The sequence below is a fragment of the Asterias rubens genome, chromosome 13 (assembly GCF_902459465.1).
Source record: "Asterias rubens chromosome 13, eAstRub1.3, whole genome shotgun sequence".
In the NCBI taxonomy this organism is placed as follows: Eukaryota; Metazoa; Echinodermata; class Asteroidea; order Forcipulatida; family Asteriidae; genus Asterias; species Asterias rubens.
In genome coordinates this window covers 11,592,448-11,654,680 of record NC_047074.1, presented here as the reverse complement: position 1 = coordinate 11,654,680, position 62,233 = coordinate 11,592,448, and the positions used below count along the sequence as shown (strand labels likewise).

General features: G+C 38.7%; 4 protein-coding genes across 6 annotated transcripts; 1 reads left to right on the top strand and 3 right to left on the bottom strand.

Moving 5' to 3' along the window:
- Window positions 1-5,559: 5,559 nt before the first annotated feature.
- Window positions 5,560-14,923, bottom strand: LOC117298430 (apoptosis-inducing factor 2-like). 2 transcript variants are annotated; one of them, XM_033781689.1, is made up of 7 exons: window positions 14,609-14,923; window positions 11,025-11,212; window positions 10,246-10,481; window positions 9,906-10,110; window positions 9,002-9,154; window positions 8,176-8,373; window positions 5,560-6,831 (listed from the first exon to the last, which is right to left on the bottom strand). In XM_033781689.1, the coding sequence occupies exons 2-7, from the start codon at window positions 11,197-11,199 to the stop codon at window positions 6,665-6,667; spliced, it is 1,134 nt and encodes a 377-aa protein (XP_033637580.1). In that variant the 5' UTR covers window positions 11,200-11,212; window positions 14,609-14,923; the 3' UTR covers window positions 5,560-6,664. The 2 variants fall into 2 exon arrangements, with proteins under 2 accessions (XP_033637580.1, XP_033637579.1); XM_033781688.1 differs by having other exon boundaries at window positions 11,025-11,207; window positions 14,609-14,922.
- Window positions 14,924-18,142: 3,219 nt separating this feature from the next.
- Window positions 18,143-24,325, top strand: LOC117298428 (glycoprotein 3-alpha-L-fucosyltransferase A-like). Of its 2 annotated transcripts, XM_033781686.1 has the most exons (3): window positions 18,143-18,215; window positions 18,486-18,526; window positions 22,567-24,325. In XM_033781686.1, exons 2-3 carry the CDS (start codon window positions 18,515-18,517, stop codon window positions 23,842-23,844), a joined length of 1,290 nt encoding a protein of 429 aa, XP_033637577.1. In that variant the 5' UTR covers window positions 18,143-18,215; window positions 18,486-18,514; the 3' UTR covers window positions 23,845-24,325. The 2 variants fall into 2 exon arrangements, with proteins under 2 accessions (XP_033637577.1, XP_033637578.1); XM_033781687.1 differs by lacking the exon at window positions 18,486-18,526 and having other exon boundaries at window positions 18,164-18,215.
- Window positions 24,326-28,123: 3,798 nt separating this feature from the next.
- Window positions 28,124-41,341, bottom strand: LOC117298427 (apoptosis-inducing factor 2-like). Its single transcript, XM_033781685.1, has 7 exons — window positions 40,987-41,341; window positions 38,119-38,306; window positions 36,531-36,766; window positions 36,111-36,315; window positions 35,295-35,444; window positions 34,478-34,678; window positions 28,124-28,363 (listed from the first exon to the last, which is right to left on the bottom strand). Exons 2-7 carry the CDS (start codon window positions 38,291-38,293, stop codon window positions 28,209-28,211), a joined length of 1,122 nt encoding a protein of 373 aa, XP_033637576.1. The 5' UTR covers window positions 38,294-38,306; window positions 40,987-41,341; the 3' UTR covers window positions 28,124-28,208.
- A 5,460-nt stretch (window positions 41,342-46,801) lies between these two features.
- LOC117298426 (protein Ycf2-like) lies at window positions 46,802-58,799 on the bottom strand. The gene is made up of 7 exons (XM_033781684.1): window positions 58,037-58,799; window positions 55,135-55,389; window positions 52,637-52,852; window positions 51,881-52,126; window positions 50,549-50,688; window positions 49,148-49,356; window positions 46,802-48,051 (listed from the first exon to the last, which is right to left on the bottom strand). Exons 1-6 carry the CDS (start codon window positions 58,758-58,760, stop codon window positions 49,153-49,155), a joined length of 1,785 nt encoding a protein of 594 aa, XP_033637575.1. The 5' UTR covers window positions 58,761-58,799; the 3' UTR covers window positions 46,802-48,051; window positions 49,148-49,152.
- Between the last annotated feature and the right edge of the window lie 3,434 nt (window positions 58,800-62,233).

The following is a 62,233-nucleotide window of genomic DNA, read 5'->3' as shown; positions in this document are numbered from 1 at the left end:
TATTCTTTAAAATGTTTTCGCAAAAAGTAAAGCATTTCATGGAATAATATTTCAAGAGAAGTCTTTCACCATTACCTTCTGTAAACCCAGTAAATTATTTGTGAACTTTTTGATGTTTCTTTACCGAAAGTGTAAAATGGCTTTAAAGAAGCAAACATTTTGTAAAAATTGCAAAACAAACATTCATATGCAGGAAATACTGCACGTTACTGCGTCAAGAGCGTCACTGAGTGACGGACATGTGCGCCACAACGTTCAGACCAAACCAAGGACTGACTCCGCGGTAGTGCAGTTAATTACGATCCTATAAAAGTAGTAGTCCCAGCCTATTTCTTTACTATCCGCCCAGGTAATACTTCATAAACAGGACAATTTTGTGAATTTGGATTTTTGTCAAAATAAATAATGGTCAAATTTTCAGACTTCGGGTGAAATTTTTGGGGGCGATTTTATGGTTTTAAAATGATACAAAAACGGACCACTGAAGCGATTTCATCAGTGTGGGCTGGGTATATTATTTGCAAAAGTTTGATTTTTATTGAGAACTTGGGAGTTAAGGTTTTTTTGTCAAAATAAATACTGGTCAAATTTTCAGATTTCGGGTGAAATTTTTGGGGGTAATTTTATAGTTTTAAATGATAAAAAAACGGACCACTGATTCTGAAGCGATTTCATCAGTGTGGGCTGGGTATATTATTGTTTGCAAAAGTTTGAGTTTTATTGAGAATTTGGGGAGGAAAGTCAGAAAAAAAATCCGCCACGCCTGCATCATTTTTTATCATGGTCGAATTTTAAGATTTTGCGTGAATTTCTTTTTATTGATCTCATGGTTTCATATGATACAAAATGGACCACTGAAGCCATTTCATCAATGTTAAGAGAAGGGTATAATTACGCACAAGAGTTTTTTTTTTTTCCAAAATCGAAAATTTTCGGATTTAGGGTGAAATCTTTTTGGGAAAGTTTCCGTATGGCGCCACCACTTTTTCATTCAATATGAAATAAGAAAGTATCGTATTTACCTAAAAAGGGATATCTCATTTAATATGATAATTTTTTTGTTGTTAAAATGAGTGAAACAGTGGTAGCGCCATACGGAAATTTGTTATCCGGGTATATTTGCAAAAGTTTGAAAACTATTTGGAAATCTGGTCTTTGGTCAAAAATTGAAAAAAAAAACTGCAATACTGGCATGGTTAAACTTTCTTTCAGTTGGGGTGAAACTTTTTTTTCAGTGAATTTATGCTGTAAAATGAAATGGACTATGAAGACCCTTTTTTCAGTGCGGGCTGGCGGTATATTTGCAAACGTTTGAGACTAATTGAAACAATATTGATTTTTTTTTTTTTTTTCAAAATAGGAAAAAATCCGCAAAGCTGGCACACATTTTCAGAGTTGGGGCGAGTTTTTTTTTCCGGCGATTATAAGCCTGGCTTCAAATGATACAAAACGGGACAACTGAAGACATTGTTCAGTGCTGACTGGGTAGAATTGCAAAAGTCTTAAATTTAATGAGTTTAAGTCTGGGATGTTGCTGTTGCTGAAGCGCAGTGAGTTCAACATGCAGTGAGTTCAAGAGATTGTCTGTAGCAGTCCTTGTTTGATCGAAACCATGAACTTCCTTGTAGATTAATTTCTGCGAACAGCCAGATTGCCGGTTTGTTGCTAGAAAACGAGTTTTTATGATTAAATATGGATATTATTACACTTGCATTTTACAAAGAAAATAATAACACAGTAAATTCATCGTAGAAAGATTACATACCGTTGGTTTAAACTGTGGAGTGCAGCTGCAGTGCTACATGTGGCCAATGGCAGATCACAGCTCGCTTGGTGCATTGCAGAATGTAATTCATTCCTCCATGATTATTCGAACCGGGGACAGCAGCAAAACAGATGACCACCCGCCCCCCGCTGCAATATGTAACAACTTACAAATACGTATAGATACGGGCTAGAAATATAGCCACAACCCGATGAAGTTAAGGCCAGGATACGCTTTTGCTCATGTCACGGAAGAAGCAGTGATGAAGGCATAACTGAGAAATATTTTACCTCAATACGTACATATACAACTAGTACGTTCAATACGTCCAACAATACGTACAACAAGAGCAAGTGAAGGCATTATAACTTAACAATACTTTTGAAGTTGGGATTGCCATTGATGTTTGGTTATATAACTTCAGGTAACGCAACACATTGTTCGTCTTCTCTATGTTATTAAAGGGAAGCTACACGTTTGGTAATTGGCAAATACAATTCTTCTCACTTGCAGTACCCCAACAGCATAAGCAGTGGCGTAACCAGAGGGGGGGGGGGGGGGGGGGGGGGGGGGGCACTCAGAACCCTTGTCCCCCCCCCCCCCCCCATATGAAATCAGAGAAAAGTATATTCTTATAGGCCTAATATATAAATCCGTAAAAAGGAAAACTTTTATTCATATCAGTAAGCCCTATGTGGACTATAACATGAAAAATGCATGGAAACGCGCGCGCGATCGTATTGGCGGTAAATGTTTGTTGTGGTTTTGCGGTTACAGAGAGGGGAGGATGTGACAAAGTTCTGTTAAATACGTGGTGGTCTGAACGCAGACCAATAGCTCCATTAACCACAACTTAGTCAGATCATGGAGATGGAGGTAGAAATTTCTACCTCCATGGTCAGATGCACTACAGAGAAATTTACTACAGCAAAATGGCCAGCGAAAAAGGTTGCTTAGACCATTTCTTCTCCTTTGAAGAAAGCGGTGCAATTGAGAGGTAGGCCTATTTTAAATATCCGTTTCATAACTAAAATGTGATTATTAAACACCCATAATTTCAATCCTGTATTATTATTTTTTTTATGGCTTACACTTATTACAATAAGGCCGAGTAAAAAAAAGAAACATGTTTAGTGTCTGGGTTTCTCAAAAAAAGGAAGGAGGAGGGGCTTTTTTATTTTTATTTCAAGATGGCCGGCATGAATGTCAAAATAATATCAATTGTTTTTTTTTGCTGCTGAAAGACACAAAACATTAATGAAACAGTTTGGTCAAGGCATTTAGACACGACATTCAGTTTTTTTTGTTTTTTTTTGCTGAGATCTATTAAAATAATCCCTTTTCAAAAACAAAACAAAAAAAATGTGCATAAAAAAAAAAAAGAAAAAAAAAAAAAGAGGTGTCCTGTAAAAAGGAAGAGGGCGGGGACGCTAAACATTTCTATTTTTCTATTTTTACTTGGCCTAATATGATTATGTTTTGGGTATTTACAATGTATACACCCGCAGAGCCTATTTGAGAATGCTGTGTACAACTCTAAATTGGTAATGGGAAACTTTAGACTATCTGCCAATCACCAAGAGAGGGCGCTCTTCACCAGGTAATGTCAACAACTTAGGAATAGGAGAAGCATGAGTGACGGTCACTGACAGCAAATACCTTGTGTTTTGCGTGTTTTTGATTTTGTATTTTAGATTTAGCCAAACTGTATTTTGTTTTTCATAACACATTGCCAGCATAAAACAAAATGTTCTGGAACAGGACGTACTGGACACGAGTTCCCCAAGGATAACAAGCGGTGTGCATGAGTTTTTGGGAGTGTTTCTTCTAATTAGCAAAAATTCCAAAATGCTGACCTACCAAAAATTGAGAAGAAATCTGAAGTTTAGTTGTATGACAATGTATCTGATTTAATTTTCAAGAGGCTGAGAGACTTCTAAATACTTTTTGAGTATTTTTGAATTGTTAGCATTTACCATTGTTTGCTATAGGAGTTGTGCACCCTTACCTGGTAGGTCTGCTGCCCTCTAGTGGCAGAGTACTCAAAAAGTCTCCCATTGGTGATCTCACTTGGTAATTTAATCCTTTTATACAGTCGAAAAGTTTTATCTTATACAAAAAATGACAAGTTCTCTAAGATTTTGTTGTTTTCGCAATCTTTTGTTACCTGCTGACTATTAGACTGTTTTAGAACTGCATTGGTGTGTATCAACTATATATCAGTTAACATAATTATTTAATAATAATCTTGCACTTCTTTGGCCCCCCCCCCCAATTTAATCATTGCCCCCACTTGCCCTATCAAAGGAAAATGTCTAGTTACGCTGCTGAGCATAGACCTTATCGCAAATACCAATGCGCAAGCGCAGACTGTTGAATGAGGTGCATTGTGGGATATATATGGATCACAATAATTTGGATACCAGCTAGACCACAATGCACCTAATTCCAAGCTTTACGCGCGCGCCCCGGTATTTGCGAAAAGGTCTATAAGCATAAAATAAGAAGCCTGTGAAAATTCAGGCTCACTCGTTCATCAAAGTTGCGAGAAAATTATAAAACTAAAAACACCCTGCTTGTTAGATGAATTTGTGTGCTTTCAGATAGGAATAAAAGACTTCTAGCTAGAAGTATTTTATTATTTTAGTGAGAAAATACCCCTTTCTCAAAAAACAACGTACTTCAGAGGGAGTCGTTTCCCACAATGTTGAATATTATCAACTGCTCTCCAATGTTCGTTACCAAGTCAGTTTTTAAGTTAATATTTGTTTTGAGTAATATTACCAAACGTGTACCTTCCCCAAAGTTCCCATTAGACCCTTTCGGTTCAGAAAAAAAAAGTTCACAGATTTGCAAATAACTACAGGGTTTACAGAAGGCAATGGCGAAAGAGTTCTCTTGAAATATTGTTCCATGAAATGCTTTACTTTTTGAGAAAACAGCAAAACAATATAAATTCTCGTTAACGAGAATTACGGATTTATTTTAAACACATGTCATGACATGTCGAAACGCGCGGAAACAAGGGTGGGTTTTTCCGTTGTTTTCTCCCGACTCCGATGACCGATTGAGCCTAAATTTTCACAGGTTTGTTATTTGATATAGAAGTTGTGGTACACAAAGTGTGGGCCTTGGACAACACTGCTTACCGAAATGGTCCAATGGCTTTAAGAATCATAGCTTTGGGTTGGAATGCAGCTAAAGGTTTTTTTTTTACCCGAGAGGGCGAGTTTAAGCTCAAACTCACCTTTCAATAGTGTAAAGTACTGAAGCATTTTTGAGAATTATTTTTGTTTTTTTGGAACCCCCACCCCCCCCCCCCCCAACATTTGAAACTCATAAAAAACGTTACTGTCAGACTTGCTTAGCTTGGATTTTGGGTTACAACTGCACAATATTCTTCCTGCGTGGACATCATAATATAATTATTGTAAAGATCATTATATTATTTAATTGCCGGACTTTTGATGATAATCAAAAAGACGCGAACCTTTTGAGATGAATTGTTCACACAGGTTATTTAGTTACAGGTTAGTTTTACTGCATATTATTATATTGTCGCATGCAACATATGTCCTCTATACAATACTAACCGGACGAAATTATTGCATGTGCAATAATGTCCGCCGGACGGTTTTGCATATGCAATCAGGCATATGCAATTGTGTCCACCCGGACACATTTGCATATGCAGTAATGCATGGCGGACACAAATTGCATCTGACACCGGCTCCGTAGAAGTAAAATAATAAATAGTAATTTTGCACGTATCTACCAAACAAGGTACTCAAGGCGCTGAGTATATACATCTGCTTTATTATACATGGCATTTTGTTAGTCGCACGAAAACCAAAATAACACCAAGAAATATTCCCCATATACAGTAGAGTGTTATGACAAACACGTTCTTGTTTTAGAATTGGCGCAGGACAATTCACATCTATTCTAATTGGACAAACATAACTTTATAAATTGACGTATTAAACTGACTGTAGCTGGCTTAACTCTGAATTATCATTCCAATTTAAAGAAGCAAGATCTGATTTGTGGCCAATTTGAACCAACATAATATCAACTTAACAAAGTTATTTTAATTATATTTTAGTTAACCTATGAGAAGTATTTTAGTACATTCTATTATGTCAAAAAGTCCACAGTGGGTGATATTTAATGGTCAGACAGAAGAAGAATTACGTGACGACACACTCACCACATGATATCATACTGCAGGCTGGGATAGCTAATTTGATAATAAATTAGATGACATTAAATAGTCAGACAGTTGTCAAGTTTGACATCGGCCTCAAAGGCTACACAAAAAAACCGACTGTCTCCTTTGCAGTGACGTAGCGTATACTCCTTAATGTCATAAACAGGGAACCCAACAACACGGAAAATTATTTACAAAGATCCATATACATTTTAAAAATATTTTAAAAACAAAAATATATGTTTATAAACGTCTACAGAATAAGACTGAAATCGGGAAAAACACACACAGATGTAGTTCTATCCACTCCTGTGGTCGAATCAAAGGAACGGCAGAATTTGTAAGAAAAGAAATCGTGAAGATCACATATTTTTACATAAAACTTACACGGTCTAATGATGAAGCTAGTTGAAAACATCTCTTGAAATAATTCTGTCTGAAACGTGATTATTGTTGAGAAATAAATAATCTAATTTTGAGTTTGAAGTTTATCTCTGAGAAGCGTTTTAGTAGTTTTTTTCGCATCGATGTAGAGCAAAAACGGTTTTTTCACTATTTCCTCTAGACCCAGATGTCGGATCGATCTCAAACTTCTAAAGGTTTGTCAGTTATGTATAACATGGTGGATTACACTGCCAGCAACAGTTTTTGTTAAAAATGTTCCTTTAAATCACACACATTTGTAACTCTCAGAGACAAGTCTCAGTGGGCATTGTTTGTTTCATCTCGCCCCAGTATTTTGGTAGAAAGAGATGCTCGCTCTTGATCTTTCGTGATAAGAAGGTGCCAAAGACCCAGTTTCCAACCTGGAACATTCCGCCATTGCGTCCAATTGGTAGAATCATCATAACACCCACTGTTATATGAAAAGAAAAAAAAAAATACAAAAATTATGTTTCATACAACGCCAAAAATAATATACTACTTGGTTTTTAAATAGATGTTAATGTATGGGTAAAAACCAAAAATTAATACTTGGTTTTTGTATAGCGCTTTATCACACCCTTAAGGGGCACATCAGAGCGCACAATTTTTTGTTCATGCAAGGTATGTGGAGCTACGATTTGAAGTACGAGACCTATTCCTTTATTTAAAGGCAGTGGACACTATTGGTAATTACTCAAAATAATTATCAGCATAAAACCTCACTTGGTTACGAGTAATGGGGAGAGGTTGATAGTATAAAACATTGTGAGAAACAGCTCCCTCTATTAAAAAAAGACGTACCGGTATTTTTCAAGAAAGAAGTAGTTTTCACCAAATTTGATTTTGAGACCTCAACTTTTAGAGGTCTCGAGAAGTGAGAAGACTGTTCTTTGACAATTACAAAGAGTGTCCACCACTGTCTTTAAAGCACCGTGTAGTGGTTTACAAGGGGCTGTGGCGCAATATACAACCACTGCAATCAAACAAGGAACACCGGGATGAACCCCTTCTCTTTTCGTCATAAAATGCACTGGGTTCTTTTTCGCACGGGACCAATGGCTTTACGTCCCATCCGAAGGACGAATCAATGGTTAAGTGTCTCATTTAAGGACACACGTGCAGACAACCAGTTGTGTTTAAAAAGGGAAAACATTTGAAGTATAGAAATTGATTAAACAAGACACTTAACCATTATTGCCACATCCTTCAGATGGTATTGATAAAGTCGTAGGTCTCATGTGTTGTGTACGCACGCAAAAGAACCCAGTGCACTTTTTATCGAGAAGAGAAGGGGTTCGTCCGAACTGATTGGCTGCACATAGCCTTGTTCAAGGCTCTTAACATAAGCACCGGCCCGCTCTGAATTCACGAACTGCACCTAGATACTATACTGTACAGTTGATACCGTGGGGTCGAAGGTATCAACGAGGTATCAACGAGGTTACAAAACGAGGCCGGTATCAAGTACTGTTATGAAACGTGCAGTTTAGTATCTATGTAGTTCGTGAATTCAGAGCGGGTCGATGCTTGCGTAAGAGCATTGGACAAGGCTTGGCTGAACACAGCGCCACAGCACCTTGTAAAAAATGATTACCTCTGCTTGTTAATTCAAACATACATTCTGAAAATATTGATCTGCGATGGCTCTGGGGTAGCAACAGCAATCATGTTCATGACGTACCCTTTATCTGCCTAAATTCCATCAATGACATAAATCCCCAAATACTCTGTCCCGCTACGACAATGGAATTTATATGATGCAGACATTACTTACTACTTTTCCAGCTTTTAAGGCCTCTCTTTTCGACGCTGTACCATATATTATCAGCAGCTAACTCCCCTTGGGCACCCGCCACGTAAGCCAACCCTGCACCAGATTCTGAACAGTCCCCGATAGCGAAGACGTCCGTGAGCCCTTCAACTTGGAGGTGTTCATTGACCCTGATTTGCCCACGTTCTGTCATACTGCTTTCTGGTATTAAACATTCACAATAAAGAATGGCATTGATTAGATGTAGTCTGCTATATAGCAACCCGTGCACCATAATGTGAGACTTTGGGACGCTAGGTGGCAGCAGACTTACCAGGTAAATTTCCATTGTTTACGTAGTTTGAAGCATGCGCACATTACCGAGAACAATGGATTTTACCTGGTAAGTCTGCTACCACCAAGTGTCCCGAAAGTCCACTATTGGTGCCTGTGTCCCAAGGAAATCTGTCTCCTGTTACACACCGGTATAGCAGTATATTATGTCACCCGGAGATTCACTCCCCCCTATGGCAAACTGTGTACAACACTGCTTCCGTGAATCACCCTCCTCCAGTCCATGTTAATTTCCAGTAGGGGACAGAATCTACGGCGGACAAAATTCCATACTCGTCAGGAGCCGATTTCCCGAAACTTTATGCAACTGCGTAAAGTCCACTTCCGCAGCGTTTATGACATAAGTTGCGCCATAAAAGTTGCGCAAGTGGACTATCAGTTGCGTCTCCCATGTGTTTCAGGAAATACTAATAGCCTTATTTACATGTGTAAAAAAAAAATTAAAAAAAATTAAAAATCTATAATTATGTAATTAAAGATGGTAAGGCTTTCTTACGAAGTGACTTAGAGTACGTGGTGGATGATTTGACTGGCTTCCCGATGCACACGATGGCAAGATCAGCCTGGATCTCAGTCCCTTTGTTTGTCTTTACGGTACACTTGGAAGATCCATCCCTGGGGATGTCGTTGAGATTAGATACTTTTTCGCCTGAGGAAAAACAAATATTTCCCCAAAACACAATATTCAGGTTTTTTTTTCTCCCGACCGGGGGAAACACAAACACAGGAGTGCTCAGTGGGAGACTTTGGGATGCTAGGTGGTAGTAAATTTCCATTGTTTACGTAGTTTTTGAGCACGCGCACATTACAGAGAACAATGGATTTTACCTGGTAAGTCTGCTGCCACCAAGCGTCCCCACAGTCTCCCATTTAAGTAAACGAGAAAAAGACGATGGATAAAAGAACAGGACATATTAATACTTTAAAAAAAATCAACAATTTGTTCAGACATTTCGATACGCCAGATGGAAGCAGACTTATAACCAGAAAGTCTTGACAATACTAAGGATTGGGAGAGAGGGAACAAATAATAAAAATTTGTGAATAAGGCAGGATAAAAAGGGGATATCTGTGGGGAATAGGAAAACATAAGGCAATGCGACTAGGTTCCTAGTCATTTCCTACTAGGATGTTCTGACCATGGGGTTGAATGGATGGTTTCATGTTAATGTTCTTATTTTTAACAACTTTTATTTTAACGGCAGTAAAGGTTTGCGGTAACACCGTGTAACAATCTCTGAATGAGTTAGTGGTTCTGAAAAGAACCGTTGGTTTTAACTATGAACTCTTCAGTTGAAACCAAACGGTTCTTGATTCGTTTCATTTAAGAGATTATCATTACATGATGTTACCGCAAACCTGTTCTACTTCCATCATGCAAAGTTTCAAATTCTACTTACCAAGAACTAGTTTGACTCCCTTGGCGGTGAGTTGGTCCTTGATTCCATCCCTGAATGCAGGCCTTAGGCTATCACCCTCGACGAGATAATCTCTGGAGTGAACGACAGTTACAGACTTATCGGGGAAGTCGGTGGCAATCTCACCTGCCATCTCAAGCCCTACGGCCCCGCCACCGATGACTACAATCTCCTTGGCAAGCTTGACCTTGGAAAAAAAAATTAAAAAATCAATCACAATCTCCTAAAGGGAAATTTAGAACTATTTTTTTTTCAAGTTCAACACAATCAAAAAAATTAATAAACAAATCCTAGTATAACAACCACTGTTATATATCCCTACCTTCTGCAACATGCCTGTATACTTTGATACGTAAACATCGGTGTCCTCTCCACCCTCGACGTTACCGGGAAACCCTCCCTGGCTCCCCGTACCTATGATGAGATAGTCGTAGCCAATCGACTCGCCTCCGGACAGAAGCACCTCTTTCGAATCTACGAGGATCGCCACGACGGTTCCACGTTTGAAACTCTTGCCGTAGGTTGGCTCGTATGGGATAAACGTCTTACCGGCGAGGCCTTCGAACATCAAGAAGAAAGACAAGATCAATTTTAAACCAGCTTTCTCCAGACGGCGATCAGAGCATACTGATCGAAACGTGGAATTAAAACCAATGCTCTTTTCAGAACCACCCCAACTCATTGAGAGATAACCATCAAAGGGATGTTATTGGCCCAATGACCTGGGGACTAATAGAAGTGCATTGATACGGTCTATTGTGGTATGCGCTATATAAGAACTTGTTATTATCATTTTTATTATTATTATTACTACATGGTGTTATCGAAAACCTTTTAATCGTATTCCCACCATGCAAAGTTTAAAATATTTATTTAATAACTTCAAACCAAATTTATTCAAATTTTGTTACTTTACTGCCCAAGCGTCACTTTTCTCAAGTGATCGAGCAAAGTATAGGATTCCCTACACTGCAAGACAATTTCTCCAGATTTCAAAACTAATAGTTTATGTGGACTGTTTTCTTTGAAAACACAAGCGCGTGGTGGCGAACGTTATTTGAGACTTGTCCCCCACCTCAGACGCTTTACAAATCCTCTTACCGTCCTCAGTACAGGCGCGTAGAGCAGCTAGGCAGTGATGAAAAGCCTCCTTTGAATCGATCAGAGTCAGCTGACATTTCCCGAGGAGTTTATTGGCTGCAGCGACACCACCGTAACCACCACCGATAATGACGACACGTTTGCTCTCCAGCTCCAGGCTGTGGGAACTTCCCATCGTGACGTCTACCCTTGAAAGAGACACAAAAATTTGCCATTAAAGACCTTTATCATGCTGACTACATCTTGGTCATGTTCCTCATATCGAATAACAATAACGAATGCTAATTAATAATTTTTCAAATAAGAACCAGACTATTTTGTTCTTACAGCCTCGGTTTGGTAACATTTATATTAATGGGAGAAATTCAAGATGAGTGACCATGATACAGGACTATTGGTAACTCAAGAGGGTAGCTCTGTCGTTCCATGGTAAACAGCGTTACTTGAAAAATTAATTACATTTTTGGAAAGCAACTACACGAACCATAACATGACGTTACTTCAGAGGGAGAAGTTTCTCTCAGTGTATACTATCAACAGCTCTCCACTGCTCTCTAAGTGGGTTTCATGCTTTTTAGTAAGTGTTATTTTAAAAGAGTGACACTAAGCCGCACTTTTATGAGCGGTCTTAACCCCGCAGTCAACCTGGGATCTAGACTTGATTCAAGTCACGTTCTCGTGAGAGAGGTTCCTAAAATGTAAGCGTATCGCGCCAACCACACTACTAGCAAACAAGCCGTATAGCAGTCAAAATGTGGTCCCAAAACAGGTTGGGGAATGCATGCAGAAAACAATAGTTTTCTCCCGATGGCGTGTTATGGGATTGGGACTTCAGTCAAGTTAGCCTTTGATCAAGGCACACGCGGCGGCGGCAACCCCAGATATCACGCACGAAAAAAGACCAGCGCGAGCGGCAAAGTCGCGCTCCGCCGCTCGCGCTGGTCTTTTTTTTTTTAAGTGTGATATCTGAGGTCCCGCTTGACATCTGGGGGTGCCGCAGTGCGCCTTGACTAAAGGCTACAGTCAAGTCTACCCGGAATCAAGAGGCACATCAAGCACGAGGCACTGAACGGCAGGAAAGTAGACTATAAACATAGTAACCGGTAAACCGTGACTTTGGATGTCCTCGTCAACGTTGCTTCAATGGAGTTAATCCTAGCTCAAGAGGTCAAGGTCACGTCTTCCACTTACGCTACGTCACCTAAAATTGATGTTCGGAAACAATTTCTGTGGCCACTGATCGAGTGAAGCAAACACTCACGCACCACATACATAACTTGTAAAAAGTATTTATTTACTTAAAATGTAATGTTCATAAATTATGTACATGAAGTAGGCCTACTGATCAGATGCCTTGTTTTGTTTTTGAGAAAAAAAAGCACATGTGCGTTTTAAAGCATTCGCACAGCATCGGTTAACAGTATTGTCCAACGGCCCACACTTGTGTATCACAACCTACAGTGTATACTTTGTATAAAATAACATCGGTTATCGGACAGAGTCTGGAGAAAATAACAGAAAACCACCCTTGTTTCCGCCAATTCGCCGTGTCATGACATGTGTTTAAAATAAATCTGTTATTCTCGATATATATCGAGAATTGATTATAACTGTTTTAATGTTTTTAATGTTTTTTTAAAGGTTTTATGCTAATAATTATTTTGAGTAATTACCAAGTGTCCACTGCCTTTAAAGGCAGTGGACACCTTTGGTATTGTCTAAGACCTGTATTCTCACTTGGTGTATCATTTTGGGGGTTTCGAAGTTGCAACATAATTATAATAAAAGAACAAAAACACAAACACCCTTGTTGCACAAATTGTGTGCTTTCAGATGCCTACAAAAGACTTCGGGTGTGAAGTCTTTATTGAGTGAGAAATTACCTCTTTCTCAAAAACGATATTGTTACTTCAGTAGGGACCCGTTTCTCACAATGTTTTATGCTATCAACAGCTCTCCATTGCTTGTTACCAAGTAAGTTTTATGCCAACAATATTATTTTGAGTAATTACCAAAGGTGTCCTGAGGGGTGGATTTCACAAAGGTAGTCCTAACTTAGGACTAGTCCTAGGCAATGCTATAAAGAGATAGGACCAGTCCTAAGTTAGGATGAGTTACTGGTCCTAACTTAGGACTGATGGTCCTACATGTATCTCTTAGCATTGCCTCCTAATTTAGGACTGGTCCTATCTCTTTGCATTGCCTAGGACTAGTCCTATGTTAGGACTACCTTTGTGAAATCCATTTAACAGTAATTGCTGTAGATTGTAATTGGCATGAACTGACTCACGGTTAAGATCGAGTGATAATTATTATGATTGATTTCACATGAGGCCTCACACAGTACAAACTTGACTTCTCTATTATAGAGAGAGGTCTGCACAAAATTACCTCACCATTGAGGTAATTTTCTTCAGTCCTCCATGCTCAAACGTAAAGAGAGGAAAGGCTCAACAAGACTTGGTTTTTGTTTTCTTTTTTTATTTTCAATGGTTTATCAGCCAAACCCCTAAACGAAGAAATCATCAACAGTGATAGGATCATAGAGTTATATATAAGAACTAGAGGGCGCACGAATGATGTTTCGTGCACAAACGCCACAGGACCGCAAGATGACAAGCGCGTCATTCTGCACGCGCGTTGAATATGAAATACACGTTTGAGGTTTTTTTTATTGAACGCTCACGCGTTGCTGTTTGGTCAACTTACAAAATGACCGCACAAACACACGCTGTGAGATGCCAGTTTTGTCAACTTAGAAAATGGCCGCCTGCGCGCATGCCGGAGCGCAAATATAGGCCAGTGCGCCCTTCACTAGTTCTTATATATAACTCTATGGATAGGATAGATTGATGGGGAAAAATGTCCGTATCCGACTGTCACCTTTTGGGGGCTGGTCATCTCGCCACCAACAAAGTTGCCCCCTGCAAAGTCGCCCCCTAACCGGCTCGCCCCGAGTTGTTACAAAGTCGCCCCCTGACAATATCGCCCCCAAACAATGTCGCCCCCTAGCAAAGTCGCCCCCTGACAATGTCGCCCCCAGCCAATGTGAGCTGGGTAGGGGGAGACTTTGCAGGGGGCGACTTTGTTGGTGGCGAGATGACCAGCATTCCACCTTTTCACCCAGTGTTAATACGAAAAGCAGGGAATTATTTCACCCAGCAGTAGCAACAATAGTAATTTCTTAGAGTAGCAACTGAATTATTTTGCAGAGCATTTTGCTCTCATACACAATTATACAGGGGAAATCATTCACATCAAAAAATGAAGTCTGAATGAAGAAATCAATGAATGCCCTAGCTAGATGGCCACACAATACTATTTTCATGGTGAGAATGAAATTATGATGAAACATGACAGTCAGAAACAGACATACTGCATCTTGCATGCCGCATAATAAAGGCATCAATTAATGCATGGCCAATAGGCCAACAGGCCAACGTACTCAACAATGTCGGTTTGTCAATGCATGGTCAATGCATGGTCAATGTGTGAGGTTATATACATGTAGTTAGGATCCGATAAGTATTTATTATTCTATGCAAAAGCAAGACAGATCATGGTAATAATAGTCAGATACATACCGCGGGTTTTCACTGTGAGCTGTGAAAGAGCAGTCGATGTGTGCCCCGTAGTAGTAGTACCGGCAAGGGTGGGTGTATATGCTTTACATTTAATACGTGGTGGCTAGTCTCCCATCCATAGAGTAAGGACAGCTCTATGCTAGTCCGTACCGACAGTCCCAGTGCGCCTGCGATACAAACCGCTGACAACCAGACCGTACCTATTACAATTGCCTACACTAAGTTCAACTTCAATCAAGTGCTACAATTTCTGCATATAATTGTAATTGTCAGCGTACTCTGGGCATGTGTATCGTAGGAGGTCCTGTTTTCGACGTGTCCCTAAAATCGTGGCAAATCTTTTACCTCTCTGTGCGCGATGTAAACAGTCCCTAGATAAAAATTGTGTGGTTTTATTTGCCAAGCAAAGAGTCTCCTCTCCCTTGACCAAAACTTAGAAACATGTAAGTCTCCACTGGATATTTGCACTTGTAAATGCAAAAAGTTTGGTATTTTAGGCATTTCTACAAGGTATAAAAAAAGGTCATAATGTTGAGGCCATTTAAAAATATTTGCCCACCGAAAAAGTTTCATCAAACACTATTTCAATTCACAATTCATGATGATCAAATCATGTGACTGAATTTTGCTGAGCATTCTGGAAAAAAAAATACAGAGGCTTATAGAAGCCATGTGCCTTATATCATTTTCTAAAAAAAATTTAGATTTTTTTTTTAACCCTCCGATCAATATTATTATTAATATTAATATTTAAACGATCAGCTTGTTGGTTCAATTATCACTGTTTATTTGTACGCTTTATTATAAATTTTAAGAGAAAAAAAGGGAAAAAAAAAAAAATCAGATTTGAAAGCCAATGATTATTCACACTTTTTATTAAATTATTAATTAATTTTTGCTATTTTTTTCAAATTACCATGGTAATTTTAAAATTTAATTAAAAAATATTTTGAATTAAACGAAGACAACTGCTGGCTATAGAGTCATACACAGAGTCTCAAAGAACACTTGTAGTCACTGTAGATGTTTCTTCCATGTGTGGCTTCACCGTGAAACCATGCTTTCTTGTTTGCTGTGAAAACAGGAAAAACTCAAAACAAATGGGGCCAGTTGAAGTCATCAAAGATCGGTGTGTAGTGTGAACATTTCAATGTCCATCAAGTTTTCATATATTATGTTTGCATACTTCATATTAACAAAAGAAGGTAATTAGGGCATCGGTTGATATAAGGCATAATAGCGTGAAAACTGGTAAGGGGAGGATACGTTTCTTAAACAAAGATGGATGAAAATGTCACGGCTATCCCCGTCGAATAATGAGTCAGCAAAATCAACACAGGTTCTGTTTTATAATGGCAAGATATCAGGTACATACTGTGTTGTGGACGCGAGAGATACAGTATTCCTGTGTGAGACCCTGAATGGTTCTGTTGCTTATGAGTCAACTCGGTCCCAAGTCAACTCGGTCCCAGTCAACTCGGTCCCAAGTCAACTCGGTCCCAAGTCAACTCGGTCCCAAGTCAACTCGGTCTCAAGTCAACTCGGTCCCGAGTCAACTCGGGCCCAAGTCAACTCGGTACGTATGGTTGACGGGAAGTTCTTTCTGGGCGAAAAACAATGAGTTCAAATGTATGGCTCTCAACAATTAACATTAAATTGACAAACAGTAACAATTTAATCCTCTTCGAGATGTTTATTTTATCAACAAATTTTATAAAAAAGTACGATTTCTGAGAAAATTGATGTTTGGTTAAAAAAAAAAAAATAACTTTCCAGTTAACTTACACGTAATAAAAATCAAAACACAGTAAGTAAACTTTTACAAGAACATGATAAATATAGGATTTGAGCATGATTTGAGGCATTGCATGGTGAGGTATCGATATCTATTTGGTTTCCCAGGTCAAAATTCCAGTTGAACCTAGTTAAACTGGGTTTAACTTTTGGAACAAGTTGAAAACCAGTTGATAAACTAGTTAAACACAGTTAATACCAGTTGGTTTAATACGGAAAATGGACAGAAACCTATTTGGTTTATAATTTCAACCTAGTTGAACTCAGTTAAACCTAGTCCAAACCAGTTGGTTAATAGTGGAAAATGGACGAGTTTGGTCACTATCCAGTTGAACCAGTTGACACCAGTTAACTAGGTTCAACTGGAATTTTGACCTGGGTCGCGGTAACACCGTGTGTATCTACTTGCCAGGTAGATTTTGTTCTTAGATAACTGTCTTGCTTAATACCACTACCGCGGAGTAGATTGTTCGTGTGTTTGGGAAAATAAATATTATTATTAACCAATAAAATAATTCAAAAAAGTTAAATTTGGCCGAAGGACCGAGTTGACTTCGGACCGAGTTGACCTGAGACCGAGATGACTTGGGATCGAGATGACTTGGGACCGAGTTGACTTGGGACCGAGTTGACTTGGGACCGAGTTGACTGGGACCGAGTTGACTTGGGATCGAGTTGACTGGTACCCGTTCTGTTAATGACCCGGAACTAAGGCCGTGTCCGAAACGGCGACTTCGGCTACAGCTACGGCTAGATCGCGCGCGTTTGCTATTCTTCAACACTGGTAGACGCGCTGATCTAGACGTAGCTGTAGCTGAAGTCGTCGTTTCGGACACGGCCTGTGATCACGGCGCGCATGTCGCGACTATCTAGTGGGATCGTAGACTTGATTCAAGTCTTAGATCGCGGTTATTCCTCGCATCTCAGCCACGAAAAACACCCCCACATTATTTGCTATCACGCGCCCTGCTTGATCGTAGGCTAATGGCGAAGGTTAATCACAAGAGGGCGCTGTTTAGCGGCTTTCAGTGTGACTAACATTAATTTTGTACCTTCAATGTTTTTTAAACCTTATTGTGACGTTCTGCACGTCGTTGCCGATGTTAGCGTTTTAAGGTTTTATCTAGCAAGTTTACAATTGATACGATTTTTAAATGTAAACATTTTTTTGTAATTTGAAGGTGTTTTCAAAATAATAAAATTGTATGCTGTTTAAAAAAAAAAATCAGTAAATGAAGAATATGCTGTCTCAAGTTGACTTCTTACGGGATGTTTTGACTACCAAATCGCTGTGTATCCTGACTGGAACGATCCGGTCTCGCTTTTAACTCATTTCCATGTAGAATATCACTACATCTACCAATGTATACTATTTGGAGACTGTTGGTGAAATCCATAACGGCACAGTCTGCCGTGTTGTTGTGACTTGTTTTTATATAATTATTTACAGCCTTTTTAGACGTACAAATTTCTCTTAATATAATTGGAGTTGCACCAATTGTTTTTCTTCACATAAAACGACAGATATGTATTCGTTTCAAACTATTGGTGCATTGTCAATAATCTCCAAAAAAGGCCGAACAAGACTGAATTCCATCCAGAAGCCCTTTTGATTAATGTTCATAGTGAGGTCTAGCACGAAAACCCATTATATTTTGCATAATAATAGAAACGCGACCTCAAAGATCAGTGGAGCGCACCCTGCAACGTAGGCCTAAGTTCCAAGGTTAAAATACCCCCATTGAATATTTCCAACTGAATCTTTCTTGAGGGACTTCGGAGCTGTTATTTTTAGTCATTTACTACATACCAGGTAACGTGTATTTCTTTATGATCACAGTTGTTGTAAGTAGTGCATTTAAAATGCCTTATTAGTTACTTCACACGCAAGAAAAATACTCAATGACATCAAATCCAGCAAGATTTTGCGGGTTAGCCGCTGTCGCAGAACGGCACATAGCGACACCCAGTCACGGTGCAGCCATCTTGAATTTCTTCCATTGATATCAATGTTACCAAACCGAGGCTGGATGAACAAAATATTCTGGTTTAAATTTGTTGAAATAATGTTCTTTCATTTCAGAATTGGTACTTTGTGGCAGCAAGCTCAGAATGGCGAAGGCAGTAAGTGCAGTATTCGATGTTAAACTACTTGAAACACTGACTCATTTTAATCATCATTTTTTTTTCAATTTGGTGTGTGCATTTTTGTTTAAAGCCCAATGTCAATTTTGGTACCAGCTGCATGCTTGTAGTTGCTTTATTGTTTATCAGTAGAGCTATACAGGTCAAAATGGAAGCTTCTGTGAGACGTGCTTTCTTTTAAGAGACACATTGGACAACTGAATACGAATATTAATACCGTTATTTGAAACTCTTTTCAAGCCATTATACACTTTCGGTAAACAGTATTGTCCAGGTCCCACACTTCGTGTATCACAACTTATTTATAAAATAAGAAACCTGTGAAAATAATTTTAGGCTCAATCGGTCATCGGAGTCGGGAGAAAATAACGGGAAAACCCACTCTTGTTTCCGCGCATGTCGCCGTGTCATGACATGTGTTTAGAATAAATCCGGTATTCTCGCTATCGAGAATTTATATCGTTTTAATGTTTTCTCAAAAAGTAAAGCATTTCATGGAACAATATTTCAAGAGAAGTCTTTCACCATTACCTTCTGTAAACCCTGTAATATATTTGTAAATCTGTGAACTTTTTTTCTGTACCGAAAGTGTATAATGGCTTTAAAGCCATTGGACCCTTTCGGTACAGAAAAAAACAAAAAAGTTCACAGATTTACAAATAATTTACAGGGTTTACAGAAGGTAATGGTGAAAGACTTCTCTTGAAATATTAGTCCATGAAATGCTTTACTTTTTGAGAAAACGGTAAAACAATATAAATTCTCGTTAGCGAGAATTACGGATTTGTTATAAACACATGTCATGACACGGCGAAACGCGCGAAAACAGGAGTGGGTTTTCCCGTTATTTTTCTCCGACTCCGATGTCCGATTGAGCCTAAATTTCCACAGGATTGTTTATATACAAGTTGTGATACACGAAGTGTGGGACTTGGACAATACTGTTTACCGAAAGCGTATAATGGCTTTAAAGGAACATAACACATTATTATTATTGTGTGTTGTTTTGCTTACAAATTAATAGTTGCTTGCAGTGTAAGCACTTCATGCAATTCACCATAACATAAACTAACAATCCTGTAAAAGGTTATTAGATCGATCGGCCTTCCATGGGTCACGAGAAAATAGAGAGAAAAAACACACGATTAAATCAGATTAATTTGCATGACATCGATATTGGGTTCGCCAAGGAACACAAACTCAACAGCCTTAAGTGAATTAATTTATACCATTATAAGAGGGGTTTTCTTAAAACAGTTTGGTAATCGTTTTAACTTTTCTTAAAATCTACATTTCATCTTTTGTGTTCATTTTATCAAGGATCTGTCGATTCCTGATGGAAAAAATTAGTTATAATTCTTAATGACAAAAGGAGAGATTTATTGTTCGAACGAGTGACTGGAACCGAGAGGGTTCTCACTCTAGCCTGGAGTTAGTGAAAAATAATAATATTGAGTTTTTATATAGCGCTTTTTCACTCCCTACGGGTGTCTCAAAGCGCTTCAAGGTATTAACCCTGGTCATCACTCCTTAAACCATCTCAGCTCCCTGGGGAGTATACAGCCTCGTGCAACAAATGCGCTACTCGGCTAAATCAATCACAAGAACCATCTCTGCCCTCACAGGTACCCATTTACCCCTGGGTGGAGAGAAGCAATACTAGTTAAGTGTCTTGCTCAGGGACACAAGTGTCACGACCGGGATTCGAACGTGGACTGATAATAACATTGAAACGCACACGGCCACCGAAACAGTGGTTTACATGCAAATGTATATCGTGCATGATATTTCTGGCATTCAAAGGAACTCTTTAGGTAGAGCCTCATTCATTTCTTATGACTTTAATTTTAACAAAAATTGTATAGCAATAACCTGTCCTTTTGAACAACCCAATGGATGAGCAAACTCCAAGCATGACATGTACGCTCACAGTTTGAAACTAAGGGCAGTGGACACATTGGTACTTACTCAAAATAATTATTAGCAAAAACCTGTCTAGGCAACGAGTAACGGGGAGAGGTTGATAGTATAAAACATTGTGAGAAACGGCACCCTCTGAAGTAACGTAGTTTTCGAGCAAGAAGTAATTTTCCACGAATTTGATTTCGAGACCACTGATTTACAATGTTGAGGTCTCGAAATCAAGCATCAATAACATCCGATCCAGTCGGAACAGCTATTGTTTTCGTCGAGATTTTTATTATTTAGCTGTTCCGATCCAGTCGGAACAGCTATTGTTTTCGTCGAGATTTTTATTATTTAGCTGTTCCGATCCAGTCGGAACAGCTATTGTTTTCGTCGAGATTTTTATTATTTTTGTTATTATTATTATTAGCTGTTCCGATCCAGTCGGAACAGCTATTGTTTTCTTTGAGATTTTTATTATTTTTATTATTATTATTATTATTATTCTTTGTTTCCGCCTAAAACCCCATAGCGTTTGTACAGCGTTTTTGTTTAGGCCCCGTCTCCTAAAGTATAAGGATAAAAGAGTTAAATCATTATATCAAATTGAAGCTCAGAACATAAGCTTTACTGTAACAAAAAAGTGTTAAAATTCTTAATTAATTAACCACGTGGTCTTCATTTGAATTTTTAATTTGTAAACTTGATGTCCACGGTTAATGCAATACAAAATTGAGATTTTGCAAAAGGCATTGGATTGGGGTAAGTTGCATACCAACGTGTACCTTATGAAATTTATTAGTACGAAAAATACAATTTTAAGACTGTGACGTCATCACATGTTAATTTATGCTAATTAGAAGCTTTAATGAGCTTTTCTTTGCAGCACTATATCTCAAGAAGTGTACGGCCGATTTCAAAGATTTTTTCAGTATTAGACTCATTAGGCATATGGGAATTGCCTCGGGTAACCGTGACCCCGATATTCAAAAGAATATCCATATAATAGATTTGTCTGGTGTATAAACTGATGTCCCAGCCATTGGATTTTCGTGTGTTTTTGCTAGATTCCTCGCTCCCCAACCAAAGTGACTACAAAACGTCTCTAATGGATAACAATGGTATATTTCGAAATGTTTTTTTTCCCAGCAAGAGTTGTGGGGCCCAATTTATCTAGTATTTATTTTTGGTATTTTGTTTATCTGTTTCATTTAAATATATGGTTAAGTTTTATTTTACGCTAACTGTTGTGTTTGTTCTTCCTGTAAATTTGAATTGTTTTGCCGCTACATAAGATTACACCCACTAAATAGAATTGCTTACATTGCTTTCTTCGTTAGAAAAAAAGGGGGGGGGGGTCCGTACTCGTTAAGGTTTGCTTTTTATGGGCCCCTCCATCCCCTACATGTGTTTTGCATTGATTTTTAGTTTTTGTTTTCTATTATTGTACGATTGCATTTGCTTGTAATAAATGATTTATTACCTTCTGTGTAGACTAAGCAAGTCTCGCGCGTATTTGAACTTGCGTATTTGAACTTGCGGGACCATACGCCAAGTACTATACAACCGATTTTCAATCCTGTTTGTTTAGTTTTATCCTCCTAAGGCATTACAAATAAACTTTGAAAATCCATGACCCCAAGTTGACCTCTACTTCCGGGTCAACCAGAAGTGGCACCATATCTCAAGAACTACACAACCGATTTTTTAAACTTTTTTTCAGTTACAGACTCCTTGGGCGTTAGAGATTAGCCTTAGGTTACCGTGACCCCATGAAGTGGCACCGTAACTCAAGACACTGTACAGTATTTTTCAAACATTCAGTTATAGACTCCTTGGTATTGTTAACACATAATCAAAGTAAAAGAACACGGAACAGCTTTGTGTTTGTTTACAAACACCTAATGTCTAGTTTTATGTTTATGATGGTACACACCAAGTGAGAACACTGGTCTTTGACAATTACCAAACGAGTACAGTGCCTTTAAGATTACAACGAAAATGATGAACCTAGTAATATGATTTGATGTGTGAAGTCTTTAACTTCCCTCTCAACAATAATTGCAAAATTGGGGTTTACAAGAATGTATTGCTCTTTTTGTTTTCCTCTTTAGAGAGACATCTTCTTGGGCGTTATAAGCGTTGGTCTGATTGTTCAAGGATGTTACTTATTGACGATGTTACCAAGCGTCTACAAACATGTTAAGAACATTGTTCACATTACAAACAATCTCACTCGTGTGAACGATAGACCACCTATCATGAGAAGATTCCGCAGCAAATTGCCCACCAATACAAATATGACTAAATTACGTACTAGCGATCAAACCACTGGCAAGAAAATATCATCAACCTCGTCTACAGAGGGCCAATGTCACTACATGGTTCAAGTGCACGACACAGATGAACAAATTAAGAAATTGAACAGAATATCTCAAACCAACATACTCTGTGATAATCACTGCAACATTGAGCTTATAGTCGCCAATGAAAACAACAAGTTTAAAGGAATGGATGCAGTTGTCTTCCATATAGCGAAAAGCCGAATTCCAAAACCCCTCCCTGCACCAGCAAACCCCAAACAGACGTGGATATATTTCTCGATGGAATCCCCGATTTCAAACGCACGGGAAAGAGGTTTCCCAATCAACCGCCTACCCGTTCACGCAACCTGGACATACCAGAGGGGCTCCGACATAAGTGTCCCGTATGGAATTTACCGAACAGGGATGCCCGTGACTAATCGGACAAAATCACCCGAAGAATGGGTTGAAGGAAAAAGCAAACTGATTGCATGGATGGCCAGTAACTGTCACCGCACTTCCTGGCCAAGGACTGCCTTTGTACAAGCACTGAATAAGGTTATCCACGTCGATATGTACGGAGGATGCGGAAACCTAAAATGCCCACGAATAAAGAAATGTGACGATGACTTGTTGAGGCAATATAAGTTCTATCTGTCACTAGAGAATGCAGAGTGCGGTGACTACATCACGGAGAAACTCTGGGTTAAAGCGCTCCAGCGAGGGGTCGTCCCGATCGTCAATGGTCCCACGAGAAAAGTTTACGAAGAATTTGCACCGCCCGACTCCTTCATTTACGTCGGTGACTACAAGAACTTGCAAGAACTAGCGGATTACCTAAGACTGTTGGACTCTAAACCCGAATTGTATGCCCAGTATTTCGAATGGCGGTACAAGGGTTCCGTTCGATATTGGAATGCACACGATCCTTCCGTCTGGTGCGATCAAGTTATACCGATAATAGAGAAAGTTAAACGGGGAGAGTTGAAGAGAGTACCGGTTGGAAACAGCCAATTCGCAAGATCGTGTAGGCCTCCTAACAAAGGTCGATCAGTTTCAACTTACGGTGTAAAATGGGTACCTTGGTAAACTAAAATCAAAAGCAACAAGGGAAACTTTGAAGTTCAAAACAGTTTTTTAAAGCAAGGTAATTGATTGGTTGCTATCAACGGAATGATGATTTAAAGGCGAAGTTATCACAAACAAAGAGTAACAACGAAAAAAAGTTGCATAATTTGGTCGGTATTCTGCATGACGTTGAAATCTTGAATGTAGCTGTCAAAATACAAAATTACAAAGTATTTATTTTTAAATTGTCATGGATTTCTAGAATAGTCGAGTAAATTCTTGACAACATCAAAACAAAGTGAGATTAATATAATAATAACGTTATGTTATTACTTTTTGTATTACAATAACAACAATTTAGATTTGGGTGATGACTTGAGCTAGTTTAATTCTCATCATTAAGAAAGTGTTGGGTGACTAAACTCCTTTCTCATTAAAGGCACTTGACACTATTGGTAGCCACTGTTTTTAGTTAGCATTATATATTTTTTGTTAACAATCAATGGAGAGCTGTTGATAGTATAAAACATTGTCAGAAACGGCTTGCTCTGAAATAACGTAGTTTTCGAGAAAGAAGTAGTTTTCCACTTAAATTTGAATTCGGTTTTGAGGTCTCAAAATCAAGCATCTTTATGAAACACACCAATTTTGTGTGACAATGGTGTTCCCCATCATTATCTTGCAACATCTACGACCAATTGAGTTCAAATTTTCACAGGTTTGTTATTTTGTGCATAATAAATGTTGAGATACGCCAAGGGAGAAGACTGGTCTTTGACAGTTGCCAAAGGTGTCCAGTGTCTTTAAGACGGGATAAACAAAGTAATCTCGTATGTCCTTGTTTGAACCTGTGCTTGAAGCTTCTTGTCGGATATGGGTTGTTGGTGTTTCTGAAAACAATCCGAAGACTTTCCGTTTAAAGTCAGTGGACACTATTGGTAAAATGTCAAAGACCAGTCTTCTCACTTGCTGTATCTCAACATGCATAAAAACAACAAAAATGTGAAAATTTGAGCTCGATTGGTCGTCGGAGTTGCGAAATAACAGTGAAAGAAAAAACCAAAACACCCGTGTCACACGAAGTTGTGTGCTTTCAGATGCTTGATTTCGAGACCTCAAATTCTAAACTTGAGGTCTCGAAATCAAATTCGTGGAAAAATACTTGTTTCTCGAAAACTATTTCACTTCAGAGGGAGCCGTTTCTCACAATGTTTTATACTACCAACCTCTCCCCATTACTCGTTACCAAGTGAGGTTATATGCTAATAATTATTTTGAGTAATTACCAATAGTGTCCACTGCCTTTAAATTTGGCCTTGTGGCAAATAGCTGCAATCTGACTTGAGCTGTCAATCTGCTAAGACGTACAGTTAGAATTTTCACTGTTGAACTGCCGAGACAAAAGAACTCTTTTATTGCAACTATGTGGGTTGACATTTTCCATCTATTTTTAGGGACACTGAATATTTAGTGGTTATTCATTGTTGATTTATAATAGTTATACTGATTGAGACCAAATGCTGGATTTGTCATTTTTATTAGGGAGTAATTTTCATAACTGATAAAGAGTAAGTGTGACCATCAGTTAAAATTCTTCTTCTTCTTGATTTGAGTTAATAATTCACGAATTACTGCTCGAGGTTGTTCTGACAATCAGTTTAAAACTTTTTCAAGATGGTCCATGAGTATCAGGGTTATCGTGTTTATTTAATTACGCGTTCATGTACCTTTTATTGTAAATCTGATGGACTCTTATTTTTCTAAATTTTTGGTGGGTTTGTGTAAATAAATTAATATAATATAATGTAATAGTAAGTTTGTATCTTTTTAATGTGCTTTATTTATCCATGCGGAATGGTAATAGCAGTATGTAAAATACACAAAATACTATTTAATGATCGAGTTGAATATCATAGGACTGCATTGAGTGCACATGACACTGATCTACCAAAAGTTAAAAGCCACATATTATTATTATTTATTTTACGTAATATTAATTTGTGCAATCTCCAATAGTGAAGCTTCCTTTGGTGAACGGACATGTCCAAGTCAACTGGAAAGGAAACAAAATTAATTCACTCCTGAAATGTTGACAGTTTTCCCCCTTCTTCTTATCAGCTTTTGTTTGCACACTCCTTCATCTAAATTTCTTTAGGCGACTACTCATTCATTCATTCATTCATTCAAACTTACATGTTTTATTTGCATACTTTATGAAAACAGAGTACAAACCATTTTTTTGAAGGATTAACCAATGAACAAATATTTTTAATGAGGCAGAGAAAAACAAATAAATAGAGTATGGAGGCATCATCTGGAAGCAGAGGCTTATGTAGGGATGCCTGGGGACAGACAATGGCCAACTCATTGACAGCGCCCCCCTGCATCGTCTTGCATCAAGATTAGCGCGGACAACCGGTTATAAACACTGGTCATTATCAACGGTTTAAACATCCCCACGTGACGCGCTCTCCACCAATAACGCGCCATTCGTGCAAAATAGTGGAGCGATTTTAACAATAGCATGACGTCCCAGGTGTGGGTTAAGTCGCGCTCGGGCCATTCTTACCTCCGAATGGCGCGCACCTCGGGCATTATCCTATACTTGATGATTGACCAAACAGTAAAGATGCAATAAAGGCCGAGTAAAAAAAAAAAAATGTTTAAGTAATAGAAGAGTTTGTGGTAACACCATGTAATAACAATCTCTAAATGAGTTGGGGTGGTTCTGAAAAGAACCGTTGGATTAACTCGACGTTTCGATCAGTATGCTCTGATCGTCTTCGAAGACGATCAGAGCATACTGATCGAAACAACTCGACGTTTCGATCAGTATGCTCTGATCGTCTTCGAAGACGATCAGAACATACTGATCGAAACGTCGAGTTAATCCTACGGTTCTTTTCAGAACCACCCCAACTCATTTAGAGATTGTTATTACATGGTGTTACCGCAAACTCTTCAATACGTGGACTATACCATAGAGAAAGGACCAATGCGGTCCTTTCTCTATGAGTTAGTATTTTACATTCGCCACATGATATCACAATGCAGGCTGGCATTATAATTAATCCATAGTTTAAAACCACATTATTGACTGGTCAGACAGTAGGAGGGCTAAGTTAAAAATTAGGGGGGGTCAATAGGACTCAATTTATTTACACCGTGCACCAATGGGACACTTTTGGGACGCTTGGTGGCAGCAGACTTACCAGGTAAAATCCATTGTTCTCGGCAATGTACGCATGCTCAGAACTACGTAAACAATGGAAATGTACCTGGTAAGTCTGCTGCCATCTAGCGTTCTAAAGTCTCCCATTTTAATGTGATAACAAAAATATTCGTTTAACAACATGAAACTATTTATATTTTACAGCATAAGAATGCCTGACACTCGCAATAAAAAACGATTTTTTTTTTTTTTTTCCAGCACTCTCTTTCAGCTAACCCTTCAATTAAAAACATACAGGCTCACACTTAAAGGCAGTGGACACTATTGGTAATTACTCAAAATACTTGTTGGCATAAAACCCATAGAGCTGTATATATTGACTAGAGCGCTAACACCCCGTTATACACGCACTAAGGTTTTGAAGCCGTGTGGGCGCATCCATGTTTATGTACAAACCAATACAATAGCTTGAAATTTTGTACGGCAATTGTACGGCTATTTGCATGATCGTGCGTCTGTTCTTTGTTATGTGCCATCGAAGCAAAAAATGCAGTAAATGTGAACGAACAATCTGCTGATAAGCGCACAAACTGCGAGCGTCATGTGCGTCATGATTAAAAGGCGCGTTTACCTTTTTTTTAGTACGGCAACCAAGTCGAAGTTACTGTTTTCGTAGCGCGGACGTACGCGAGTGGACAGTTGCGTACGTATACGCACACGCAGAATGTAAAATAATCGCGGCAATGTGTGTTCTCTTAAAATTCCGAATTCACGCAACACACCAAACATGTCTGCGCCCAGGGTGGCTTCAAAACGCAGAGCAAGTTAGCGCTCTAGTCAATATAATATAGCTCTATGATAAAACCTTACTTGGTGACGAGTAATGGGGAGAGGTTGGTAGTATAAAACATTGTGAGAAACGGCTTCCTCTGAAGTGCCATAGTTTTAGAGAAAGACGTAATTTTCCACGAATTTGATTTCGAGACCTCAGATTTAGAACTTGAGGTCTCGAAATCAATCATCTAAATGCACACAACTTCGTGTGACAAGGGTGTTTTTTTCTTTCATGATGTTCACGCAAGTTCGATGACCGATTGAGCTCAAATTTTCACAGGTTTGTTATTTTATGCTTATGTTGAGATACACCAACTGTGAAGGCTAGTCTTTGACAATTACCAATAGTGTCCACTGCCTTAAATGTTCAGTGAAAGGTCTACTTGGGAAATTTTTGTTTCATCTCGCCCCAAAACTTCGGAAGAAAAAGATGTTCGCTCTTGATCTTTCTGGCGAAGAAAGATCCTAAGACAACTGGCCCTGCTTGGAACATACCACCGTCTCGCCCAATCGGCAGGACCATCATCGGTCCGGCTGTGTAAGAGGAGAGAAAAAAAATGAAAAAAAATAAATTAAGTTCCCTTATAGGCAATGTACACTATTGGTAATTACACAAAATAATTGTTGGCATAACAACCTTCTTGGTAATGAGCAATGGAGAGCTGTTAATAGTATAAAATCTTTGTGAGAAACGGCTCCCTTTGAAGTACCGTAGTTTTTGAGAAAGAAGTATATTTTTTAAAACTAAAATTTCTGAATTTACTTCGAGACCTAGGCTGAGGTCGAGGCATCGGACAGCACACAACTTGTGTGACAAGGGTGTTTTTCTTCCATTATTCTCTCCTAAATTCGACGTTTGTTATTGTAATCATATGTTGGGAGACACTAAGCGAGAATATTTTCTGGTCATCAAAGTTGCAAGTGAATAATAAAAGAAAACACACCCTTGTCGCACAATTAAAGATGCTATGTCAGATTTTTGGCCGATTTGACCCCAAAATTTGGATTTAAAATTCAATAGGTATTTTGATGGGGGTCGAGGAAGTTACAAGCTTTCTATTTGAGCAATTGCTCGAAAAAGTCCGCCAAAAGTAGCAGTGAAATAAAGTGCTCAAAATTAGTTTTTGTCGGGATCCCGACAATATATCACGTGACCAATTCTTATGTGTTTTATAAGAAACGTTTTAAATTTTTGTCATGGTTCCTGACCATTAAAAGTTTAACTTTTTTTTCGTTAGAGCGGGTGATACTCTTTGAAATACCATTCACTCAAAAAAATCTATTTTTTTTCAATGTTTGGGGCCAATAATCTGACATAGCATCTTTAATTTGTCTGTTTTCCGATGGCTAACAATAACAAACTTCAGGCCTTGATTTTGCATTTTAGCGAACATAAGAGCAAAAACATAATTTGGGAGAGGGCTCTAATAATTATCTGTGAATTTCTTCGATCGTGGGAGGCAAAGAGAGCACATTTCTTAGACTTGGTTCAAGTCGGGTCTCGTGCTTGTCGAGTCAATAGCCGCGCGGCCGTCTTATGGCAAAACAGTGCAACTAATTTTGTGGTGTTTTTGAGAAAAACAGTTGTCTGCTGGGTAAGTTGGGGGCGCTCTTTTCGTATAGCCCGGTCTCGTTTTCGCACGTGGCTCCATTATCAAGATACAACTATACAAATTGTGGTCTTTTTGCCTTTTTGTGTGTTTTGGTATGGCAAAACGCATTATGTTGACTTAGATACTTTGTTCTGCACTTTATTTTATGGCAAAATGGTCCATTTATAAGAAGCAGTCTTCTGCTTGACTGTAGCTATGTGTTCAGCACGTCAGTGTTTATCTGGTAGAAGAGGCTTTCATTATGATGTAGTGTTTTGGGTTTAGTAAATGTTTACCACTACGGTAGTGTTCACATGGCAGAACGCCTTATCTGTATGATACACCGTTTTTGCCAACAAAGAAATTCAGAAATGTTTCATTCTATGTTAGACTGTTTACATGGCAAAACAATGTATCTACAAGATGCTTCATTACTCCCTATCTTTTAATGTGTAAAGGACTCGTACAATGTAATACATGTGAAGCAGTGTTTTGTGTTGCCAGATATGGTGGTATGTGCATGACAGTATGATCTCATGGCTAGATCTAGACCATCTAACAGCATGCTATGCGCAATGCTACAGCACCAACTGCAACAACATGTAGCCTTTTAGTTCAACTAAAATGAATGAGAAAATAGAAACCATTACAAAAACAGTAAGTTTTAATGAGCATGAACTGCTCATGCTGTACTAGACATAGGCATTCTTCGAACCCAGTCACTAATGTTATGAATTGTAATGTCATTAACTCAAGCTGTGAATTGCCATACATCTACATGTACACATTTTTTGTAGGTGTAAGTTTACTGTTTTGTAGGTGTAAGTTTACTGTTTTGTAGGTACTGTAAGTTTACTGTTGTGTAGGTGTAAGTTTACTGTTTTGTAGGTGTAAGTTTACTGTTTTGTAGGTGTAAGTTTACTGTTTTGTAGGTGTAAGTTTATTGTTTTGTATGGTGCAAGTTCAATACACTAATCAAAATAACTAGACATCAGGTGTTTGTGAACAAACACAAAGCTGTTCTGTGTTCTTTTGCTTTGATTATGTGTTAAAATTACCAAGGAGTCTATAACTGAAAAAAAGTTTGAAAAATACTGTACAGTGTCTTGAGTTACGGTGCCACTTCATGGGGTCACGGTAACCTAAGGCTAATCTCTAACGCCCAAGGAGTCTGTAACTGAAAAAAATTAGAAAATCGGTTGTGTAGTTCTTGAGATATGGTGCCACTTCTGGTTGACCCGGAAGTAGAGGTCAACTTGGGGTCATGGGTTTGGAACATAATGGTCTCGCAAGTTTAAATACGCGCGAGACTTGCTTAGTCTACACAGAAGGTAATAAATAATTTATTACAAGCAAATGCAATCGTACAATACTAGAAAACAAAAACAAAAAATCAATGCAAATCACATGTAGGGGCCCATAAAAAGCAAACCTTAACGAGTACGGACCCCCCCCCCCTTTTTTTTCTAACGAAGAAAGCAATGTAAGCAATTCTATTTAGTGGGTGTAATCTTATGTAGCGGCAAAACAATTCAAAATTACAGGAAGAACAAACACAAAAACAGTTAGCGTAAAATAAAACTTAACCATATATTTAAATGAAACAGATAAACAAAATACCCAACATCATAATAAAACATAAAAGGGAACACTAGTTGTGTGATAAAAATAAATACTAGAGAAAATGGGCCCCGCAACTCTTGCTGGGAAAAAAACATGTCGGAATATACCATTGTTATCCATTAGAGACGTTTTGTAGTCACTTTGGTTGGGGAGCGAGGAATCCAGCAAAAACACACGAAAATCCCATGGCTGGGACATCAGTTTATACACCAGAGAAATCTATTTTATGGATATTCTTTTGAATATTTTATTTTGTGCATATGGTCCGTAATTCATGGTACGTTGAATACAAGTGGGCGGTTGTATCAACAGCAGACTTTTATCCTTTTGATCACCATCAGCCCCATGTATAATAAACTTCAAGGGCTGACGATTGAACTTTTGGTATTGTCATTGTTAAACTCCGGTTCCATTGTGTGCTGTCTGTTACCCTCCACACATAGATTTTCTTGTGAATAGTAGCTGTGTATGATTCATGGTTCGCTGAATAATGTGGCGATAACATACTTTTATCCTTTTGATCACCATCAGCACCATGTATAATAAACTCCAAGGGCTGACGATTGCACTTTTGGTATTGTCATTGTTAAACTCCGGTTCCATTGTGTGCTGTCTGTTACCCTCCACACATAGATTTTCTTGTGAATAGTAGCTGTGTATGATTCATGGTTCGCTGAATAATGTGGCAATAACAAACTTTTATCATTTTGAACTGAATGCTTGATTTATTATCTAGAGGTAAATGCTTGAGGCCAGTAAGAGTATTGTGCACGTACACCGTGAAGTTTTTGTTGGAAACCGTTCGCTAACAGCCATTTATGTTACCCTTTGAAATAAAACCAGAAAATTTATAAGTTTGCTTGTTGCATAAAATTAAATTGAAGATGATGCCTGAATTGATTTTTACAATCAGAGTTGGACTCTAGACTGACGTGTTGGACTCCTTGAACACTCCAAGTGGTTCAATAGGTAGTGCAATTCCAATACTAATGCTGATGTTCTCATGATGTCAGCATCAACAGGAAGTTCCAACAACTTTGTCCCCTTGTACAATTAAATATGCAAATATGGGTCACGTGGTTAATTAATTACGATTTTTAATTTTTTGGGGGGTCGGTGGTTTGATGTTTGATCTAGTAAAAGTTGATTTCACAGAACTCTTAACCACAAAACTCTGCGCTTATGGTCACCATTTTTCGCTTACTGTGTTTTTAAACATCATCGTGTCATGCATGCACACAGGTTTTGTTGGGCTAACATTTGAGAAAAAGAAAAGGCAACACTATCGATATAAAGATAAGAATCAAACTTAAATATTACAAAAAGAAATATATTTTTAGCTTTGGGGGAAAAAAAAATATTGATATCGGACGGAGATTCGAACTCGCATTTGTCAGATGTGTGTTCGCGACTGATGACCACTAGGCTAGAAGGGCACGATGTAAAAATGGTGGGTTTTTACATTATGTGCATCAACAGAGGGGATTATGATCCGGCGAAATAATTCTCGTTTCATGATTTTGCTACCATTGTCACTAAATATGAACTGCTAACGCCTATAACTATTAAGTAGGGTTGAAATGTAGTATTAGATGCCTTAAGGGGGTTTTTGACGACGACGTCGATGTCGTCAAAAACCCCTATCTAATTACGCACGTTCGTTTTAACGAAAACCCATGCACAGAGTAATTGGTCCAGAACGCGGTTAGAAAAACAAGGACAAATTTAACGCACGTTCTAACGAAAATCCCAAACCTCCGTACTTTGTGCGTGTACAGAGTAATGTGTCCAGAACGCGGGTAGGAAACAAAATAGTATAGACTCCTCTCAAGAAGTCAACAACTCATTGAGGTACATACTGTGTTGTATTACCAAAGAGAATGTTTCACAATAACATGAAAGTGACTGCATCAAGTTTACAAATTAAAAATTCAAATGAAGACCACGTGGTTAATTAATTAAGAATTTTAACACTTTTTTGTTAGAGTAAAGCTTGTGTTCTAAGCTTCAATTTGATATATGATTTAACTATTTTATCCTCATACTTTAGGAGTAGGGGCCTGAACAAAAACGCTGTACAAACGCTATGGGGTTTTAGGCAGAAACAAAGAATAATAATAATAAAAATAATAAAAATCTCGACGAAAACAACACCTGTTCCGACGGTAGGTCGGAACAGCTAATTAGAAATTTGTACCGCAAAACATGAATTTTGTTTTTACAAAATCCTTAAAATACTCTTTAAAACCTCACCGTTATGAGCCGGAAACTAAATTTATGTTTCTCCCCAGTTCCCCAAATCACTTATTAAAAAAAAAAAAAAAAAAATAGTAGATTCAAACCAGTTCGAAAACAAGATTTCTTGTTTCGGTTGATTAATGAGATCAAAACTGCCTTAGTGATGTTTTCATACTTACATATTGTAAGTTGAGTTGTATTTATTGATGTGTTGTTGTTCGATAAAGTTCATAAATGTGAATAATGTTGACCAAATTTGTAAAGTCATAATAAACAAAAATTACATTTGAATCAATCGAAAATTACTTCTTCGCCGCATGTTTCTTCCTAAAAGGGATATTCATATTTTGACAATCAACGTTTTTGGTTGATAAATACTTGTGATACAATTGTTTAAAATAAATTGTTTTACACAGTTTAATAGGATCGTACAATTAGATACGTTGTTCTGCCATAGATTGACGTTTGTGTTAAACCTTGAAAATCGTTTACATTGTTTTGGTAGGAAATATTTTGGGAAAGCGGACAATTTATGGGAAGTAAGATAAGATACTTTGTTTTGCCATGAAATTTCGGGAAGAACATTACTAATGATTTTTAAATTAATGTTTGATGCATTGTTTTGCCATAAAAATACATTATTTAATATTAGTAACATAAGTTGCATTATTGTCAATGAAATAACAAAAGTGGCAAATTAGACAATTTGTTTGGTAAAACAATGTAACTTCGCTTAAATATTAATAACAACAAAACCATTTGTTCTTTTCAACCAATTTTTTACTGGCTGATATGTCAACAACTCACAAATATTCTGTAACAGTTTTAGTTGAATAGAGAAATACATTAAAAAATGGCAAACGATGAATCTTTGAAGCACTTTTTCTTAAAATGCTCATTTTCGAGTTGCATTGTTTTGCCATGTGACGGCCGAGCGGCAGATGAGCTTTTTTTAACATGCGCCCTCTAATGGCAATCCAGTGACTTGGGTCGCGGTTAATTGGCACTTTCCTGGCGAGTGAGGGCGCACAACAAAGCGGTGAAATAAAGCTCCGATTTAGATGCAGTTTTTCAGTGGAGTAATTCGACGCGACGAAGGACTCGACGAAAGTTCGACTTGGGTCCTTACGCCACATGAGGGTTAAAATACAGAGGAGTGTTTATAAAGTTCGGTCTGCTGAGGAAGATTACTTACGCTTTTTCCATTTCTTAAGCCGTTTTCCCCCGGCAATTGACAAAATGTTAGCAGCAACCAATTCTCCTTGTTGACCGGCCACATATGCCATTTTGGGTGAGCCAGACTCGGAACAGTCCCCGAGAGCGAAGACGTCTGTAAACCCTTCAACCTGAAGGTGATCATTGACCCTGAGATACCCACGCTCCGTCGTATTGGTTTCTGGAATAATACAAGCATCCACAAGTTTTAAATAAGTATAGGCCTTGTTTGGTGTCTATAAATAATAACCTCTAAAGGCCGAGTCACACTGCAGCAATATGACGACAACGATAACGACGCAAATAAATCGCATTCTATTGGTAGAATTGCTGCCCGCGGTTACTCACCCAATCGACCACGTGCATTTTCAACGTTCTCGGTTTCGTTCTCGTTTTCGTTCTCGTTATCGAGACCTGTGCGACCGGGCCTTTACTATTGATGTTCTTGCCGTCGTGGGAACTGTTTGTTTCTGATCATTGGGTTCCAGTCCCAGCCATGACACTTGTGTCCTTATTAAGCTAACACTTAACCTTTGCTCCGTCCTCAGGACGGAGCAAAATGTTAAGTGTTAGGGTGGGACATAAAGACGTATGGTCCCGTGTGTCGTTTTAAAAACTATCAATGCAGGTAAAATATCCTAGTACATGCACATTCACTTATCGAAAAGAAATAAGGGGTTCGCCCCGGTGTGTCTGGCACTTTGATTATCCTCAACCACGAAGGTTGCACTATAGACAGAAAGAAAGATAAGAAATAAATAAATGGAGAACCATATACGACGAATGGGTTGTCATACCAAGTGATGTTGCGTACGCGGATGAGTTGCATGGCTGCCCGATGCATACGATGGCAAGGTCAGCCTCGATCTCAGTCCCTTTGTTGGTCTTTAACGTACATTTGGAAGATCCATCCCTGGGGATGTCGTCTATATTAGTAACTTTCTCGCCTGCACAAAAAAATAAAAAAACTATTGGCCCAAATACAGTTTTTATAGACAGATTTTGAGATATGGCGGTTATAAAGAGCACTTGTATGCATAGTTTCTGCTTATAAAGTTTGGTAATTACTCAAAATAATCATTGTTAGCATTATAACTTGAATTATATTACAAGCCATGGGGATCTGTCAATAGTATACAACATTGTGGTAAACGGTTCCCTCTGGAAGAAACGTAGTTTTTGAGAATAAGTTATGTAACTCAAAATAATATTAAAAGACTTCAGACCTGAAGCCTTTTATTCGGCATCTGAAAGCACAACAAGTTTGTGCAACGTGGGCATTTCTTTCAGTATTCTCTTGCAACTTTGATGACCAAATGAGTAGACATTTTATGTCAGAGTTGTTATTGTATGCATAATTAGTGCTGGTCTTTGACAATAACCAATGGGAGACTTTCTGGGACGATAGAGGGCAGCAGACTTACCGGGTAAATCAATTGTTCTCAGAATTATGCGCATGTTCAGAACTACGTAAACAATGGGAATTTACCCGGTATGTCTGCTGCCGCCTAGCGTTGGAAAGTCTCCTATTGCGTCCATACAGTGCCTTTAATCCACAATGTACAGTATGTTGTAAATGTAATTAATTTTCACAAACTTTTCATTAATTATACCGAGTACTAGTTTAACTCCCTTAGCTGCAAGTTGTTTCCTGACCCCTTCTCTGAATTTAGGCCTCAGCTCAACGCCCTCCACGAGGTAGTCTCTGGAGTGAACGACTGTTACTGACTTATGGGGGAAGTCGGTGGCAATCTCACCCGCCATCTCAAGCCCTACGGCCCCACCACCGATGACTACAATCTCGCTGGCCGACTTGACCTGTGAAAGTAAAAACGAAAGGTACGTTTTTCAAAATTTAATTCGTAAAGGTTATGTGCCCCAAAAAACAGCCCAAAACAGCATTAATTCGTCGGCTCAGTGCAATATTTTCGGTACTTGCAATAAAAAAAAATTACCTTCCAAGTAAAGCAACACACCCAATTAAAACTTGTACGGCGAAGGGATATACCTTTATCGCTATATTGTTATCCTACCTTCTGCAACATGGCTATATACTGCGCTACGTATACATCGGTGTCCTCTCCGCCCTCTACGTTACCGGGAAACGGTCCCTGGCTCCCCGTTGCTATGATGAGATAATCGTAGAAAATCGACTCGCCTCCGGATAAAAGAACCTTTTTCGACTTAACGTCGATCGACACAACTGTTCCGCGTTTGAAACTCTCGCCGAACGTTGGCTCGTATGGGATAAACGTCTTCTCAGAGAGACCTTCAGTATCAAATGAAGGAAAGACATGATCAATTTCTACATTGTCTCCCCTCTCAAAGTCATAATAATAATAATAATAATAATAATAATAATAATAATAATAATAATAATAATAATAATAATAATAATAATAATAATAATAATAATAATAATAATAATAATAATAATAATAATAATAATAATAATAATAATAATAATAATAATAATAATAATAATAATAATAATAATAATAATAATAATAATAATAATAATAATAATAATAATAATAATAATAATAATAATAATAATAATAATAATAATAATAAACAGTTCTTATATAGCGCATAATACAAAATAAAGTCTCTAAGCGCTTCTGTGATTGAAGAGATGGGTTTTAAGTCGTGATTTAAATTGTTCTAGTGTGGCACAGTCTTTGAGATTGTTGGGAAGAGAATTCCATAGTCTAGGTGAAGCATATTGGAAGGAACGTTGACCGTAGAACTTCGTGTGAACTGGAGCTGCTATGAGAAGACCTTTTGAACTGGAACGAAGTTTTCGCGGAGGGTGGTAGTGTTGAATTAAATCCTGAAGATAGTCTGGTGCTGATCCGTTTTTGCATTTGTAGGTGAGTGTTAGGAGTTTGAAAACTATCCGTGATTTAACTGGTAGCCAGTGGAGATTGCGAAGGATCGGAGTGATGGGTTCAAGTGATCGGGTTCTAGTGATGAGTCTGGCTGCTGAATTTTGAACGCGTTGGAGTTTATGAAGTTGACATTCTGGTAATCCGTATAAGAGGCTGTTATTATTGTCAATGCGACTCATCACAAAAGCATGAATCAATCTTTCCGTTGTCGATTGGTCAAGATATTGTCTGATTTTTCCGATTTTGTGCAAACCAAAAGAAGATGCTCGGCACAAATTACTGACATGCTTTGCCATGGTGAGTTGATCATCGATGATGACACCCAGGTCCCGTGCATGTGAAGTTGGATCAAGAGATGAATCTGCTATTCAAATATTCGCCAAATATTCCGAAATTCGAAAGAAAACACTTTTGTTTTTAGAGCCACAATGGATTGTGAATGACGTCATTGCCCGGTATCTTTGATGTCAAATATAATGGGAAAAGATCACACGTGTACACGCTGCGAGAACTCTCAGCCAATGATAAGCTTTCTTGCGTGCACGTTTACTCAATGATGGTGGCGATTGACGCCAAGTGCAATTCATGTACTAGTAGGCTCTTGTTATGCAAGCACTCGAATTACATTTCCGGACACAGTTTTAGACTGTCTTCTTTCTGTAACAGTCTCTTGGTGGCGCTTCATATTGTGACCCCCCCCCCTGTTAGAAAAAAATACCCATTCTCTTACCGTCTTCAGTGCAGGCTCTCAGAGCTGCTATGCAGTGATGCAAAGCCTCCTTTGGGTCAATTAAAGTCAGCTGACATTTCCCGAGGAGTTTATTGGCCACAGCGACACCACCGTAGCCACCGCCGATGATGACGACACGTTTGGTCTGCAGTTCCACGCTGCTCGAACCCCCCATCGTGATTGCAGTTCTATATAGAAAGGGATACCATACACCACTGTTGAAATTTATATTATTTAAGGAAAACAAAATCATGAAGATCACAGATTTACACAAAACTTACACGGTTTAATGATGGTGACAGTAGAAAACATCACTTGAAATATTTCTGTATGAAATGTTATTGTCCTTCAAAACATAAATGATTTGTAACAGAAGTGAAATTTAAAGGAGCATTATACTTTTGTGGTGTTTCCCCGCAGTGATCAGGCATACTTCTATCAAAACATGTATAAGCAGATTAAGTTTTGGGAAAACACTATTTGTTTTTTGGAAATGTCAGTTTTAATGGAGTGCTTTGATCCTGGAGTCGATTCAATTGAGGACTGTTTGCAATGTCATGTAACCAAATCTCACCAAAGGAAGTCCACATTCATTAGGCTTTTTTTTTTTTTTTTTTGCTTACCCGTTGTCATGTTAATGATAACCCTGCTTCGTGATAGTTTGTGTTGTGTTTTATCTCAACTCATTGTTCAATTGAATTGAAAAGTGTTTTGTACTTTAAGCACAAGGATGGGAGCCCACATAACAGTTGTTTTCTATAAATGGGGCTAGTTGTGGAATATTATTAGGTGACATCAAACTGAAACACTTCAAAGTTTTGCTTGCTTTTCGCACTCTAAGTTGTATGCTTACCAGAATAAGGTTACAAGCCAAAACTCAATCTTGTAACTATTAAAGATTCTGTGTCAGATTTTTGGCCGATTTGACCCCCAAAATTTGATGGAGGTATTTTGATGGAGGTCGAGAAAGTTACAAGCTTTCATTTGAGCCATTGCTCGAAAAGTCTGCCAATTATTAGTAGCAGTGAAAAAAAGTGCTTAAAATTAGTTTTTGTCGGGATCCCGACAATATATCACATGACCAATTCTTATGTGTTCGTTAGAGCGGGCGATACTCTTTAAATACCATTCACTCAAAAAAATATCATTTGTTTAATGTTTGGGGCCAAACATCTGAGATAGCATCTTTAAAATTAGTGTTGTAGGCTATTGTATAAACATAACTGTTACCGCAAAGTATTGACGACGTGACAGCTAGGGAAAAAAAGGCCTACATCGTCTCATGAAAAACAAAGTCGTCTCGCAAGTGTCTGTTATAATTTGTAAGACCCTACATTTTATACGACACACTGCTTCGTTCACACACGCCACCACAAAGTATCATGGCACGGGTTTCCATCATCATGGTATAATGTGTGAACTTGGTCAACCCCCTCCCCGCCATCCTCAAATAATTTTGTGGAAATATCCGGATGGACTTGAGAGTACATTGTACATTCAGTGCTAGCCCTATATAGAACCCTTTCTCTGTACACAGATACTGTGTAATACAATACGAAAGTTTAAGGCCGCCAGGGCTAATTCAGTGCATGTGTAGTAGGGTTTTAATATTTTTGAACACAACCCATGACCTAGACTTTATTTCAAGTCTTAGATCGCGGTTATTCTTCTGCATCTCAGCTACGAAAAGTGGGCCCACATTATTAGCTATCACGCGCCCTGCAGCTATCAGCTGCAAGACGACTAAAAAGCCACGATCAAAGACTTGGAACCAAGTCTAACCATGACCCAACGTTTGTACGATGTGTCTCCCTGTTGTTGTGCATGATTACAGTTGCGTGGTCAGGAGCGCATTTATAGACGATATTGCATGGGCATTGCATTTTCCTCATTATCATTTAATCATACAAAATAAACAAGGCTGGTTTTTAGAAAGGGTTGACTGGCGCCATTGTGCACGGCTGGATTAGTGTAAACATTTGTTTACGATTTATCAACGCAAAGTATGAAAGTAATGATGACAGCTCTATTAAATTACGACATCTCTATGTTCTGAAAGCCATGTTCTGAAGAACCACTGATGATTTACAAAATATGTTTATAGGGTTAAGATTAAGGAAAATTAATACATATGGTGTCGGCACATACACAGTAAACAACGCTGTTTATTAGATAGCTAAAAGTGTTGCGAAAGAATGACAACGCCGCTCCAATGTGCACGGCTGGATTAGTGCAACCATGTAATAGGGCCTAGCTAGTGATTTTGTTTACGTTTTTTTTTTGGACAATGCAAAAATGATGGCGACTGCTCTATATATATTCCGACATTACGACAACCATGTTCAGACTAACTCAAACTCATATGATCTATACTCGCTAGAGAGTTGGGGTTGGTGGTTAAAGGCAGTGGACACTATTGGTAATTACTCAAAATAATTATTAGCATAAACAACTTTCTTGGTGACAAGTAATAGGGAGAGGTTGATGGTAAAAAACATTGTGAGAAACGGCACCCTCTGAAGTGCCATAGTTTCCGAGAAAGAAGTAATTTTCCACGAATTGGATTTCAAGACCTCAGATTTAGAACTTGAGGTCTCGAAATCAACCATCTAAACGCACACACCTTCGTGTGACAAGGGTGTTTTTTCTTTCATTCATATCTCGCAAATTCGATGACTGATTGAGCTCAAATTTTCACAGGTTTGTTATTTTATGTATATTTGAGATACACCAACTATGAAGGCTAGTCTTTGACAATATTATTAACAAAAGTGCCTTTAAGATTAGAAAAATACATTGAAGTGTCGGAACACCGAGGGATGTCGGAACATCATGTGCGGTGCAACCAGAAAGTAGTAGGCTACATACCTCGGGTTCAAAGTGCAGTGCAGACCAGTTTTGCCACTACGGTCCGGTAATGATGAAGTCTATACAAGCAACCGAACAGGATGATGATGACTGCCAATACAATAGCACACGTTTGACCATCAGCAGTGAAGAATGATTCAGCAAAAAATCACCAAGGCACGCTGCGCAGCGTGACAAGAAAAAAGTGCCATCTCATTCCACACGATTGTATCATAGGGATCCCTTTTCCGTGATTGTATTGAGAAAACGCAGTGTCTGAAAAAAAATCAATGGTGTGTTCTTTTTCACAAAAGAGATTTATAAACTGGTACTATCGAGTTTGCTAATGGGTGCGTTCGTTTAGCTTCCCTGGGTCGACCCCGTTGTGTGGCGTTTTCTTTTTCCTGGACGAACGTGTGCAGATAATAATATTACCCACGTTCGTCATAGAAAAAAAACCCGCCACACACCGGGGTCGACCCAGGGAAGCTAAACGAACGCACCCATAGTTGTTTTTTAATAGAACTTAGCAGCGCATTGGCAAGCATCCTTTTCGCTGTCTTTTGTTTTTCTTTTTTAAAGATGGGGTAATTACACCATGGTATGAACCCGTACACAATTTGTGTAATTTGTGACTCCTTGTTCTAAAGATGAAACTATGGTCGTTGAGGATGCCAAAGGTGTCCTGTGCCCTTTAACCGCACGAAGCTGATTCTTTGTAATCACTATCTGAATCTAGATAATATACTCAAGGTCGATATCGTTTGACTTGTTCAAAATACTGCTTTGCACTGTCACCCAAACTATATCACTTTAGGAGGCTTCACTCAGTATCATCTCTTTACGTATTTAAAGGCACTGCACACTTTTGGTAATCAAAATATAGACAAGCATTAACAAACTACTTGGTAATGAGTAAAGGAGAGCTGTTGATAGTATAAAACATTGTGAGAAACGACTCCCTCTGAAGTAAAAGTTTGTGAGAAAGAGGTTATTTCTCACTAAGTAATAAAATACTTCTGAGCAGAAGCCTTTTATTACAATCTAACAGCACACTAATTTGTACAACAAGGGTGTTTTTTTCGTTTAGAATTTTTTTTGACAATTTAACAAACGTGATCAGGGTCTTAAAGCGAGATCAACGATTTTTTTCAAAACCAGACTGTGACTCACTTGAGACTCCGACGCCTCCACGCTCATTCTCCTTTAAAGTTTCTAAAAAAAATCCACTTTCGATTGGTTTAACACCCCTATGACACCAGTCGTTTATCCATCGACATACTTCACCGGGGCCCAATTTCATGGTTCTGCTTACCGCCAAACTCTGTGCTTACGATCACCATTCATGTGTAAGTATGCCAGAAACCAAAACCGGTAAAAAGAAAAAAGGTTTTCTCGTAGTTTCGCGCATCATCTTAGTTCTAGAAGTGAAAGGAGTGAAATGTCATTTTAAGCCAAAAAATACACTATTGTCACATTCGTTATTTTTTTTATATATATTATTAATAATGAAAACACGAACTTTCGATATTTGAGCCGCTTCTCGCGAGTTTCCATTTTCGAATTGACGTCACTTCTTCTATTTTTGACGTTCATCAAGGAGCCACCACATCATAAGCAAAAACAACGTTTTTATCTCAATCTTAGGTGTCCCCCTAAAGATACCGTATACAAATTACTGGAACAAAAGAACATGAAGAAAACAGTTGGAAATTTCCCCCTTCGTGATACGAAGAAGTCAAAACCAGAACAAACAAAATTCAAACACGCAAATTAAATGTTACGCTTTGGGATAATATAAGAAGTTTTATTATTGCGATAAAGAACAAAATGCACTAAAATTGTAATAGTATTCATAACAACTGGCGTTTAATCAACGTCTTGATCAATAATTGTAAAAGACACATGATGATATTATGGCATAGCCATTGTGCAGAACAAAATTGTCACCAAGTATTGGTAAAGATATTGCGCCGTGTGTGCAAGTTCACAATGGATTGCATTATTATGCTGCCCCTGGTGTAGCCTTTGTCAAGCCGTCGCGGCTTGGTGAGCTCTCGTATGTGCCTCTATCTACAAAGCGTTGAGGAAGCTGTCAAAACCAAAAGGGCCTTGACAAAAGGCTACCCTTGATGACGAGCCACTCGACCTTAGCGCATGGTTTAAGTGTGTGGTAGCATAACAGGCTGCTGCTGTGTGTCTTTGAAGAAGGTAGAATAACAAACAATGACATCCATTCCATTCTAAAGATAATACTTTTTTCAAAACTAAAATCTTTAATGGCCCTTTCTACCCAAAGACACATGATCTAGGCCCAATTTTACAATTAATTCGCTAAGCTAAAACATACGGCCTGACATATTCTTTGCTAATATTAGCTTCTTAACGGGGCACCAGCCACAACAATACAAACTTGTAAAGTGTACTTGTGGCTGGTAACCAGTTCCTGCCAAGCGATACTATTCTGTGCTTAACATTTTTTTGTGCAAACAGGTTATATGAAATTGGCCATTGAATGTTCTGTTTTGAGAGTGTATTCCAAAATTAATGGATTTGCGTTTTGCCAATTTTTATAAAAATCATAAAGACAATTATCAAGCATTGAGAACAGCAGAGATAAGCAGGGAACCAGTAATACATTACAAAGTATTTCGGATGGTAACCCTTTTCTGCTCCGCAATAATTTGATTTGATTACCAAAACTATTTTGCTCAGCAGCTTTTCCGAAGCTTAGCCAAAAGCTGACCAGCCAGTGTGCTTTTTGCTTTGGTAATACAGTGGTTATAAAAAATAAAAGAAATTGCTTTTGGATGCCCTGTTAACAGAACACGTCATCTGCTGCTGTTTTCTGAAATTGGATAACATCCGCACAATGAGACATACAAAGCGACTACGTCGTGAAGCCATTACTCATTATCGTCTTTTGGTACATTAAACCACAAGAGGGCGCTATACATTCGGGTGGAAATTTACTTCAATTATTATTATTATTAGTTGTTATTTTTTTTTAACTAAAAAAAATAATTAGAAATTAATTCCATCGATTTCACCGTGATTCTCCCAGTCCGAAACCAGCCACTTCTTGTCAATTCGAGGTAAGTTATTTTTGATGGTCCCTTAAATTATTTCGTTAGTGGATTATTTTGTGGGTTGTATACCCAACCGATAGAACAGAATAAGAGCTTTCAGAGGGTTATCGACTAAGTAATTTCTTACTACATAAGCAAAAACATATTTCGTGGTTGTAATTTTTTGTTGGTGTTACCTTTAAGCAATTTCCTATTTGAAAAAGTGTCTGGTATGGGAGTGGGTTGTCTTGACAGTGTTTTTGTTGTGCAATGGTGCAGTGCGATATCGGGTTACACTACTCTCCTATCTAAAGCCTTGGTTTTAATTGACACAAATATAAATATTTGCAATAAATAAGTACAGTTCACAAAAATAAACACTGATTACTTTGTAAACTGCCGTATCGGTTTAAGTACAGTATGGCCGCAGGTTGTTTCGTTTTAACGAAATCCACACGCTTTTATAATATATAATTTTCACTTTTACAAAAAGAATAAATTAAAACATGTTTAGGGTATCTATAATTATGTCTCTTCATCACTCACTTTATAGTTTTAGTTTTCACCTCTACAACGACAACAAATTAAAACATTATTTTGGGTATCACTATATTATAGGCCTCACAAACGTTTATATTATTATTTAAATACTAATTATTGTACAATGTTCACTTCATGATAATCTATAAGAGCATACACTGTACCTTATAGGCCGCACCGAAGGTATTAGTAACTTGGCCACGGCTTTGGTCATTGGCTGAATAGCAACACTCGGTGACGAGCATGACTTAATTAAGACGCGGCCTAATCATGACGAGTTTAGAGTCGGTACGCGCATTCGATAATCTCGCGTTTGACGTAATGACTTTTCAACGCACCTGTTCAGAGGGGACCTGACTTATTTTGTTCATTTGCATAATATGGAAATTCAAGAAATATCTCAACTAATGACTTCGCTTCATTCGAGTTATTTTTGTAGGGAGTGTCTGTAAAGACTAGGCCACTGTGATGTATATAGCTGTATACTACTGCCAAAATGGAAACACCACAGTGATGAATCGGAAGCTAAAGTTAACATGCTAGAATACTCATCTTTCACATTCTTCACGGTGCGGCGAAGTGGTGCTGCTTTCTGCAAGATGTAAACTGAGAGAAAGATAACAGATCTTTTTATGAAGACGATCAGAGCATATCTGATAGAAACGTCGAGTTGAAACCAACAATTCTTTTCAGAACCACCCCAACTCATTAGAGATGGTCAGTGTTACCGCAAACCTTTCTATATCGTATTTCCACCATGCAAAGTTTCAAATCCTACCTAACAGATCCAGCCAGCATACGGTGGTCTATAGGACCCATGGTCATGGTTGATCACACTTGGTGATGCCTTCAAAGGAATAACTAACTGATTTAAATATCAAAAGAACTCATAGAGGGCCACATTCACAGTTGAGGTGAAGAATCTGATGTAATTCTGACTGCATTTTTCTCTAGCCTGTAAGTGAGCAATACCACCAACCGTCAGTTGGACTTAAAGTTTAAAGTACATTTTGCTCTATCTACAATTGCAAGCAGACAAAAATAGTATGGTTACCGCAATGAGCATCCACGCGTAAAACGTATTAAGATTCAAGGAACAAGACGGCTCATAGCGCAATATACATTTCTCAATAGACCTGCAGTTGGCCCAATTTCATAGAGCTGCTAAGCACAAAAAATTGCTTAGCATGAAGTTTCTTCCTTGATAAAAACAGGACTACCGACCCAATTTCCGTTTGTTAATCACGTGGAAATTTGGTTGGTAATCCTGTTTTTGTCAAGAAAGAAATGTTCATGCTAAGCAATTTTTGTGTGTGCTTAGCAGCTCTATGAAATTGGGCCCTTGCTGTACTGATGACGTCAATTTACAGCAGAATCGGGCAACCATTGCACAACTGTCGAAAAAGCATTACCCACAAACAACAACTAATGAGGTAAACAAGACGTCATCAGTACAGGGATATAATTAGATAGTTTTAAATTACATTTCCCAAATGATGGCTGGGTGACTCTACACTGATGTAATAAGTAATTACTAAGCTTATTAAATTTCGTGCAAGAAATATTCAAAGAAGCTGCGGAAAATAAAAATGTTATCACAACATCTGGCAAAAAGAAAAGAAAAAAAAGTCACACACAAATTACATGTAGACAGAAACACACAGAGACCGAAGACAAATCCATTTAAAGCTGGACATAAAATTATTTTGATAAAGCCCAAAATTGATCTGTTTTCCTCTAGGCTATACACTTTTCTTTTTGTTCACAAGTGTCCACCATTTTGTAGGTCTCGAATGTCACAACCTGATTTTATCTGGGTTGGCACAAGTTTGAACTTTTTGATAAATATTGCAACTTTTCTGTGAAACTTATGAATGACGTGTACATTTGGTTTTTGGTATATATGTATATAGGACATATGATTTTTTGTGACATGGGACATTTTTAACTGTTTACGTAAAGTAATGTATAGTTTTCGAGAAAGAAGTAATTTTCCACGAATTTGATTTCGAGACCTCAGAATTAGATTTGGAGGTCTCGAAATCGAGCATCTAACTTCGTGTGACAAGGGTGCTTTTACTTTCACTGTTATCTGGCAACTTCGACGACCAATTGAGTTCAAATGTTCACAGGTTTGTTATTTTATGCATTATGTTGAGATACACCAAGTGAGAAGACTGGTCTTTGACAATTACCAATAGTGTCCAGTGCCTTTAACAGATATATTGAAGTATCGTGTACTACGGGATACCAAACAAAGATGGCCGCTACTTGGCTCGGCATTTTAACACTGATTCAACAATTGTTTTCTTGCCGAGATTGCTTCTTCTTATTATTAACCATCTCCTAAATCGACATTCAAAGACTAGGCCTACCCTTTATTTAAAGGTGATAAGCGGTGCAATTATAATACTCAAGGCTGTGACATAAAAGGGTTGTATTATAAACAACATACACAACGGACAAAATCGTCACAATTATCTATAAACATCTGAATAAATATGGCAAGATTTCCACCAAAATATGAATACATCCTTAACAACATCTTGCTTAATATAATAATATTAATATAGGAGAATCTTTAAGACTGAAATCACATGAAACCTTAATTTAAAACTCGCAGAGTAAAATAAATGTATCAATATTGCACATCCAACGAACCTTTGGTATTATTATAAATACTGTTACATGAATGAAAGAGAAAATCAAGTCACCAACAATTTGTACTTCATTGATGAGTTAAAAACTTACCCAATTGCGAATTACAGTTCAATTAGGAACGCAGCCCCTTCCAACTCCCCGCCCAAGAATGCTGTCAATTCCCCGTTCACAAATTTCAAAATGTTACAAGCTTGAGGGCGCTATTTGTCTGGTATTATAAAGACCACCCATTTGTCTGCATTCCTTAACCAAATTCCACATTGTTTTATTTTATTCATAAGGCTTATGATATAATCATGGAATGCTTCTTTCAAATCTATTATTACAAATTCACATTTTTCGGTAAAATGTGACCTGTTGATTGCACCGTTTTGAATTTATATATTATTATTTAGTTTTCTCTCTCTCAAACAATTATTCACAAAGCACACTAACAATAGCCATTAACCACACCCAGTGTCACATGCAAATATGCTTAGAGCATTCAACATGTTATAAGAATGTCATCGACCCGATGAAGTCATAAATCTGATGACGTCGCCGTCACCCAAGCAAGGCCCCAGTTTCTTCTCTGGAAGGCTGAACATCGAAACGAATATATTTTGTTTGTCATGAAATATAAAATATGGGAAAACATTTTAGAAAGTTTAACTATATACCAATATAAGAACGTTGCTAATAGTGGTCATTGTGTTACTTTTCCTTCGATGTGAAAGCTGCAAATGACGCCACAACCTTGCTGTGGTAGAGATGTTGGTAGAAACGTCAAGCGTTTCTTCTGGGTGATATGAGCCGGCTATAAGTTTAATGTTTGCATCTGAAATATTAACAAAACAAAATTTCAAGTGTTGTATGTTGATATTAATTGAAACACACAATACATTATAAATCTTCCAGGATTTTTCGATGTGTTTTCGGCAGACAATATGTTTTCCATCAACAATAAAATACAGACTAAGATAGAATTTTGTAACGCAAAGAGAGATTTAAAGACACTGGCCACACATTTTGCAATCAGTACTTGGTGTTTCCTAACTCGCAACACATGCATTAAATTAGCAAATCTGTGAACATTTTGACTCAATTGGTCATCAAAGTTGTAAGAGAATAATGAAAGAAAACACACCCTTGTTGCACGAATCGTTGTGTGCTTTGAGATGCCTAAAAAAAGGTTCAGGACTGAAGTCTTTCATTAGATTCCGATACTTGAGTGAGAAATAACTTCTTTCTCAAAAAATACGTTACTTCGTAGAGGATGCCGTTTCTCAAAACTTTGTAAAACTATCAACAGCTCTCCGTTGCTGGTTACCAAGTAAGTTTTTATGCTAACAATTATTTTGAGTACGTATTAAGAATTCAATCCATGGCAGTGAAGACAAGTCCACTAAGCATTGAAATATTTATTCCCGAGCAATGCCCGACCTACCCAAGGTAATAAACTTATTATCTTCAAGTACGCGCTAATCCACCAATCAGATTGGCAGAATGGAGTGGTGATAAAAACCTACATTGCACGCCAAATATCACTACCATGCGTCTTGTGTGTTCTATGTCACGCGCCAAGTTTGATGAAGATAAATACGTTATCACACGCGCGCTCGTGGAAATACGGAAAATATAGCGCATCTGCCTCCCATATCCAACTCGGCCTTCGGCCTCGTTGGATATGGGACGCAGAAGCGCTATATTTTTCTAACCACAAGTAGTCTCCCGATTTCAGAAATCTACTCTGTGGCAGTATGGTAAACAGCAAGACAAAAAGTCTCAAGAACAAATCTACACAGTAAAGTATCTATACATGGTGTTACGGCAAACTGAATTTATATAGATGTCCACTTAATTTTCAAAAGCGTAGGGCCTACAACACCTTTAAAAACAAAAGAAACAAAATTGAAATCATGTAAAATAAAAACCTTTATTAAACCTCCACGAGGAACTCGAGCAAGCAGGGATCTCCGCATACAGACGGCGAGTCCGGAACGTGGATTCTGTTGTTTCTCGCCACCAGCCAGAAATATTTAGCTCGTTGTTTGCAGTCGGTGTCTTTCGATGGACACCGAGACAGAATTTCAGCTTTAAAGAGCTCGTCGCAGAGCTTTGCATCTACGTCGTAGTAACTTCCCTGTACAAAACAAACGTAAAACAAATGAAATATTAAGGCCATTCTTGGGCAGTGTTATTTATGTAAGCCATTTGCGAGTTAGATTTGAATGATGTCTAGTACAATGACTTTCTTAGTCACAATGTACCGCTTACATTTTAATTCCGTACACTATAGAGAAAGCTGCTTTGTCAAATGGGTAGGGCCAACATTTGTTTACCAACCTCCAGATGAGCAGCCCCTCGTGCCATTGTGCGATACACATCAATTCAGAATTGTGTATGGGTGTTCATTGTCTCTTATATATAGGCAAAAGTTTGCCCCTAATCATGGGACATAGTAAATGTCTCGATAGTCCAAGGAACTCAAATTTAAGTGGTAATGAGTGATCAAGCACGTCATTACTAGACAATATTCAAATCTAACACCGTCCGTAATCACCTTTTCCCTTACATTCATTTGACATGGAGCATCGAGTCAAGTATGCAACTTGCAAGTACGTTTGCCCTCTGTACATGACACATAGAGTGCACTGCAAGCAGAAAATCGGAAGTAAAGCTGTTTGATTGGTCCAAGGTGATGTTTGTCAGCTGCACATCACCCTGACTAAGAACCCTGACTAATCAAGGCCAAACATGGAACGCTTACCTTTATGCACGTGTATCCAATGAAATCATTTTATCCATTTGAAATACCTGGCTTTATCACTGCGAATAAAGGCAGGGGACCAGTCTAGGTTTACACTGGGTGCGTTCGATTAGCTTCCCTTGGTCTGCCCCGGTACTTTCGAATTGCTTTGAAGACATTCCAGGGGCTCACCCGGGTCAGCCCCAAGTGTCCTGCTTGTGGAATGGGTCACTTTGGGCTGGCCCTAGGTGCATGGCGTCACCACGAGAGGGTGTATGATCGTTCGATTAGCTCTTGTAAGGGGCTCACCGAATGATCACCGCGGGGTCGACCCAGTGAAGCTAATCGAACGCACCCACTGATGGCCTCGCAGTGAAGGGCTGTTTGGGTCTTGTGACGTTTCATGTAAGTCATTCTATATTGTGGCCTTTTTCGAATACACGGCTTCCATTATTAATACCCAGAGTGGGCCAGATTGGGCTTCGGCTTTTGGTTTGGCTTCAGGCTACGTTCTCTCTCTGAAGGTCTGAGCCCGTACGCAAAGCCGTGGTTTCGAAAAGATCCTATACGTTTGAATACAACTTACACATGTATAGCACAGTTGGTGGCGGTTACACGCCCCAGTAAATAGATCCTTATATCCGTCCGCCCCAAGATCGGCGTAGTTGTTAACTATGTTACAGTCGTCGATAAAGTATTGCAGGGATGGGCACTCTTCACCTTCATCTGCAAACAAGAACAGAAAAGAAAAATAGATTAACAAGAAAAACATTCAAATGTGTATGAGGGAAACTCTATAGACAAACCAATCAACCTTTGAAACAAAACGACTCGATCGGATGGTTTTGAACATTTAAGATCGTCGTCACTTACCGAAAAAAACCCAACAATAATTGTTGAGAATAAATAACTAAAAAAGAAGAAGTTGAAAACCTCTATGAACCACTGATGTGTAGTTTTTCCCCACATAACTCGGGAACGTACTGAGTATACAGTTCTAGAATACATCGGCGTAAAGGTAAAACAAAAATAAATACACTGATGTATGGTCCTCTTCGTGTAACACAAGTTCATGCAACCTTTTTAAAACAAGGTCGTTCCACACATCTCATCATTATGGAAGCCATGTTATAAAGTACACATGAAAACTCCGCAGAAAATATCGCCTGCCTATGGCCAGAGAGATGAGCGAGAGATGGAGACAGAGCCAATAATTGATGTAATAATCAGTACAGCAGTCCTCGAAGAACTCATCTGTTCATCCTTGATCATCTTTTCCCCATCAACCCCGTAAGGAGGACCACCTGCCGTCTCCTCATTATACTACTTTCAATCTTTCCAGACATTGCGAGAAGATGTCTCGCGTCTTTTTAAAGGCACGGGACACCTCTGTTAATAATGTCAACAATCAGTACTTACTCCGTGTATCCTTAAACTTATTGCATAAAATATAAAACCTGTGAACATTTGGGAATAATAAACGAAAAAATTCCCTTGTTGCACAGCTTGGTGTGCTTTCATAATGCATATTAATAAAATACTTAAGCTGAAGTCTTGTATACTTATTCGAATGATAAATTACCTCTGTCTCGAAAACAACATTACTTCATAGGGAGCCGTTTCTTACAATGTTGTAGACTATAAACAGCTCTCCATTGCTCGTTACCCAGGTAAGTTGTTTGCTTACAACTATTTTGATAAATTACCAATAATGTCAAGTGCCTTTAAACCTCGTACTTGCCTCGAACTCTCGGAAGGAGATACCATTAACGTGAGTCACGTGTGTGACTTCAGCATGATTTTGACTGCCGACGCTTTTAGTTTTGTCTGTTTTCACTAGTTTTGTTTACTAAATTTGTTATTGCGCCTCTTAAATTGTCAACAAAGTCACATCATCTCAGAAATATAATTTGCTCACCTAAATCAAACACTGAACCCTCTGACGTCTCATCCACACTCTCCTCCTCTTCGGCTACGCTAGTCTCCAAGCTCGTGCCGTCTAACTCTTCACCCTCGTAGTCTCCTGCTTCAGCTTCCTCCAACGAGTCACCGGTCTCTAACAACTCCTTCTCCTCATCCTCCAGCTCTAGCATGATGTCATCGGCGATGTTTTCGATGACCTTGTCGATCTCTTGATCCACTAATTCTAACAGGTCGTCGTACACTGTGGTCGAGATAAAGGGGGCAGAAAAGTGGCGGAAATAGGATTTAAATGTTTTGATAACTTGTGTGGATCAAGTTTCTAGCCACGGCATTTGAATCCCTACTTATCGTGAACGAATATGTATGTAATTCAATTTACCTATTTAAGTTTCAGCTTTGTAAGTCGTCAAGTGTTTGAGAAAAATACAGTACGTTTGGTAAAGAAACCGATTATTACAAAATTATATTAAGCAAGGCAGTAAAATTTGTATAAAATTCATAGAACTGCTTAGGCACGCAAATATGAATAAGGTTGACACCCAGAATACAATGTAACAGTTTGTCCTAAATCCTGCCAAATTTTGCTTAGCAGAACAGTTTTCAGCAACACGTTTGCTTCTTATCTCGTTGAAATTCTTACCATATAGGGCCAAGTTTGTAAACCTTTCCCAGTTGACAAACACAAAACAAACAAAATCAAATTCTGTAAACTATTCTATAAACAAACCAAACTTCTCCTTAGCAAACACACCTTCTTCTTCTTTCTCCCGAGCGTCATATTCAATTTCCTCATCAACCATTCCTGCATCCAGAATAGACTCCTCCTCCTCCTCCTCCTCCTCCTCCTCCAACTCCCCTGCATAACTAGGTGCGTAATCCTCTTCCTGGCCTACATCATCTTCAGTCAGTTTACCGATGATATCCTGCAGCAGTTGCTCCGCTAACAGTTTCTTCTCGTCATTATCCTCTGAGGAATGGAAAAGGGAGACAGAGAGAGATGGAGGGGGGGGGTATAAGAAGCAGGTTTTACTTCAAGAAAGTGACATGATGAAATACTCTGACCCATTTCCTTATACCTGTCACGGAGTTGCCGCTAATCGCCGCTAAGTAACGTTGTTGATGGACGATAGTTTATACCCCAAGCGGACATTAAAGGCACTTGACACAGTTAATAGTTACTCATAATAAGTGTTAGCCTAAACAAATTACTTGGTGACGAGCATTGAAAAGCTGTTGATGGTACAAAACATTGTGAGAAACGGCTCCCTTTGAAGTAGCGTAGTTTTTGAGAGAGAGTTAACTTCTCACCCAAATAATAAAATACATCAGCTGAAGCCTTTTATTATGCACCAGGAAGCACACAAAGTAATGCAACACGGGTGCTTTTCGTTCATGTTCTCTTGCTACTTCGATGACCCGATGAGCAATTTTTTTTTAATTATGTGTACGTTGGGATACATTCAGTGTGCATACTGGTCTTTTCGATTTTGTTAACAAACGTGTCTCGACTGTGCCTTTAATAATGGCATGTCGGTGTATTTAGCTATACACAGTGGCGTGTTTAAGTGCGGAGCAGAGCAAGAGACGTGCTCCCCGGGTGTGCACACATTTTTCCCGTGGGGGTTTCTGACTGAGACGGGGTTTCGCAAAATATCTAAAGCCGAGAAGTAATCTGACAACCACACGTACTAATCCTTATGTTTCAATCAAATGGGATAGAATAAGCTGCCGTAATAATGCATTTAACAAAACCCTTGGGGTAAATTGTTGTTTTCGGGGACTTGTGAAAACGGGATTCATTTAGAAAGACCTGGGGTGGATTTCACAAAGAGTTAGGACGAGTTACTAGTCCTAACTTAGGACTAGCTGTACGTTTTTGATATCTCTTAGGAATGGTCCTAAGTTAGGACCAGTCCTAACTCTTTGTGAAATCGACCCCTGGTTATGATATAAGGGAACTTTTTATGAAAGCTTATATTATGACATTGTCACAGCTAGCCGAAGAAGTTCGTCCATTATATTCTGCATGTGAGCGTTTTTTTTCCCGCTCTGCGCACTCAATGTACTGGCGCGCTATCCGGGAGCATTCTTACACAGCTTGCGAGGATACCACAAACACTCGGTAGAGCTCTCGATAGAACAACCCATGAAAGTCACCGGGCTTAAAGGCTGGCAGCAGCAACATCTTTAAAGAATGTGTCTTTCCAGCGATCGGGTCCAAGTTTATGATTCAGACATTTTACTAGGCGCAAGGCAACGGAGCTCCCCGAAAGGGATCCCAGCCAAACTACAACATTCAAAAGTGGTTTTCTGATTATGTTTGATTAGCAGAAAAAATATTAAAGACAAGTTCTGTGATAAGTTCTGTGACATTTTGTCCGCGAAGTACACACTTATTTCCAAAGATGCCAGGGTTTTGTTACGGTATCCTATTCTATGACGAGTTTATCGGTCATGATTGTACATACAATTTGGTTTGTGGGATTATCAATAATATTATATGTAGCATATGCGTTGCAGTATCCAGTCATCATTACTAGAAACAAGTGACTCAGTACAAACAAAGTATCAGCATTGACTCTAATTCCAAGAAACTTCAATAAACCACCCCCACACTTTATATGGCACTAAACTATACACGCTCATTGGTCCTTACAATTCACAACTCCATCCCCGCGCATGTCTCCCCCAGCTATTTTTTAAACCTCTTGCTCCACAGGCATTGCTTTTTATCCCCGCACGCCGGCTCTACAGTCTATAAATTGAAAAGACACGTCCCATACACATCCTTTCTCCATTGATCCTTGAGTGCTACACTATTTCTTTTGCAGGCAGATGAGAAAGAAAGAACACGCAGAATTGACAGAAATTTCTAGAAAGGACACCGAGCGCGCCGTATCTATTACAATGTCAGTGTTCAAACGGTGTTTACTTCTATTTTATACTGAAATGCAACACTAGGACCGCTTCCGTGTGTATTTGCTTAGCGTTGATTGTGCATATTTGTGCCGGCGCACGTTTGTCTCGTCTTGCCCCGAACATCCGGACATGCTAAAAGTACCCAAATGAAGATACAGTGGTTAAGGAAGTTCAAATTGTTGTTAACAGTAAAACATACAATGACGCTATAAAGCAAACTGATTTTGTACAACAATATACAAACTTAAATCATAGCTGATTTTGAGCAGGTGCAACCAGCAGCACCCGAAGCCCTATACAGATCGTCATCATTTACTTTATAAGTCCTACCTTCATATCCTTGCTCAGCGAGATCCAAGATCTCAGCAGCCTCCTCAAGTAGCTCTTCACCTTCCTCCTCCTCCTCCTCCTCCTCTTCGTCGAAGGACTCTCCCGTGTAATCTATGGAGATACCCTCGGAATAGTCCGCGTAGGCTGACTCCATTCCCTCGTCCACGTCCCTGGGGAAAGTGTCATCTTGCCCCATCACGTCATCGATGTCGCTAGGCTCTGCCGCTTCGTCGGGATAGAAGTACTCGAAAGGATCTTTAGAAAACATAGGAGTAGAATACGAGACTATTAGACCATTCTGTTAGATTATGATAAATAGTTAATTATTTGAAAATTCAAAGTATACAGCGCATTCAGAAGTTTAAATTGCGTCTAAATTTACATTGAATCAATTAAAAAATCAGTAGAAGTTGTCAATAACAAATTAAAAGAATACAAACCAATCAAGGAAAAAACTTTAAATGTATTGCAAACCTTGTGCTGTGCCTTTAAAACAAATTGAGGATGTTTTATTCCCTTTAAAGGCATTGGACATGTTTGGTAATTGTCAAAGAAACGTATTCTCATTTGGTGTACTCTTACTTTATGCATAACGACACAAACCTGGGATAAAAAAAATTGTGTACTTTGAGAAATTACTTCTTTATCAAAAACTAATTTACCTCAGAGGGAGCCAGTTCTCACAATGTTTTGTATTACCAATAGCTTTCCATTGCTCATAACCAAAGTAAGTTTTATGGTAACAATAGTTTTATGGTAACAATAACCGTATAGTAATTACCAAAACGCTCTTCGTTGCTTGTTACCAAGGAAATTGTTATGATTATTTTGAGCCATTACCAATAGTGTGCAGTGCCTTTCAACGATTTTTTTGTTATAACCCATCAACAAACGCGATACCTCAAGCCGTGTGTTTTTTAATCAGGTTAATGTATTCCCGCGTTTTCTTCCCCCGCGGGACGGCAGGCAAGTCTTGTTGAAGATGGGGGAAGGACGCATAGGGGTGAGGGGGGGGGGGGGGGGAGAAAGAACACACAAAATACTGATTGAGGCAAAACATCTGGCTGCGGCTGCCCCTAGATCACCATGTTATCATGCATTGAAGTGGGGGATGTCCTTAGCAACACAGTCAGAGTCGCATTTAACCAACTCAGACCCGGCCTTTAGACTGAAGTGCCTGTGGGGAACGCATGGTTATCATTATAACCAGTGTCTGATTGAGTGGATACGGCTGCCCCCAGATCACCATGTTAACATGCGCTGAATTGGAATCTGTCCTTAACAACACCCACAGCAACAGTCAAAGTCGCATTAAACTAACTCAGACCCGGCCTTTAGATTCAAGTGCCACTAGGGAACGCATAGGAACCATTTCAACCAGTGTCTGTTTAAGTGGCTACGGCTGCCACTGGATCACCATGTTAACATGCGTTTGACTTGATGTTGTCCTTAGCAACACCCACAGCCACAGTCACAGTCGTATTGACCTAACTCACACCTGACCTTTAGATTCCAGTGCAACTTGGAAACGCATGGGAATCATTTCAACCAGTGTCTGATTTAGCGGCTACGGCTGCCTCTACATCATCAGTGGAGGCTGTCCTTAGCAACATTCACAGCCACAGCCACATCCGCATTCAAGTGCAGCTGGGGAACGCATGGGATTCATTTCAACCCGTGTCTGATCATTTCGCGGCTATGGCTGCCTGTAGACCCAAATGTTACCATGCGTTGGTGTGGAGGCTGTCCTTGACAACAGCCACAGCAAAGCAACAGCCACAAACACAGCCAAAGCCGTATTATTCTAATTCAGACATGGCCTTTAGATTCAAGTGCCTCTGGGAACGCGCGGGAATCAATTGAACTGAATGTTTACCCCCGACGTGTACTGTCTAATAAGTTATCCTCACCCCATCCGTTCGCTTTGCTGAAAGGGTCGCCTGATTGATTCGCTATGACGTCACGAACATCCGAGTTGACGAAAACAAAGATGTGTGGAAAGATAACCCAGGTTCAAAATCAAGGTTTCAATTTCTCATTTCTTATTGATAAGTCCTTTTTCTCATCGAGGAAAATATTGTGTAGGATACTAGCTGTGTACGTCCGAATGAAACAGGGCCAAATTTCATGGAGCTGCTTAGGAAAAAAACATTGCTTAACAATTACCTGCTAAGCATAAATGTGTAGGATACTAGTTGTGTACATCCGAACGAAAGAGGGCCAAATTGTTTTACTTAACAATTATCTGCTAAGCAGAAATGATCATGATACAAATTTTAAATGGTTCATAAGACATGGTCGTTTGGCTGGTAACCTTATTCTGGTAAGCACTTGTTGCGCTTAGCTGCGTTTTTTTTTTTCACTGGGCCCTGGTTTTTACTGCCAATATAGCTCATACTTCTTAATGTCCCTACTTCCATGTTGATGTTTCTACTAGAATAAAATCCTTTCCCACATCCAACTAAAACTTAGAGCAACGTCACACGAGGCAATTTACCGACAACCAGTCTTTTTTAGGCGATCTCCGAGAAGAAAAAAACAAACACCCTCGATGTTCATCTATTTTTTGTGTGATATCAAAGTAAAGTGTTTAGACACCGTTTCGTTTTGATGTTCTACAAAGGTAGCCCTCTAGCAAAGCATGTAATTTATTTGTTATATATTTACTAATTAAATTCTTTGGACAACACAAATTGTCATCACATAAGATGTGTCCTACCGGACCTTGCTAAATTAAAAGAGTAAAAAATTTTACACACATAAATTTAAAACTGCAGTGAAAAGCAAAACAAAAAAAGGCGACTAAAATATGTACTAAAATTATATTATTATTATGCAACAACAGCTGGTTGTCTCCAAGTTGCCTCGTGTGAAAAGAAGGCCCTTTGATGTTGAACCTTACCTTCTTCATCTCTAAACTCCTTCTCCTCTTCCTCTTGTAGCAACCACTTCAGTTGATCCTCAGCATCTTTTTGTAGCTCCTCCTCAGCCCATATATCCTCCAGGATGTTATCCACGGCGATGTATTCCATCTCTTCTTCAACGACGTCCAAGATGTCTTCCTCTTCCTTCTCCAGGGCGTCTCTGAGCGCCTCATCCTCCTCGATCTCCTCCTCCTGCTCTGCGATCATAAGAAGCTCCTCGTAATCATAGTTATGCAGCATGTCTTCAAGACGCTCTTGCTCCTCTGTAAGCTTCTGCCCGGCGTACCTCTCGTCTTCCCCCATCCACGGGAAGTCGTCAATTTCATTGTCAACTTCTTCAACCGAAACCTTGTCCGGCTGTCTTAAATTGTCAGCGAAATCTAGAGCCGGGTATATCTCATTTGCATCAGGGTAGAGGATGTCAGTTTGGTCGTCATTATCCCCGTAAAAAGCACCGTCGTCGAGCTGTAATTCCCCGCCGTCATTCCAGTCGTTTTCTCTACCGCGTCCGTATTCCTCCAGGAAATCTAGCGCCTGAAGGAGCTCCTTCCTCCTGGGGAAGTCCTTACTAGTCTCTTCTCCGGACGTGATGGACGGGAACGAGACAATTCTCTGAGCTTCTGACGCTGATGGAATCGTGACGAGAACGAATAGAAAGGCTGGTATTGCGGCTAGAAGAAAGCGAGGTGCTGTCAATTCCATGATTGCAGAATTCTACAGGCGATCCCTGGCTTTATCCAATCTGGAAAAATTAAAAATAGCATCAAATTAAACTCAAGGACATAAGTCAACTGCAGCGATTCTCAAAAGAACGAGGCAGCGGCATTCTCACAATACCATAACCAAGCACGGTATGAGCATGTTTATTTGGTAAGAGTAATGACTTAGAATACAAGAGATCCGAACTCAGCGAAACTTGTATGTGACTGTAGTATTGAAGCAAAGGATTGTGGGATACAAAACTGGTGTATAGACGGCCAAAGGGGTAAAACTATGAAGAACAAAAAAGGCAAACAATCTCCTACGGGAAATCCCGTAGGTCGGCGTTTGTACACAGTTTTGTTTTTATTATCCATATGTTGAGATACAGCAAGTTAGAAGACTGGTCTATGACAATTGCCAATAGTGTCCAGTGTCTTTAAAATTTGGTCCTGCTGCTAAAACATTGTATCTAACAGATTTAGTTTTAAAGTTTGTATTGTCTAGTTCTTGGTCTTTTTGTTGTCCCTTTCGTTTGTCTCCTGTCTTAGGTTTTCTTGTTAATGTCCTTTAGGCTTTTTTGTTTGATTTTGTTGGAATTTTTTTCTCTGACGTGTTGTCTTTGTATGTTCTTTGTTGTGAACAGAAAACAAATCATTATTACTAATAAAAACATTGTTTCTTCGCTTTCAATCAAATTTGTAAGGGCACTCACTAATTAATAATTGCTTGATAAACACGGGATAAAACACAAAGAGGAAATTTCTGTTTTTATCTAATGGTTTGTTTGCCCCACTGAATTTTGAGTTGGTTGGTGAATGACACGCTTTGTGAAGTATCTGTGGGGAGTACGGCCAGTGGGTAGCAGAGCGTGACATCCTATCGTTCGGCATCACGCAACCAAGCGTGACGACTGTCAGTTATCCAGACATTTTGGAAGACAAACTAACGACGACGCTGGGGAAGAACACGCATGTGATGATTTAACGGCGCTGGACACTTTGGTAATAATTTCTAAGACCGCTATTCTTACTTGGTGTATCCTAACATATGCATAAAGTAACAAATCTGTGAAAACTTTGACTAAATTGGTCATTCAAGTTGGAAGAGAATATTGCAAGAAAAAACCCTTGTTGCACTAAATTCGTGTGCTTTCAGATGCCGGAAAAATGCTTGAGGCATGCATGAAGTATTTTATTATTAATTTGAGTGAGAAATTACGGTCCCCTTTCTCAAAAACTACGGTACTTCAGAGGGAGCCGTTACCCACAATGCTTTGTACTGTCAACAGCTCGTCATTGCTCGTTACTGAGTAAGTTTTTCTGCTCACAATTAATTTGAGTAATTACCAGTAGTGTCCAGTGCCCTTAAAACAAACGGTGCTTTCTTGCAGTTCGCAAACTGACTAAGAGACTGTCATCAGAAAGTTAAGTCAAGCTTTGATTATGTACTTTGACTAATTGCTTGCCATCTCATCCATTTACTTCACCTGAATCTGACCCGTACTGCTTTTTCTTTCCGAATTAGTCACACACTCATAGACGCGTGTATAAAGTTCGAAAGCTGTGGCGTCGGTACACAGACTATAAATGACTATAAGTACAGCTGTACATGTAATGACAAAACACACTGGGACATGATAAAATGGTCATTGCAAACTAGCGGTTGTGGATGCGGCTTTGGCTTAATCGCCATGTTGATATGGATTGAAGTAGTTGATGCCCATAGCAATCCCTTACGTAGCCACCAATTCGGATGCGGCAGACTTTAAGTTTAACCCCCCCAAAAAAAATAGTTTGTCATTTGTAATCTATACACAATCTATACACAATCTAAAAGGCGTTGTGACGTGCGGAAGTCTTCTCATATTATATTGAAATTTTCGATGATAACAAGTGATATATTATTTCATCATCAGTACTTCCAAGTGAATTGTTTCTGAAAATGCATTGATTATACTTTCCAACCCCCCCTGTACTTTTTCCGACGGCAGCTTTTATTGTCAATAATTGTCAGTCATTACCAAATTTGTACAGACCCTTATAGGTTGATTTGAATCATGAAAAGTAAGTTTGTAGCGTAGTATTAGGAGATAGACACATACTCCCTCTCCAAATTCCGCCCTAACCTAAATTTTCGATTTTCCACTTTATTAACATGGGTATAAGCTGGTGATATCCGTGGTCAATTTAACACTTTGTCGTACACAGCTTTCTTATTAATGCTCCTGTCCAAATCGCTGACCTACCTTACACAATAACTGATATCCGTTTGTCTGTCCCCTTTTAATTACAATCGGTGTTTTGTGCGCACATTGGTGCATTGTGAAAACAAGGTGTTTTTATTCATTAGACAAGCATCCCCGCTGCATTTTTTTCTGTAAAGGTTTTTAATATATTTAAAGGCACTGGACACGCTTGGTAATTGTGTCAAAGACCAGTGATATCACTGGGTGTATCCTAACATATTATGCATAGAATATTAACAAACATGTGAACATTTGAAGAATAATGAACGCAATAAAAACACATTGTTGCATTGTTTGTGTGCGTCGTGATGCATAATAAATGGCCTCAGCTGTCTTTCACTACAACAATAAATTACCCCTTTTTCAAAAACTACGTTATTTCAGAGGGATACGTTTATTAATGTTTTATAATATCAACAACTCTACATTGCTCGTTAACGAGTAAGTTATGACGCTAACTTTGTTGTGAGTTTTACCAATAATTAGTGTCCAGTGCATTTACGAACAACCTCGTTGAAGTTGCGACAAAGACAACCGAACAACGCTCGCCGACCCCGATCGACTCAACATAGACACGTTTCCTTCCCGCGAAAAACAAATATTTGTGGACTCTTATTTCGTTCCGAGAATTTTGTTCATTTACATAGTTGTTGTATACAGTGAGGAAGAGTTTGTAAAGGAAATTGTGGTGATTAATTTTGTCTTGGCGTGGTAGCTTTCCATTCAAATCATTAATCCTATTATATTTCAACCAAGTTTGTCACGTTCCCAATTTATATACATAATGAATATGAATGATTGCAAGTATTCACTCAAAGCACCATACTATTTATCTCCCATGTGTAAGGGAAGTTTTTCACCATGATCATTATACCATGTTAGTTATGTACAAATTATTGAATTATTTTATTTTCAATCTTGTCAGGCATTTCTCAAACGCAAGTATAATTGGCTAGGTTCTGAAAAAAGCACGCTGTATGTTAAAGGAACACGTTGCCTTGGATCGGTCGAGTTGGTCTTTGAAAAGCGTTCTGTAACCGTTTGTTATTAAATCGGTACGGTTAGAAAGATGTTGTAAAAGTAGAATACACAAATGATATTCATATGATCTACACAAATATGCCTCGAAATTGCGTGGTTTTCTTTTTAGCTCGTCGACTAACACGGTCGGCCATTTATGGGAGTCAAACATTTGACGTGTTAGTTCGCGACGTAAAATGAAAACCGT

Coding starts and splice junctions, on each gene's coding strand:
- LOC117298430 (XM_033781689.1), bottom strand. CDS start 11,199: ATGGGAAGTTCCCACAGCCTGGAGCTGGAGAGCAAACGTGTCGTCATT. Junction 10,482..11,024: donor ACGCGCCTGTACTGAGGACG/GTAAGAGGATTT, acceptor TGATGTTCGAAG/GCCTCGCCGGTAAGACGTTT. Junction 10,111..10,245: donor ATACAGGCATGTTGCAGAAG/GTAGGGATATAT, acceptor TTTTTTTCCAAG/GTCAAGCTTGCCAAGGAGAT.
- LOC117298427 (XM_033781685.1), bottom strand. CDS start 38,293: ATGGGGGGTTCGAGCAGCGTGGAACTGCAGACCAAACGTGTCGTCATC. Junction 35,445..36,110: donor GGGAGTTAAACTAGTACTCG/GTATAATTAATG, acceptor TTTTTTGTGCAG/GCGAGAAAGTTACTAATATA. Junction 34,679..35,294: donor CGCGTACGCAACATCACTTG/GTATGACAACCC, acceptor GTATTATTCCAG/AAACCAATACGACGGAGCGT.
- LOC117298426 (XM_033781684.1), bottom strand. CDS start 58,760: ATGGAATTGACAGCACCTCGCTTTCTTCTAGCCGCAATACCAGCCTTT. Junction 52,853..55,134: donor CGCTGAGCAAGGATATGAAG/GTAGGACTTATA, acceptor TCCATTCCTCAG/AGGATAATGACGAGAAGAAA. Junction 49,357..50,548: donor ACCAACTGTGCTATACATGT/GTAAGTTGTATT, acceptor TGTTTTGTACAG/GGAAGTTACTACGACGTAGA.